Genomic DNA, 72,089 nt, shown 5'->3' with positions numbered 1-72,089 from the left:
TCTCCAGGTCCGGCTCCGTAAGGAGGTAAACAATTGGTGGAATTACTTGTGGTTTGGGTCCACTATCGGAGAGGAGATCTGGAGATGTTCTGAGTTTCACAATGCCAACCGAGAGATTCCTGTGGATATTAACGGACATGACGCCAGTCTGCAGCTCTTCGTAAAGGATGGAAAGGCCTGCGCTCGTCTGTATGTAAAGAAATCCTTCACTGCCTGGAAGAAAACATTTCATAACTCCTGGGTTGGGTTCTACTCTTCTGAAGGCACCCTGGATTATAACACCTGGCAATGGGCTGTAAAGTTCTCTGAGGAAAGCCACTCTGATTGGGCAGATATACCTGGGTATGATGTCTATGTGTACAAGTCTAGTATGACCATGTCTCCTGGGGTCCAGGTCAGATTCATGTGTCCAGTGGTGAGCTCACCTGATAACATGATATATGACGTTGATATTCTCATTTTTAACTGCTTGTGTAACTGCTTTTGTTCAACATTTCTATACCCTGTTTTTCATTGAGATGTATTTTAATTGTTCATCTGTGTGAAGTGTAAAAGAGAACCTGTTCCCAAAAAGCTACCTGGTATCCCTTCTGTTCCTCTTTCTTTGCTATTTTGAGGGGATGACTACAGGTTGTTGGTGTGGGAGGGAGACTTGACCTGTCGTCATGACGAATCATTCAGTACAGTACAGAGTATTTTTCTCTTTTTTTCTGTTTGATTTATCATGGGCGGGAGACCTTTGTAGGGAAAGAGTGGATACCTAGTCAGTTGTACAACTGAATGCATTCAACTAAAATGCATATTCCTCATTTTACCCAATCGCTCTGAATCCACGTCATCGGTGCCCGGGGAGCAGTTGTTGGGGGTTAATTGCCATGCTCAAGGGCAGAACGGCAGATTTTTCCACCTTGGCGGCCTGAGGAATTGAACCAGTAACCTTACTGGGTTGCTGGCCCAATGCTCTAAAACCACCATGCTACCTACCTGCTTTTGTTGGTTCTGTTTGTTGGTTCTGTTTGTTGGTTCTGTTTGTTGGTTCTGTTTGTTGGTTCTGTTTGTTGGTTCTGTTTGTTGGTTCTGTTTGTTGGTTCTGTTTGTTGGTGTTCATTTTTGTGTTTTGTGAAAATTCTATAAAAATGGAATCACAAAAAAACTATGATAAATTCAGAGAAAATATACAATAAAAACCTAAGAAAAACAAACAAGATGGTGGTTTTAATCATCCCAGGATCCACTCTTGAGCCCCTCAATGATATGTTCCTGGAAGATGAGTGTGAAAAGATAGACTGGGATTATGATGGAGCTGGACAATGGTGATTTTGGACAAATCTCATATCAGTAGTCGGTTTATAGTGGTTTCCATACCTATTCACACTATTGTTTGCAAGCGGAGTCAGCCATTACCCACCAGCCAGTCCTGAACCACCATTTAGGAAAGTGAAACACATAATGTAAGGTCAGCCCAGAGCGGTGGGGAACTCCATCACCATGAACCACAGTGTGATGTAGCAACTGATTTAGACCAGGGAATTGTGATGACTTCACTCAGACCAATCATTGGTATTAAAGGATCAGGTACATTTAGTGCCAGTCAAAGGGAGAAGAGAAAAATCAGCAGACATTGTAGGTCCCAGGAACCCATGTTGCATACCTCTGGTCCAACCATATCTGTGTGATATACTGCCCTCTACTGGACGTTACAAAGTACTATATTTATCTCACATCAGGGCTGAGTTTCATTTAGATATTTTTGACCCAGAGTCATACAAAATTGTGTTTCTCTACTCCAACAATTAATCCACAGATAAAAGGGAAAACCTAGTTAGTCTGATTAATCTTTGATTACGTACTGAGTATGTGGGTTAGTATCACTGAGGTATCTACTTACGTTCACATACACCGTTTCATGGTTGCTGTCATCTTTCTTACTGGGATTACTCTCCCTGCACTAGAGCTCAGTGCTCACTGGACAGACAGCCGTATGCTGTGAACATGCTCTGGGAACTCTGTTTAATATCTTCAGCTCTCCGTCAACAAACAATTGTAATAATTCAATTCAATGGATGTTTTGTGCGCAAAAGTGATGACTAAAGTGTCTTATTAGGAATTTTCTCATTTGACTTTATGGGGCCATCAGTGGGAATTGTCTTTCTCAGCCGTGATTCAGTTAAACTGCAATACTGAAACAATGCTGTAGATGCAGTCAAAGTGTTCTTCGAGACTGAAACCCTGGCCCCTTGGTTACCCTGCTCGTGAAAACAATGAGGAGATGGGTCTCGGTATCAGCTGAATCAGAATATATTTTGATACTTAGATATTTCTTAATTCCATTATTTTAATTGTATATGTTGTTGTGAATTGTTACATACTACTGCACTGTTGGAGCTAGGAACACATTTCGCTATACCCTATATGTTGTTGTGAATTGTTACATACTACTGCACTGTTGGAGCTAGGAACACATTTCGCTATACCCACATTAACATCTGCTAAATATGTGTATGAGACCAATACAATTTGATTTGATTTCAAGTTGTACTCGCTAAGCGTGACGTCCTTTACACATTCTCACATTGTAGTTGTAACTTCTCAACAGTAAATGCAGGAGATCAACAATCCAAATAGCAGACAACATTACTCCAATTACAAAACATATTTTCAATAAAGTTTTAATAATTACTCTGTTTTTGTTGCTAGGATTATCAAAGGCACATAAAGTTAGAAGCCGACATACCCCAGTTAAATAAATGAAACATTTCAAATTATTAAATCATTTTTCAGAACCTAATATGAGCCTTGTATTTATTAGATAAAGGTGTGTATTTCTAATGAGTCAGGATTTTCAGGTTCTCATCAACAGGCCCCTGGTCAGCCATGATATAACGTGATCAAATAATGTCACATATTCCCTCAGGACCACATTATATGAAGGGGTATACATAACACCTTTATGAAAAGAGTCATAACACCTTTATGAAAAGAGTCATAACACCTTTATGAAAACAGTCATAACACCTTTACGAAAACAGTCATAACGCCTTTATGAAAACAGTCATAACACCTTTATGAAACCAGTCATAACACCTTTATGAAAACAGTCATAACACCTTTATGAAAACAGTCATAACAATTCTGTGTTGCAGTATCATTAATTACAACAGTCATAACACATTTATTTCAAATCCTTTGTAAGGAATTTTCAAAATTAAAGTCCCTACGAATAGCTGTTAAATTATCCGTACAAAATGCATGTTTTTACTGTCCTCGTACCTAACCCCCTGACACACTATTCACACAACAGAACTACACAACTTGTTGAACTATAGGGCCACGTGTAATGTAGCCCAGAGGTTGGAGGGGAGGCTAACTTCTGGGGGGGTTGCTGGTTTGAATCTGATGGATGGATGGAAAAAATCTGGTGGACGTGAACCTGCAACTGGAGGGTTGCTGGTGTCTGCCGTTGTGCTCTTGAGGAAGGCACAACCACAAAACGGTCTAAAGTGTAGTCTTCTTCTTTAAGGAAGCTAACACAAGTCTCACACAAGGTTACTCAACAAGAAAGTGTGGTTCACCAAACAAAAAAACAACCTGTGTTACACTTCACCCCATTTGACCTCCCCCTCCTAGCAGAGACCCGTCCGGGCACAGACTGGATTCTAACCCGGGTCTCCTGGGCACCACAAGGTCTCAAACAAGGTTACTCATCGTGATACACAGCCTGTTGTGTGTACGTTGTGTCAGGGGTCAGATACTGTTACATCAACATGAAAAGTTCCAGTTATACAATGGCTAACTGTGTGTAGAGGTGTTTGTGTGTTTGTGTGTGTGTGTGTGTGTGTGTGTGTGTGTGTGTGTGTGTGTGTGTGTGCGTGTGTGATTGGTGGTGTGTGGTATCAAATTGAGGGAAGTAATACGTAAAAACATTGATTTTGATATTATTGTGGACATTCTACACATGGGACACCTGGAGTCAATCTTAAATGAATCATTTTTTATTTCACCTTTATTTAACCAGGTAGGCTAGTTGAGAACAAGTTCTCATTTGCAACTGCGACCTGGCCAAGATAAAGCAAAGCAGTGTGAACAGACAACACAGAGTTACACATGGAGTAAACAATTAACAAGTCAATAACACAGTAGACAAAAAGGGAGTCTATATACATTGTGTGCAAAAGGCATGAGGAGGTAGGCGAATAATTACAATTTTGCAGATTAACACTGGAGTGATAAATGATCAGATGGTCATGTACAGGCTGTTTCGCACATTGGTGTGCAAAAGAGCAGAAAAGTAAATAAATAAATAAATAGTTTATTAACAGCAAGCTGGGGAGGTCAAACTTAGATGCATAAAGTACCAGTCTGAAGTGAGCTCCGCTGGGGCAGTCTCATTAGTTCTCTTACATACTGCTTACACAGGCAAGTTATAGTTGCATGATTTAGATAATTCATAATTAATTCCTCATTAACGTTTAGTTCATGCATGTGACAGACCAATACCTCACAAGGCTTCTTCTCTCCAAGCTGAGACCTTGAATCTGAGATATCCCTTTGTTCTCAAAACAAGGTTCTGGGCGTACTGCCAAATTGCTCTACTGATAGTGAGGATTCTTCCCAGGTATACATTCAGTCAGTCACTTGCATGAACTCAGAAATTGGTTATTAGAAAAGCACAAACATCCATAACAGTATGTTATTACAAGACTGGTTGAAGTTATTATTGTTATTCTTAAAAAATATATGTATTTGCCTGAATACGTAATAACCAGTGGGTAACGTAATAACGTATTACATTTAGTGGAAAAGTTCATACGTTAACCGTTCAACATTTAACCAGGTTATCCGGCAAATTATATTTTATTACATAGAAACTCTATTACATTAACCGTTGTTACATGCCCTCCTAAATCGTAGAATGTACTGTGTTTCTCTCACATGAAGGAGGGCTCAGGGCTGAGTTTCATTCCAAAAAGTAGGTTTCTTCTTTCTACCCTTATCACATTTTCCGGTCATTATAACCTTATTCATTCTACCTATATTAAACAAAATGTGTATTTAGTATATAAATGTATTCTAACCCATTGTGTAAAATAACCTAAATGAAAATGTTAGTAGATGCATGACTAATAAACAAACACAAACTGTACCTTTCATAAATACAAAGATATGTTTAACTTGTTGCTTAGAAACAGGAAAATCACACTGTTGAAATTGCGTACAGTGTTGATTCCCTCCACTGCCTTCACCCTGGGAGACAAGACTTTATGTTTCAGGAAAAGTTATGGCAACGTTCTTCTGCTCCTAAGCAACAAGCTACCAACTGTTCAGGGCAAGGTATTTAGCGTAGAAGGACGAGAACAACTCTACTGAAATGAAACTCAGCCATGAGTTGTCCTCCATGTTGGCTATGCGTGATAAATATAATGCTTTATAATGACCAATAGAGGGCAGTACATCACAGAGCTGTGGCTAGACCAGAGGTGTGCACCATGGGTTCCTGGGAGCCACAGTATCTGCTGATTGTCCTTTGACTGGCACTTAACTGACCCATTTATGCCCCTGATTGGTCTGAGAGTGAATTATTTTGGTTTGTCTAAATCAGTTGCTACATCATACTAACATGCTGACCAAACCGGACACACGCGAGCGACCGTGTGCCATCATACGCACGTTGATTTTGTTTACCCACACCAGAAGCGATCAGGTTGAAATATCAAAACAGACTCTGAACCAATTATATGAATTTGGGGAGAGGTCAAAAATCATTAAACATTTATGACAATTTAGCTAGCTAGCTTGCTGTTGAAAGCTAATTTGTCCTGGGATATAAACATTGGGTTCTTATTTTACCTGAAATGCACAAGGTCCTCTACACCCACAATTAATCCACAGATAGGAATTCGGTTTACCGTTTTATCTCGTCATCTCTCCTCCTTCCTCAGGCTTCTTATTATTATTTTTGACTTAATATGGCGGTTGGCAACCAACTTTACAGCATTACTACAACCTACCGGAGTGTGGACCTAAATGAATCTTTCAATCACCCACGTGGGTATATGCTTCTAAAAACCTATGAGGAGATGGGAGAGGCCGGACTTGCAGCGTGTTGAGCATCACAAATAGAACCGATTTCTATTTTAGCGCCTGGCCACGCAGATGCTCGCTGACGCCCACAAGCAGTGTGAGTGCAATGACTGAATAATATGTATGTGTACATTTATTTTGCAACCCTCGCGCACACAACATGTCCGGTCTGGTCAACATGTAAAGCTCCAGGACTGGCTGGTCACTGGTTAGTCATGGCTGATTCCTTTTTCAGCTCTGTCTCTCTATCTGCGATTGTTACAGATCTACCTGTGACCATCCCAACACAAACTACCCACTAGGCAAACACTGGTTCAATCAACACAAACTCTGGATTACCACACCAAACCCACCAGAGGTTAATACTGTAGGCCCATGGTTAATAGATCCATGAATTATGATGGGTAATTAAAAGTACAGGGTAATCTCTCTCTATCTCTCTCTTACACACACACAGAAACAAGCACACATGCTGCACTGCACTACACTACACTGGTCATTCAAAAGGGAGGTGGGGGACGGAAATAAGCTCACACTGACATTTCAGCGTCATGGGGTCTGAATCATGTAGCATGGACATGGGACATGTCAGCTAAATAACGTAATTAAGAGTCCGATCATATTGGAGGGAACGACTTCTGTTCTCAGTAGAACAACACATACTCCAGGTGTGAAGGGAGAAAGGAGAGGGAGGAAGGACGGTGTAGTGGGCTGGGATTGGATGGCCCGGCCAAAGCTAAATCCTATCATAACTCATTCAAAATACACTTTACCTCATCAATATTCTGTCAAGAGTCTTATGAGTTACTGGAAAGTGATACAAATGTATTTGGAGTGGATAAGTAACCTAAATAACTCAATAACAGTAAAAAAACAGTAATAACAGTAAAAACAGTAATAACAGCTCATCTCTAAAGCTCTCTGTGATATGGTCTGGTCGCGCTGAGCTCAACTCTCTCCCAGGGCAGAGTACGGGCTACTTCACTGGATCTTCTCTGCAGCATGAATCTGGCCTGGACACCAGGAGACATAACCATACTGGAGTAATACACATAGACATCATGCTCAGGTACATCCTCCAAATCTGATCGTATTTCCTTAGAAAAAGACACTGCCCATTTCCAGGTATTATAGTTGAGCATGGATTTGTTAAGGGAAGAGTAGAACCCAACCCAGGAGTTATGAAACGTTTTCTTCCAGGCAGTGAAGGATTTCTTTACATACAGACGAGCGCAGGCCTTTCCATCCTTTACGAAGAGCTGCAGACTGGCGTCATGTCCATTAATATCAACAGGAATCTCTCTGTTGGCATCGTGAAACTCAGAACCTCTCCAGATCTCCTCTCCGATAGTGGACCCAAACCAAAAGTAATTCCACCATTTTTTTACCTCCTTATGGAGCCGGACCTGGAGACCAGGGTTAAGGGGTACTGAGGTGTTATAGCTTCCAGAGGCTTTGCCCCCGACTGACGATCTGTCCAGCTCGCTCTTACTGTCACTGTTATTGTCCCTATGAAGAACCACCATTACACGCTGGTCTAATAGCCTCTTGGGGATCCCACTCCAGATGATCCTGGCTTTTCCTCTATCTGTGGTTTTCACCTCAAGCTTAATCAATGTATTATCCTTATCCTCCATGACACTTTGGGTTTCAACTGCCCGCGCACAACGGCCTTTGAGTTTGGGAAGTGTTAAGGACAATACAATAGCCAGAAGAAGTGCCATACCAGGTGTATGTCCCCAAATGTTTTCCAGGTCTTGCAGACTGTTGTGGTTGATCTCTACATTATATATACGTGGAATGTCATTTTGGTCAATGGTTGCGAGACGTTGGATTTGTCTAAGGAGGCTGACATTGACACGGTATGTATTGGCTGGATCATAGGCACTTCCTCTGTTTTCATTTTGTTGATAGTGCTGTGTGACATAGACCTCGTCTACTATGAACTGATTGGACCCATCCTCCCTAACTCTGAGTATGACCCTGTCCCTGTTGTTCTCAGGTCCCCTTGAGTTGTAGAATCTTTGAGTTACATAATCAGGAAGTGCCCATGAGCCATTACTGTTCATATTCCCTAGTGAGTAGTAACTTCCGCTTTCAGGATGCAGAATAGGTAATGAAGGTGGTCTGTTTCCATAGAAATGAAAGCCATAGTCTCCCCTGGTTGGGTTGAAATTGAGTCTCATGTTGCCGTTGTTGTCAATGTAAATGTTGTTGGCTAGCCAGTGGAGCAGCATGAGGCCGTGTCGAGGAAAGGTGTGACCAAACTCTATTCCCTTGAGGTCCTTTATTGAACTAAGGGTTCCTCTGACAGCGCATACTGAGGTCAGAGACAGACACAAGATGAAACAACCCAGGATGCCCTTTTCAACCATGGTCGACCTAAGACAAAACAAATATTGTGTCAACATTTGCACATTTATTAAATAAATTAATAAACAAATGAATAAATTCATCTGTAACTTATTTCTAGTGCTCGGGAATACATTAAAAGTTTTAGGAGCTCCCCCCAAAACATCAGAAAATATCTGACAAACTTTCATTTTGAAGTTAACTGTCACTATATTGGACCTTTGTCCCAATAATATAATATGAGTTAATAAGTCCTCACATTACACTGTATGTATAGTCTGTATCAGTAGCTTATTTCTTGGTTGTTGGCAATAGGTTTAACGTTTTAGGATTCCAAAAAAAAAGGTAGGTCTGAAAATGTTAGCACTAAAAATGCCAGAAGATATCAGACAAACTTTTATTTTGGAGTGAACTGTAACTATATCAGAACAAAATGTCCCAATATGTACGATGAGGTTTTCCAAAATAACATTTGGAAACTTGTAAATGTAACAGTTTTACTTATGTCCCTAGCCCCGAACCAGGGACCCTCTGCACACACACAACAGTCACCCACGAAGCATCGTCACCCATCGCGACACAAAAGCCGCGCCCATTGCAAAGTAAGTGGAACCACTACTTCAAGGCTTCAGAGCGAGTGACGTCACCGATTGAAACGCTATTATTACGCACCACCGCTAACTAGCTAGCCATTTCACATCGGTTACATAAACACGATCAATACTGTAATATGATGTAATAAGTCCTCACATCAAAATAAAACGAGTTCCAATAAAACATCTCACTCACCTTCTTGTGCAGCCTACCACCAGAATCTAGTCTTGACTGTGTTTGTTTCTCTCTTTTCTGTCAACAGATACCAAGATTGAAACTAAGTAAAAGGTGCTTCCTGTAGCCTACATACACATAACCAGTACACAGGGCAGATACAATACGAGGGTCAGAAAAACGGAGTTTTACAAAGGCTGATCTGTGACGTCACTGGGTCACTCGTTTCATCAGAAATGAAACTTATCGCTAGAGTACCTTTCACTTTCAGAACGCAGAAAATATAATGGGCGGGATCTGTCAGAGTTCCTATAGAACATTGCATTGTAACATAATTATTATTGGGGATTCCACTTATCACTCTATTGTAAGCCAATTGGTCTTTTGGTTTTGGTTTGTCTTGCATTCACTCATTCAATATGGAATCTTACTGACTGATTTGCGTGGGTTGCTTTTGCGAGGGGCGTGTTTGAGTTAGAATTATCCCAGTCTAGTCTGCTATTTTGACCCATACCTCTGAGATCTGGAGTACTGACGTCATTTCCGGTCACAACTTGCAGACTTGTTTTCGAGTTGCTGTGCGTTTTGTTGCCAACCTGTTTTGCTACCTGACAAATTTACGTTTTTTACTTTTTAATTACCGTTTATATATATATTTTTTTTCCTCAACTTTTTCACTCCGGACGCTTTATCTGGACACGGTTCATCAGGACCTCCAACAGCCGAAGCTAAGTAGTAACATTAACATGATGCCTTCTAATTGCAGTCGCTGTACTCATAATATACAGGAGAACGATAGCTTTATGGCAAGGATAGCTGTGCTGTAAGCCCTACTTCAGATGCAATCGTTAGGCAAGGGTAATTTCAGTGTAGGAAAGGATGAAACAGCGTCTGTGCCACCAGTAAGTACAGATAGTAGTATAAATCCCCTGGCACAGTCCCCGCAGCCGGACAACTTTCTCACGGTTTCTGGAAGGAAATGCTGTAGGAACGCTCAACCGGTGTCGCTCATTCAGCCGACAGAAACTTTCAACCGGTTTTCCCCATTAAGCAGCGGGTTGGAGTCAGAGGCCGAGTCTTCTCTGGTCTCTACTCCTCCCGTTACGGGGTCTGAGACGCCGAAGCTTCCCACCATTAGCTCTGACAAATTGAAAACTCTAGTCATTGGCAACTCCATTACCCGCAGTATTAGATTTAAAACGAATCATCCAGCGATCATACACTGTTTACCGGGGGCAGGGCTACCGACGTTAAGGCTAATCTGAAGATGGTGCTGGCTAAAGCTCAAACTGGCGAGTGTAGAGAGTATAGAGATATTGTTATCCACGTCGGCACCAACGATGTTAGGATGAAACAGTCAGAGATCACCAAGCGCAACATAGCTTCTGCGTGTAAATCAGCTAGAAAGATGTGTCGGCATCGAGTAATTGTCTCTGGCCCCCTCCCAGTTAGGGGGAGTGATGAGCTCTACAGCAGAGTCTCACAACTCAATCGCTGGTTGAAAACTGTTTTCTGCCCCTCCCAAAATATATAATTTGTAGATAATTGGCCCTCTTTCTGGGACTCACCCACAAACAGGACCAAGCCTGACCTGCTGAGGAGTGACGGACTCCATCCTAGCTGGAGGGGTGCTCTCATTTTATCTACCAACATAGACAGGGCTCTAACTCCTCTAGCTCCACAATGAAATAGGGTGCAGGCCAGGCAGCAGGCTGTTAGCCAGCCTGCCAGCATAGTTGAGTCTGCCACTAGCACAGTCAGTGTAGTCAGCTCAGCTATCACCATTGAGACCGTGTCTGTGCCTCGACCTGGGTTGGGTAAAACTAAACATGGCGGTGTTCGCCTTAGCAATCTCACTAGGATAAAGACCACCTCCATTCCTGTCATTATTGAAAGAGATCAGAATACCTCACATCTCAAAATAGGGCTACTTAATGTTAGATCCCTTACTTCAAAGGCAATTATAGTCAATGAACTAATCACTGATCATAATCTTGATGTGATTGGCCTGACTGAAATATGGCTTAAGCCTGATGAATTTACTGTGTTAAATGAGGCCTCACCTCCTGGCTACACTAGTGACAAGGCGGAGGTGTTGCTAACATTTACGATAGCAAATTTCAATTTACAAAAAAAAAATGACGTTTTCGTCTTTTGAGCTTCTAGTCATGAAATCTATGCAGCCTACTCAATCACTTTTTATAGCTACAGTTTACAGGCCTCCTGGGACATATACAGCGTTCCTCACTGAGTTCCCTGAATTCCTATCGGACCTTGTAGTCATAGCAGGAAATATGTTAATTTTTGGTGACTTTAATATTCACATGAAAAGTCCACAGACCCACTCCAAAAGGCTTTCGGAGCCATCATCGACTCAGTGGGTTTTGTCCAACATGTCTCTGGACTCACTCACTGTCACAGTCATACGCTGGACCTAGTTTTGTCCCATGGAATAAATGTTGTGGATCTTAATGTTTTTCCTCATAATTCTGGACTATCGGACCACCATCTTATTACGTTTGCAATTGCAACAAATAATCTGCTCAGACCCCAACAAAGGAACATCAAAAGTCGTGCTATAAATTCTCAGACAACACAAAGATTCCTTGATGTCCTTCCAGATTCCCTCTGTCTACCCAAGGACGCCAGAGGACAAAAATCAGTTAACCACCTAACTGAGGAACTCAATTTAACCGTGCGCAATACCCTAGATGCAGTTGCACCCCTAAAAACTAAAAACATTTCTCATAAGAAACTAGCTCCCTGGTACACAGAAAATACCCGAGCTCTGAAGCAAGTTTCCAGAAAATTGGAACGGAAATGGCGCCACACCAAACTGGAAGTCTTCCGAATAACTTGGAAAGACAGTACTGTGCAGTACCGAAGAGCCCTTACTGCTGCTCGATCATCCTATTTTTCTAACTTAATTGAGGAAAATAAAAACAATCCAAAATTCCTTTTTGATACTGTCGCAAACCTAACTAAAAAGCAGCATTCCCCAAGAGAGGATGACTTTCACTTTAGCAGTGATAAATTCATGAACTTCTTTGAGGAAAAGACTTTGATTATTAGAAAGCAACTTACGGACTCCTCTTTAAATCTGCGTATTCCTTCAAAGCTCAGTTGTCCTGAGTCTGCACAACTCTGCCAGGACCTAGGATCAAGAGACACGCTCAAGTGTTTTAGTACTATATCTCTTGACACAATGATGAAAATAATCATGGCCTCTAAACCTTCAAGCTGCATACTGGACCCTATTCCAACTAAACTACTGAAAGAGCTGCTTCCTGTGCTTGGCCCTCCTATGCTGAACATAATAAACGGCTCTCTATCCACCGGATGTGTACCAAACTCACTAAAAGTGGCAGTAATAAAGCCTCTCTTGAAAAAGCCAAACCTTGACCCAGAAAATATAAAAAACTATCGGCATATATCGAATCTTCCATTCCTCTCAAAAATGTTAGAAAAGGCTGTTGCGCAGCAACTCACTGCCTTCCTGAAGACAAACAATGTATACGAAATGCTTCAGTCTGGTTTTAGACCCCATCATAGCACTGAGACGGCACTTGTGAAGGTGGTAAATTACATTTTAATGGCATCGGACCGAGGCTCTGCATCTGTCCTCGTGCTCCTAGACCTTAGTGCTGCTTTTGATACCATCGATCACCACATTCTTTTGGAGAGATTGGAAACCCAAATTGGTCTACACGGACAAGTTCTGGCCTGGTTTAGATCTTATCTGTCGGAAAGATATCAGTTTGTCTCTGTGAATGGTTTGTCCTCTGACAAATCAACTGTAAATTTTGGTGTTCCTCAAGGTTCCGTTTTAGGCCCACTATTGTTTTCACTATATATTTTACCTCTTGGGGATGTTATTCGAAAACATAATGTTAACTTTCACTGCTATGCGGATGACACACAGCTGTACATCTCAATGAAACATGGTGAAGCCCCAAAATTGCCCTTTCTAGAATCAGCATATTCGTCAATGTTGTTGTCTGACGCAATACGAAACATATCCCAGTCCACGTGATGGAAGCAGTCTTGGAGTGTGGAATCAGATTGGTCGGACCAGCGTTGAACAGACCTCAGCGCGGGAGCTTCTTGTTTTAGTTTCTGTCTGTAGGCAGGGATCAACAAAATGGAGTCGTGGTCAGCTTTTCCGAAAGGAGGGCGGGGCAGGGCCTTATATGCGTCGCGGAAGTTAGAATAGCAGTGATCCAAGGTTTTTCCAGCCCTGGTTGCGCAATCGATATGCTGATAAAATGTAGGGAGTCTTGTTTTCAGATTAGCCTTGTTAAAATCTCCAGCTACAATGAATGCAGCCTCCGGATAAATGGATTCCAGTTTGCAAAGAGTCAAATAAAGTTAGTTCAGAGCCATCGATGTGTCTGCTTGGGGGGGAATATATACGGCTGTGATTATAATCGAAGAGAATTCCCTTGGTAGATAATGCGGTCGACATTTGATTGTGAGGAATTCTAAATCAGGTGAACAGAAGGACTTGAGTACCTGTATGTTGTTATGATCACACCACGTCACGTTAACCATGAAGCATACGCCCCCGCCCCTCTTCTTACCAGAAAGATGTTTGTTTCTGTCTGCACGATGCGTGGAGAAACCAGTTGGCTGCACCGACTCCGATAGCGTCTCTCCAGTGAGCCATGTTTCCGTGAAGCAAAGAACGTTACAGTCTCTGATGTCCCTCTGGAATGCTACCCTTGCTCGGATTTCATCAACCTTGTTGTCAAGAGACTGGACATTGGACATTGGCGAGAAGAATACTAGGGAGTGGTGCACGATGTGCCCGTCTCTGGAGTCTGACCAGAAGACCGCTCCGTTTCCCCCTTTTACGAAGTCGTTTTTTTGGGTCGCCGACTGGGATCCATTCCGTTGTCCTGGGTGAAAGGCAGAACACAGGATCCGCTTCGCTAAAGTCATATTCTTGGTCGTACTGATGGTGAGTTGACGCTGCTCTTATGTTCAGTAGTTCTTCTCGACTGTATGTAATGAAACCTAAGATGACCTGGGGTACCAATGTAAGAAATAACACGTAAACAAACAAAAACTGCATAGTTTCCTAGGAACGCGAAGTGAGGCGGCCATCTCTGTTGGCGCCGGAAGTAACCTAGAGACAATATCTTTCATTATCACTGTATGCACAGGTTTACCCCCACTGTATTCACATCCTACTATACCTTTGTCTGTACATTATGCCTTGAATATATTCTACCGTGCCCAGAAATCTGTTCCTTTTACTCTCTGTTCTGAATGTACTAGGCGTCCAGTTCTGTTAGCCTTTAGCCAAACCCTTATCTTACTCCTCTGTTCCTCCTGTGATGTAGAGGGTAATCCAGGTCCTGCAGTGTCTACCTCCACTCCCATCCCCCAGGCTCTCTCATTTGTTGACTTCTGCAACCCTAAACGCCTTGGTTTCATGCATGTTAACATTAGAAGCCTCCTCCCTAAGTTTGTTTTATTCACTGCCCTAGCACACTCCACCAATCTGGATGTCCTAGCCGTGTCTGAATCCTGGCATAGGAAGACCACAAAAAAACTTGACATTTCCATTCCTAACTATAACATTTTCCGACAAGATAGAACTGCCAAAGGGGGCGGTGTTGCAATTTACTGCAAAGATAATCTGTGGAGTTCTGTCTTACTATCCAGGTCTGTACCCAAACAATTTGAGCTTCTACTTTTAAAAATGTACCTTTCCAGAAACAAGTCTCTCACCGTTGCCGCTTGCTGTAGACCACCCTCTGCCCCCAGCTGTGCCCTCGACACCATATGTGATTTGATTGCCCCCATCTATCTTCTGAGCTCGTGCTGCTAGGTGACCTAAACTGGGACATGCTTAACACCCCGGCCATCCTACAATCTAAGCTTGATGCCCTCAATCTCACACAATTTATCAATGAACCTACCAGATATAACCCCAAATCCGTAAACACGGGCACCCTCATAGATATCATCCTAACTAACTCACCCTCCAAATACATCTCATTGCCTGCATCCATAATGGGTCTGCGAGCAAACGACCACCCCTCATCACTGTCAAACGCTCCCTAAAACACTTCTGCGAGCAAGCTTTTCTAATCGACCTGGCCGGGGTATCCTGGAATGACATTGACCTTATACCGACAGTAGAGGATGCCTGGTTATTCTTTAAAAGTGCCTTCCTCACCATCTTAAATAGGCATGGCCCATTCAAAAAATGTAGAACCAGGAATAGATATAGCCCTTGGTTCACTCCAGACCTGTCTGCCCTTGACCAGCACAAAAACATCCTGTGGCGTTCTGCATTAGCATCGAATAGCCCCAATGATATGCAACTTTTCAGGGAAGTTAGGAACCACTATACACAGGCAGTTAGGAAAGCTAAGGCGAGCTTTTTTAAACAGAAATTTGCATCCTGCAGTACAAACTCAAAAAAATTCTGGGACACTGTAAAGTCCATGGAGAATAAAAGCACCTCATCCCAGCTACCCACTGCTCTGAGGCTAGGAAACACTGTTACTACCGACAAATCCACTATAATTGAGAATTTCAACAAGCAATTCTCTACGGCTGGCCATGCTTTCCACCTGGCTACCCCTACCCCGGTCAACTGCCCGGCACCCTCCACAGCAACCCGCCCAAGCCCCCACCATTTCTCCTTCACCCATATCCAGATAGCTGATGTTCTGAAAGTGCTGCGAAATCTGGACCCCTACAAATCAGCCGGGCTAGACAATCTGGACCCTCTCTTTCTTAAATTATCTGCCGAAATTGTTGGAACCCCTATTACTAGCCTGTTCAACCTCTCTTTTGTGTCGTCTGAGATTCCCATAGATTGGAAAGCTGCCGCGGTCATCCCCCTCTTCCAAGGGGGAGACACTCTAGACCCAACCTGCTACAGACCTATATCTATCCTACCCTGCATCTCTAAGGTCTTCGAAAGCCAAGTTAACAAACAGATTACTGACCATTTTGAATCACATCGTACCTTCTCTGCTATGCAATCTGGTTTCCGAGCTGGTTATGGGTGCACCTCAGCCACGCTCAAGGTCCTTAACGATATCATAACCGCCATCGATAAGAGACATTACTGTGCAGCTGTATTCATCGACCTGGCCAAGGCTTTCGACTCTGTCAATCACCACATTCTTATTGGCAGACTCAATAGCCTTGGTTTCTCAAATGATTGCCTCGCCTGGTTCACCAACTACTTCTCTGATAGAGCTCAGTGTGTCAAATCGGAGGGCCTGTTGTCCAGACCTCTGGCAGTCTCTATGGGGGTGCCACAGGGTTCAATTCTCGGGCCGACTCTCTTCTCTGTATACATCAATGATGTCGCTCTTGCTGCTGGTGATTCTCTAATCCACCTCTACGCAGACGACACCATTCTGTATACTTCTGGCCCTTCTTTGGACACTGTGTTAACTAACCTCCAGACGAGCTTCAATACCATACAACTCTCCTTCCGTGGCCTCCAACTGCTCTTAAACGCAAATAAAACTAAATGCATGCTATTCAACCGATCATTGCCCGCACCTGCCCGCCCATCCAGCATCACTACTCTGGACGGCTCTGACTTAGAATATACGTGGATAACTACAAATACCTAGGTGTCTGGCTAGACTGTAAACTCTCCTTCCAGACTCACATTAAGCATCTCCAATCAAAAATTAAATCTAGAATCCTATTTCGCAACAAAGCTTCCTTCACTCATGCTGACAAACATACCCTCTTAAAACTGAACATCCTACCGATCCTTGACTTCGGCGATGTCATCTACAAAATTGCCTCCAACACTCTACTCAGCAAACTGGATGTAGTCTATCACAGTGCCATCCGTTTTGTCAGCAAAGCCCCATACAGTAGGGCAAAAAAGTATTTAGTCAGCCACTAATTGTGCAAGTTCTCCCACTTAAAAAGATGAGAGAGGCCTGTAATTTTCATCATAGGTACACTTCAACTATGACAGATAAAATGAGGAAAAAAATCCAGAAAATCACATTGTAGGATTTTTAATGAATTTATTTGCAAATCATGGTGGAAAATAAGTATTTGGTCAATAACAAAAGTCATCTCAATACTTTGTTATATACCCTTTGTTGGCAATGACAGAGGTCAAGCGTTTTCTGTAAGTCTGAAGACAGAACCTCTACAGATGGCATCTAACAGCATTGAAAAAAAAACATATTTCTCCACTCCTGTTACCAAGTCCAAATTTAGCCTACATTTGGTGTATAATTTTACTGCAAGAAATGCTTAATTCTGCAGGAATTATTATTAAGCCCTATTCACACGGGACTAGTATTATTAGAGAACGTTGGTTATGTATTTATTACCCCAGAATGTCCATTATTTCAATGGATGATTCAGACGGGACTAGTTTTCTCCAAACTGCTCTCTGCTCTCTAATACTTTCTCTTTTTCTATTAATTGACAGTTATGACTGAAGCCTGGAGGTTTTTTTTCTAGGCATGAAGATATTTCAACAAGTCCAGGCTACACTGATAAAACTCGAGCCTGGTTTCCAAGTTTGTAAACCATACCAAACTGTCTTTGGTATAGTGTTGCCACAATATTTGAATTGAGGAAGTGTGATCTGTGAAAGAAAAATTACCTGATTTGTTTGATATTAATAGTTAACAATTAATACTTAAGAAATAGTAAGACATTTCTGTTCTACTAATGCTGTGTTTTTCTGGTCTCCACTCTATCTCCCTGCAGCTAATCTGGGCATATGGTTTTACTATAGATAGCTTGAGCTGACAATTGATTAATAACTTGGTGATAAAAACCTACAGCTGGTATTCCATAGATAAGATGTGGTGTGTGTGATCCGAGATAGAGAGAGCCTGGAGGAGTGGAACAATCCCTTATTGTGTCTAATCATTCTTGCATCTGGGAAATGTCCCTGGCTGCAGATGAACACAGGATGAACCCAGGATGAATTGTGGTGCCCCCCAATCTGCATGGGGGTTGGAACCAGCCATGACTAGGCATGTTTGGATCTCCTATAGAAGATCTCTGTTTTTGATTAAAGGTTAAGCTCTCGGCAACACACACTTCGGAGTGTGTGGTCGACCATCTTCATTATTGCAATAATTAATCATTATTAAATAAAGATCGTTTGACGAAATGACAAAGTCTCTCTCAGTATACATTAATTTCCATGACAGATCATAATCATTAGGATAGTTTAGCAATCGGCAGTAGAAGACGTCCTAAATGCTCCCCAGCCTTCAGATGTGAGCTAAACATCTAACGTGGACTTGATGTGCGTTTTTAGGAAATGGATTAGAAGGTAAACTTGTTCCAAACGTTTAGCTCAGTTGTATGCTGCTTTGTGATCTATTAACAGCAGGGGTTGCATTAAATAGGCACAACATTTTTTATGATGCATTTGGCGATGTTCAATTCATTCGCACAAAACATATAAACAGAAGCATTCACTGTGAAAGTTGATACACGTAGGCCCTTCATATATAGGCTATGCGCAGCATTTTGGGCAATTTATTGAATCAGTTGTTTTCTTGGTCAAACCGCAAGCAACACCTGACAAACTCAAACATTTCTCTCATGTCGATTCACATGGTACTAATATTATCAGAGGACTTTGGAGTTTGCAAAAAAACAGTAAGTTATTCTGGTTGGTCAATGTCCAGATTTCAGTTTCCATTTAACCCATCTGAACAGCAGGCTACAGTTCCCTTGACATGCCATTGTAACGGTTGTTTGTGGTGGAAGAAGAGAAGGACCAATGTGCAGCGTGGTAAATGTCCATATTGATAATTTATTATCATGAACACAAAAACAAAATAAGGAGAACGAACTAAACTAAACAGTTCTGTCTGGTGCAGATACAAACACTCAACAGAAAACAATCACCCACACCACACAGGTGGGAAAAGGCTACCTAAGTATGATTCTCAATCAGAGACAACTAACGACACCTGCCTCTGATTGAGAACCATACCAGGCCAACCACAAAAACACCACATAGAACAAGGAACATAGGCAACCCACCCAACTCACGCCCTGACCATACTAAAACAAAGACATAACAAAAGAACATAGACAACCCACCCAACTCACTCCCTGACCATACTAAAACAAAGACATAACAAAAGAACAGACTACCCACCCAACTCACTCCCTGACCATACTAAAACAAAGACATAACAAAAGAACATAGACAACCCACCCAACTCACTCCCTGACCATACTAAAACAAAGACATAACAAAAGAACATAGACAACCCACCCAACTCACTCCCTGACCATACTAAAACAAAGACATAACAAAAGAACATAGACAACCCACCCAACTCACGCCCTGACCATACTAAAACAAAGACATAACAAAAGAACTAAGGTCAGAACATGACAGCCATAGCCTATTTGAAGTTCCATTTTGTGATTGTTGAATTTAGATAGCGCCTCACTATCATCACACATAACATAGCCGGCACTAATATCATCTATTACCACTTCACCAAATCTTTCCCAAACATTACTTTTCTGGCCCTCACTTCACTTTATTTTCAACTCTCCTTTTGCAGCTTTTGGCTTATTGAATTATACTTCGACAATGTCCTTTCCCCTCAGTGGATTGACTTTTTCTGCCTGTTCCCAAAAGGCTTATTTGGCGATAAACTGTGATGGTTAGTTGGCATGCATACACTTAAGCACTAAAGTTGAAGCTTATGCAGTTACAGTGCCTTGCGAAAGTATTCGGCCCCCTTGAACTTTGCGACCTTTTGCCACATTTCAGACTTCAAACATAAAGATATAAAACTGTATTTTTTTGTGAAGAATCAACAACAAGTGGGACACAATCATGAAGTGGAACGACATTTATTGGATATTTAAAACTTTTTTAACAAATCAAAAACTGAAAAATTGGGCGTGCAAAATTATTCAGCCCCCTTAATGTAATACTTTGTAGCGCCACCTTTTGCTGCGATTACAGCTGTAAGTCGCTTGGGGTATGTCTCTATCAGTTTTGCACATCGAGAGACTGACATTTTTTTCCCATTCCTCCTTGCAAAACAGCTCGAGCTCAGTGAGGTTGGATGGAGAGCATTTGTGAACAGCAGTTTTCAGTTCTTTCCACAGATTCTCGATTGGATTCAGGTCTGGACTTTGACTTGGCCATTCTAACACCTGGATATGTTTATTTTTGAACCATTCCATTATAGATTTGGCTTTATGTTTTGGATCATTGTCTTGTTGGAAGACAAATCTCCGTCCCAGTCTCAGGTCTTTTGCAGACTCCATCAGGTTTTCTTCCAGAATGGTCCTGTATTTGGCTCCATCCATCTTCCCATCAATTTTAACCATCTTCCCTGTCCCTGCTGAAGAAAAGCAGGCCCAAACCATGATGCTGCCACCACCATGTTTGACAGTGGGGATGGTGTGTTCAGCTGTGTTGCTTTTACGCCAAACATAATGTTTTGCATTGTTGCCAAAAAGTTCAATTTTGGTTTCATCTGACCAGAGCACCTTCTTCCACATGTTTGGTGTGTCTCCCAGGTGGCTTGTGGCAAACTTTAAACTACACTTTTTATGGATATCTTTAAGAAATGTCTTTCTTCTTGCCACTCTTCCATAAAGGCCAGATTTGTGCAATATACGACTGATTGTTGTCCTATGGACAGAGTCTCCCACCTCAGCTGTAGATCTCTGCAGTTCATCCAGAGTGATCATGGGCCTCTTGGCTGCATCTCTGATCAGTCTTCTCCTTGTATGAGCTGAAAGTTTAGAGGGACGGCCAGGTCTTGGTAGATTTGCAGTGGTCTGATACTCCTTCCATTTCAATATTATCGCTTGCACAGTGCTCCTTGGGATGTTTAAAGCTTGGGAAATCTTTTTGTATGCAAATCCGGCTTTAAACTTCTTCACAACAGTATCTCGGACCTGCCTGGTGTGTTCCTTGTTCTTCATGATGCTCTCTGCGCTTTTGACGGACCTCTGAGACTATCACAGTGCAGGTGCATTTATACGGAGACTTGATTACACACAGGTGGATTGTATTTATCATCATTACTCATTTAGGTCAACATTGGATCATTCAGAGATCCTCACCAACTTCTGGAGAGAGTTTGCTGCACTGAAAGTAAAGGGGCTGAATAATTTTGCACGCCCAATTTTTCAGTTTTTGATTTGTTAAAAAAGTTTGAAATATCCAATAAATGTCTTTCCACTTCATGATTGTGTCCCACTTGTTGTTGATTCTTCACAAAAAAATACAGTTTTATATCTTTATATTTGAAGCCTGAAATGTGGCAAAAGGTCGCAAAGTTCAAGGGGGCCGAATACTTTCGCAAGGCACTGTATATGAGATAGTGTAAAACAATTAAAGAAAACCCTCAATGTAGCCTATATAAATGGCATAATAATGAATGGATTTTTTATAGGTATTGCTTCTCTTTATTCAACCCACCTGCCCTTCAGCCACACAATATTTAATTAACCTAAACCCGTCCGCCCCGCAGATATAACCGCAGGGACTGTGGGTTATAGGTCAACCCGCGCATCACTTCCCGGGGACCCCATCCCAAAGTCTTTGTGGGAGATGAGGCCTTTCCTCTCCGGAGAAACCTCATGCGGCACTTCCCTGGAGCAATCATCCCCAGGAGAAACACGGTCTTCAACTACCGCCTCGCCCGAACCAGGCTGACTATGGAGTGCACCTTCGGCATTCTTGCGTCCCACTGGCAGATGTTCCGGTGAGTTGCCAGGGTCCACCCTGCTAACGCAGAGGTGTGTGTGAAGGCTACCTGTGTCCTGTATAACTTCATGAGCATGGACACAAGAACCATAAGGGGAGCTGCAGCTCTGCAGGATACTGCTCTGCAGGATGTTGCCAGGATGGGGGCCAACAACGCAGCACTTGTCCGTGTGCTGGAGATCTTCACTTTCTCCTTCTTCGAGGAGGGTGCTGTTCCCTGGCAACATCTTGTGCCATGTACTATGTACAACCAAAGGCTCTTTTAAGAGCCACCCACATTGCAGTAAAATATATTTTTTCATTTAATGTCATCTGTAGTTATTCTATTCCCACTATATCTCCATTTGATTTATAATTCTCAGGTGAGGGTGCTGTTCAGGTCTGCACAAAACAAAAATAGGCTATTTTAAGACGTTCAGGTGTGTGGGCTGTAGATCCTTCCACCTTCAAAGAATAGGCAAGAGGACCACCAATGGGGAATAATAAGACACCATTATTTATATTTATGTAACTATGCTATATTGTTTGTCTTCCTGAGTCTGTGCATATTTTTCAGTATAAATTACTCTGCAAACACTCAGTGTGGACACTAGGTGAGGCCACACACACACACACACACAGACACACACACACACACACACACAGACACACACACACACACACACACACAGAGAGAGAGAAAGATTCCTGTTGAACACTGTCTCTACCGTATTTTCTCAATAAGTGTCTCTGTTCTTCACGTCATCCCACACCCCCTTCTCCCTAAATCCTCTAGGTTATATCAGCTGTGTCAGTGAACCCCTCCCACTTCTGAACTGCCTGAAACAGATGCACATCTTTATCAGAGGTGAGAGGTCACTTGTTTGGGTCAACTGGAAGTATTATTAAAGAGATGGTTAACACTGAAATACAGACAGAGATGTAGTAGTCCCAGAGTTAATGATCTAAGGTCAGTTTTGTATTTCACCACCTGACAAATGTGATGACTGACAATAGTGTTAGAAATAAAACCACACAAGGCTCATTCATGCCATCTCTCACTCTCTCCATCGCTCTTATCTGCAGGTATTGTCTGTGAGAGAGGATGCCAATCCCTAGTCCCGTCATCGTCACCTCATCCGCTCAAAGACAACCCAACTGGGGGCCCAAGGCTGGTTAGGAGACACCGGTAGAGATACTATTATGTAACTGTGATGACCTGAGAGAATACGTAGTTTAGTTGCACTGTGATTCATGAATCATAAGCTTTCTTTCCTCTCACACCTCTCCCTCCACCTCCTCTTTCTTCCCTGCTCCTCTGTTCTCATCTCTTTCCCTTTCTGTCTTTGACCCCCTCTCACACCTCTCCCCCCACCTCCTCTTTCTTCCCTGCTCCTCTGTTCTCATCTCTTTCCCTTTCTGTCTTTGACCCCCTCTCACACCTCTCCCCCACCTCCTCTTTCTTCCCTGCTCCTCTGTTCTGCTCTGTTCTCATCTCTTTCCCTTTCTGTCTTTGACCCCCTCTCACACCTCTCCCCCCACCTCCTCTTTCTTCCCTGCTCCTCTGTTCTCATCTCTTTCCCTTTCTGTCTTTGACCCCCTCTCACACCTCTCCCCCCACCTCCTCTTTCTTCCCTGCTCCTCTGTTCTGCTCTGTTCTCATCTCTTTCCCTTTCTGTCTTTGACCCCCTCTCACACCTCTCCCCCCACCTCCTCTTTCTTCCCTGCTCCTCTGTTCTCATCTCTTTCCCTTTCTGTCTTTGACCCCCTCTCACACCTCTCCCCCCACCTCCTCTTTCTTCCCTGCTCCTCTGTTCTCATCTCTTTCCCTTTCTGTCTTTGACCCCCTCACACCTCTCCCCCCACCTCCTCTTTCTTCCCTGCTCCTCTGTTCTGCTCTGTTCTCATCTCTTTCCCTCTCTGTCTTTGACCCCCTCTCACACCTCTCCCCCCACCTCCTCTTTCTTCCCTGCTCCTCTGTTCTCATCTCTTTCCCTTTCTGTCTTTGACCCCCTCTCACACCTCTCCCCCCACCTCCTCTTTCTTCCCTGCTCCTCTGTTCTCATATCTTTCCCTTTCTGTCTTTGACCCCCTCTCACACCTCTCCCCCCACCTCCTCTTTCTTCCTCTCTGTTTTTATAATGGACACCAGATGTGCATTGAGGTACAGGTTGAACTTGTTTTATATTACAATTGTAATTTTTATAATGCAAATACTATGTATTTATAACACTTGGATAATTAACTTTCAATAAAGCTTTTCACATTCTCTACTGGTTGAAATTAAGTCTCTCATTTGATGAAATACTACACCTATCCTGTGTCCTCAGATAAGTGCAGGTGAAGGAAATTGAATGGTGAGATGAACCTGTTTTAGAGAATTTCCATGATGCAAATCCCTGGTGAAAGAGCCATTCATTTGGCTTGCTGATTTTTGATACTGTTACTAGTACTTTTTGAGCTCCAAAACATTATCTGAATTCTTCACCTCAGGAACATTGGATAGTGAGGAGAGAGCCTCATTCTGGTGCACACGTTTTTGCAGTGCCATCTAATAATTTGGACAGTTAAAATGTATGTGAACCCACATGTCAGGATCTGATATAATGGCAGGCAACTTTTTAGGCTTTACATGAGAGATTTGCAATTGTTTCATAGTTTTAAGTACATGTTTAAGCACTACTGAACGAGGAGACATTTTGAAGCCAAATAAAAGTCTCTTTTAGCTGAACGTAGCCAAATTATCTGGCTCACCGAAAAGATTCAGAATGCCCAAGCGCACTACAAGAAGCATGGCTTTCATTTCTATAGAAACTCTCAGATCCCGCTCATAACATTTTCTGCGTTCTGAAAGTGAAAGGTACTCACTCTAAGGATAAGTTTCATTTCTGATGAAACATGAGTGACCCAGTGACATCACAGATCAGCCTTTGTAAAACTCAGTTTTTCTAACCCCTGTTTTGTATCTGCGTGTACTGTGTACTGGTTATGTGTATGTAGGCTACAAGAAGCACCTATTAGTCAGTTTCAATCCTGGGATCTGTTGACAGAAAAGAGAGAAACAAACACAGTCAAGACTAGATTCTGGTGGTAGACTGCACAAGAAGGTGAGTGAGATGTTTTATTGGAACTCGTTTTATTTTGATGTGAGGACTTATTACATCATATTACAGTATTGATCGTGTTTACAAGTTCCAAATGTTATTTTGGAAAACCTCATCGTACATATTGGGACAAATTGCTCTGATATAGTTACAGTTCACTCCAAAATAAAAGTTTGTCTGATATCTTCTGACATTTTTAGTGCTAACATTTTCAGACCAAGACTTTTTTGGAAATCCTAAAACGTTAAACCTATTGCCAACCACAAGAAATAAGCTACTGATACAGACTATACATGCAGTGTAATGTGAGGACTTATTAACTCATATTACATTATTGGGACAAAGGTCCGATATAGTGACAGTTAACTTCAAAATGAAAGTTTGTCAGATATTTTCTGATGTTTTGGGGGTGGGGGAGCTCCTAAAACTTTTAATGTATTCCCGAGCACTAGAAATAAGTTACAGATGTATTTATTTGTTTATTAATTTATTGAAAAAATGTACAAATGTTGACACTATTTGTTTTGTCTTAGGTCGACCATGGTTGAAAAGGGCATCCTGGGTTGTTTCATCTTGTGTCTGTCTCTGACCTCAGTATGCGCTGTCAGAGGAACCCTTAAATCAATAGATGATCTCAAGGACATACAGTTTGGTCACACCTTTCCTCGACACGGCCTCATGCTGCTCCACTGGCTAGCCAACAACATTTACATTGACAACAACGGCAACATGAGACTCAATTTCAACCCAACCAGTGGAGACAATGGCTTTCATTTCTATGGAAACAGACCACCTTCATTACCTATTCTGCATCCTGAAAGCGGAAGTTACTACTCACTAGGGAATATGAAGAGAAATGGCTCAAGGGCACTTCCTTATTATGTAACTCGAAGATTCTACAACTCATGGGGACCTGAGAACAACAGGGACAGGGTCATACTCAGAGTTAGGGAGGATGGGTCCAATCAGTTCATTGCAGACGAGGTCTATGTCACACAGCACTATCAACAAAATGAAAACAGAGGAAGTGGCTATGATCCAGCCAATACAAACCGTGTCAATGTCAGCCTCCTTAGACAAATCCAAAGTCTACCAACCATTGACCAAAATGACATTCCACGTATATATAATGTAGAGATCAACCACAACAGTCTGCAAGAACTGGAAAAGATCTGGAGACACACACCTGGTCTGGCACTTCTTCTGGCAATTGTATTGTACTTTACACGTCCCAAAACCTTATTTATTAAGGAGCAAGCTCTTCGTTTAACATCTCTTCCCCAGAGTGGCATGGAGGATAAGGATAATGCATTGATTAAGCTTGGTGTGAAAACCACAGATAGAGGAAAAGCCAGGATCATCTGGAGTGGGATCCCCAAGAGGCTATTAGACCAGGGTGTAATGGTGATGCTTTATAAGAGCAATAACAGTGACAGTAAGAGCGTGCTGGACAGATCGTCAGTCGGGGGCAAAGCCTCTGGGAGCTATAACACCTCAGTACCCCTTAACCCTGGTCTCCAGGTCCGGCTCCATAAGGAGGTAAAATCATGGTGGAATTACTTGGGGTGTGGGTCCACTATCGGAGAGGAGATCTGGAGAGGTTCTGAGTTTCACGATGCCAACAGAGAGATTCCTGTTGATATTAACGGACATGACGCCAGTCTGCAGCTATTTGTAAAGGATGGAAAGGCCTGCGCTCGTCTGTATGTAAAGAAATCCTTCACTGCCTGGAAGAAAACTTTTAATAACTCCTGGGTTGGGTTCTACTCTTCTGAAGGCACCCTGGATTATAACACCTGGCAATGGGCTGTAAAGTTCTCTGAGGAAAGCCACTCTGATTGGGCAGATATACCTGGGTATGATGTCTATGTGTACAAGTCTAGTATGACCATGTCTCCTGGGGTCCAGGTCAGATTCATGATGGAGAAATCTGGGGGTGAAAAGGCACGCACTCCACCCTGGGAGAGACTTGTCCAGTGGTGAGCTCACCTGAACATGATATATGACGTTGATATTCTCATTTTTAACTGCTTGTGTAACTGCTTTTGTTAATGTTTAACATGTATGTACCCTGCTTTTAATTTGGTTTAATTGCTAATCTGTGTCAAATGTAAAAGAGAATCTGTTCCCAAAAATCCCTTCTGTTCATCTTTCTTTGCTATTTTGAGGGGATGACAAACATGCTGTTGGTGTGGGTGGGTGGCTTGACCTGTCCTCATGACAAACATGCTGTTGGTGTGGGTGGATGGCCTGACCTGTCCTCATGACAAACATGCTGTTGGTGTGGGTGGAGGGCTTGACCTGTCCTCATGACAAACATGCTGTTGGTGTGGGTGGATGGCTCGACCTGTCCTCATGACAAACATGCTGTTGGTGTGGGTGGATGGCTCGACCTGTCCTCATGACAAACATGCTGTTGGTGTGGGTGGATGACTTGACCTGTCCTCATGACAAACATGCTGTTGGTGTGGGTGGATGACTTGATCTGTCCTCATGACAAATCTTTCAGTAAATTACATTTTATTTTTCTCTTTATGATGTATCATGGGCTGGAGATCTTTGTAAAGAAAGGGGGGATACCTAGCCAGTTGCACAACTTAATGAATTCAACTCAATGTATATTCCACATTTAATCCAAACCCTCTGAATCCACGCCATCGGTGCTCAGGGAGCAGTTGTTGGGGGTTAATTGCCTTGCTCATATGCAGAACAAAATATTTTTCCACCTTTACGGCCTGGGGATTCGAACAAGTAACCTTACTGGGTTGATGGCCCAATGCTCCACCAGGCTGCCTGCTGCATTTGTATGGTGTTGACTGTGTTGATTGGTTCTGTTTATTGGTGTTAATTTTTGTGTTTTGTGAAAATTCACAAAAAAAGCTATATGATAAATTCAGGCAAAAATGTACAATAAAAACCTAAGAAAAACAAACAAAATGGTGGATTTTTTCTTATCCCAGGATCCACTCTTGACCTAGTGGTTAGAGTGTTGGGCTAGTAACTGAAAGGTTGCAAGCATTTGCACAACCAAAACATTTAGTGCCAGTCAAGTGAGAAGAGATATTGTGGCTCCCAGGATCCCATGTTGCATACCTCTGGTCCAACAACAGCTGTGTGATATACTGCCCTCTCCTGGTCTTCACAAAGTACTATATTTGTCTCACACAGCCAACATGGAGGACGGATCAGGGCTGAGTTCCTTTCCCGGAGGTTTTGAGCTAGAGTCATACAAATATATGTGTTTCTCCACTCCAAAGATTAATCCACAGATAGAAGGGGAAACAGTTTGTTTTTGTTAGTTATCTTTGATTCATCTCTCATCGTTCAAGCACCTACGTGGGTTAGTATCACTGAGGTATCTACTTACGTTCACATACACTGACACTGCTGTCATCTTTCTTACTGGGATTACTCTCCCTGCACTAGAGCTCAGTGCTCACTGGACAGACAGCAGTATGCTGTGAACATTCTCTGGGAACCCAGAGCACATGGACAGCTAAATAAGCCAACAGCACTACCCCTGGCTAACTGGGGTCATGACCTCAGAGCATGAACATACAATGTTACAGTTTTTTTTTTTTACAATCGCTAGGACCCATTTTTCAATACTTAGGTCACTTTTTCAAAACTCTTCACACAGTGAGCACAACAGCAGTCTGTGGGCTAAACTGTGGATAATTGCTTCATTGCTAAACTGGATAATTGCTTCATTGCTAAATTGTGGATAATTGCTTCATTGCTAAACTGTGGATAATTGCTTCATTGCTAAACTATGGATAATTGGTTCATTGCTAAACTGTGGATAATTGGTTAATTGCTAAACTGTGGATAATTGGTTCATTGCTAAACTGTGGATAATTGCTTCATTGCTAAACTATGGATAATTGCTTCATTGCTAAAACTGTGGATAATTGCTTCATTGCTAAACTGTGGATAATTGCTTCATTGCTAAACTGTGGATAATTGGTTCATTGCTAAACTGTGGATATTTGGTTCATTGCTAAACTGTGGATAATTGGTTCATTGCTAAACTGAGGATAATTGGTTCATTGCTAAACTGTGGATAATTGGTTCATTGCTAAACTGTGGATAATTGGTTCATTGCTAAACTGTGGATAATTGGTTCATTGCTAAACTGGATAATTGGTTCATTGCTAAACTGTGGATAATTGGTTCATTGCTAAACTGTGGATAATTGGTTCATTGCTAAACTGTGGATAATTGGTTCATTGCTAAACTGTGGATAATTGGTTCATTGCTAAACTGTGGATAATTGGTTCATTGCTAAACTGTGGATAATTGCTTCATTGCTAAACTGTGGATAATTGGTTCATTGCTAAACTGTGGATAATTGGTTCATTGCTAAACTGTGGATAATTGCTTCATTGCTAAACTGTGGATAATTGCTTCATTGCTAAACTGTGGATATTTGCTTCATTGCTAAACTGTGGATAATTGGTTCATTGCTAAACTGTGGATAATTGGTTCATTGCTAAACTGTGGATAATTGCTTCATTGCTAAACTGTGGATAATTGCTTCATTGCTAAACTGTGGATAATTGGTTCATTGCTAAACTGTGGATAATTGGTTCATTGCTAAACTGTGGATAATTGGTTCATTGCTAAACTGTGGATAATTGGTTCATTGCTAAAACTGTGGATAATTGGTTCATTGCTTTGGCACAAAATGCATTCAATGCATTCATGCATTCATTCATGCAGTCATTCTTTCAAATTTCATGAATTCTTTTCTCATTCAGACACAACCACCACCAAAACTCTATGTACCTACAGGCCAATTTGCACATGTTTACATACTCTATTCAAAACTGTTGAATTAAGTTCAAAACCTAACATAACACAAAATTAAATAAGACATTATTAATCGAATCTAAACGATTAAATACTATCAAAACAATTTGACCAACCACAGCTGATTCCCATTGTAGCTGAACACCTACCCAGATGTTAGTCTTTCAATTTCATTACCATCTATGCAAAAGGGGACATCTTAGGAATAATGCTGTACTGTAATTTAAACATGGATCCAGCCAGAGATAGAGAAGTGGCTGACAGAGGAAGAAGAGTGGCTAGGAGAGGAAGAGGAGTACGTACGCGTGGTGGAAGAAGACTGAGAGGAAGATCAAGAGCTGTAGTCTCAGATGAGATAAGGGTTACTATAATTGATCTTGTAATAAATCATGGTCTATCAATGAGAGGGGCCACAGTGGATGTCCCGGGCCAGAGGGGTGCCAACATCACAATGTGTGCAGAAATATCCTCTGTTGGATTGCTGTTACACAAACCGATAATTGAGCCATACAACACCGAGCGTCTCATTTAATTCCTGGATGACCTCCATGGAAGGGTTGTGCCAGGTGAGGAAAAGGTTGCAGTGAGGCGAAAACGTTTGTTATTGTATGGGACAATGTAGCATTTCACCACTCTGGTGCAGTCACAGAAGGGTTTGCAGCCCATCCCAGGACGGTGTCACTTTACCTCCCACCTTACTCTCCATTCCTCATAGAGGAATTATTTTCCTCATGGAGGTGGAAGACTTATGACCACCATACACATGATCAAATGTGTATTTCCCAAGATGACATAAGATGTGATGTGGATGAGAACCTGTGGCCAAATGCAGAAGACAGAGTTGACTGCCAAATTGCTCTACTTGCTGCCTTGCTGAGCTGTAGTGCTGCATGTACGAACTACAAAAGTAAAACCAGCCACGTCACGGACACCGACGTCTTGCTTCCAGACAAACGTAACACCTTTTTTGCCCACTTTGAGGATAATACAGTGCCACCGATGCGGCCGCTACCAAGGACTGTGGGCCTCCCCTCTCCTTCTCCGTCGCCGACGTGAGTAAGACATTTAAACTTGTTAACCCTCGCAAAGCTGCTGGCCCAGTCGGCATCCCTAGCCGCGTCCTCAGAGCATGCGCAGACCAGCTGGCTGGTGTGTTTACGGACATATTCAATCTCTCCCTATCCCAGTCTGCTGACCCCACATGTTTCAAGATGGCCACCATTGTTCCTGTACCAAAGAAGGCAAAGATAACTGATTGAAAGGACTATTGCCCCACAGTAGTGGCGGATTTAGGCATAGGCGACATGGGCAGCCTCCCAGGGCGGCATCTTTTGCCGGGGGCGGCATGGGGCGACCACGCAAAAAAAAGAAATAATAATAATAATTCGGAATTGTTCTGAATTGAATTTGCTTGATCCGTTTTCTAACGCTCATTTGCACGTCATGTCAATGATATCATGTCATCGTGTGGGACTGTGGGTCAGTTAAACTTGTCGGAGTGGGCGCCCTGATTCTAGTTTGTGAGCTAGGTCTCCCACTCAGAAGTACGAGATGGGGAGAGGGCGGGGGTAGGTTGACCTCAGGTCTCCCCACTGGAAGCCCGAGGTACTGGGAGCGGGGGAATCTATGAAATAGCGCTCTTCTAACTTTGTACACTACTAATAAAAACAGTAATGGAATTAGTTGTGCAATTTAGTTTGTTTGTTTCTTGTTTGAAGTGCAATAGTGTAATAATCAGGTTATCTTCCTTTTGAGTATGTTATTCTATTTGTGTATTGGTGTGATATAGGATTTGTGTATTGGTGTGATATAGGATTTGTGTATTGGTGTGATATAGGATTTGTGTATTGGTGTGATATAGGATTTGTGTATTGGTGTGATATTGTCATGTACTGTCATGTTGTCTTGTCTCTGTCCTTTCCCTTCACCCTGTCTCCCTCTGCTGGTCGTGTTAGGTTACCTTTTCTCCCCCGCTTTCCCCCAGCTGTCCCTTGTCTCCTCTAACTACCCATTCACCCCGTTCCCCACCTGTTCCCTTTTTTCCCTCTGATTAGGTCCCAATATCTCTCTCTGTTTCTGCTCCTGTCCTTGTCGGATTCTTGTTTGTTTGTGTCATTCATGCCTGAACCAGACTGTCGTCATGTTTGCTGTAACCTTGTCCTGTCCTGTCGGAATCTGCCGGTCCATCTGAGCCTACCTATGTTTGGTAATTAAAGAAGCTCTGTTTAAGTTGATTCGCTTTTGGGTCCTCATTCACGCACCGTAACAGAAGAATCCGACCAAGAATGGACCCAGCGACTTCGGATCCTCTCCACTCAGCCGTCGAGATCCAGGGAGCGATGCTAGGCAGACACAAGCAGGAATTGTCTGCTGCTCGACATGCCGTTGAGACCCTGGCCACCCAAGTCTCCAACCTCACAGAACAGGTTCACCATCTCCGCCTCGATCCACCGGCCACTTCCAGGGCTTTCGAATCTCCGGAGCCCAGAATCAATAACCCGCCGTGTTACTCTGGGGAGCCCACTGAATGCCGCTCGTTCCTCACCCAGTGTGATATTGTGTTTTCTCTCCAGCCCAACACTTACTCCAGGAGCACTGCTCGTGTCGCCTACGTCATATCTCTCCTTATTGGACGGGCTCGTGAGTGGGGCACGGCAATCTGGGAGGCAAGGGCTGAGTGTACTAACCAGTATCAAGACTTTAAGGAGGAGATGATACGGGTTTTTGATCGATCTGTTTTTGGGGAGGAGGCTTCCAGGGCCCTGTCTTCCCTATGTCAAGGCAATCGATCCATAACAGACTACTCTATTGAGTTTCGCACTCTTGCTGTCTCCAGTGGCTGGAACGAGCCGGCCTTGCTCGCTCGTCTTCTGGAGGGTTTCCGCGCAGAGGTAAAGGATGAGATTCTCTCCCGGGAGGTTCCTTCCAGCGTGGATTCCTTGATTGAACTCGCTATTCGCATTGAGCGACGGGTTGATCTTCGTCACCGAGCTCGTGGAAAGGAGCTCGCGCTCTCCGTCGCCTCCCTCTCCGCATCACTACCATCTTCCTCTGCCGGCTCGGGTGCTGAGCCCATGCAGCTGGGAGGTATCCGCATCTCGACTGAGGAGAGGGAACGGAGAATCACCAACCGCCTCTGTCTCTATTGCGGTTCCGCTGGTCATTTTGTCACTTCATGTCCAGTAAAAGGCCAGAGCTCGTCAGTAAGCGGAGGGCTACTGGTGAGCGCTACTACTCCTGTCTCTCCTTCAAGATCCTGCACTACCTTGTCGGTCCATCTACGCTGGACCGGTTCGTCAGCTTCCTGCAGTGCCTTAATAGACTCTGGGGCGGAGGGCTGTTTTATGGACGAGACCTGGGCTCGGGAACATGACATTCCTCTCAGACAGTTAAAGGAGCCCACGGCCTTGTTCGCCCTGGATGGTAGTCCTCTCCCCAGGATTCAGCGTGAGACGCTACCTTTAACCCTCACTGTTTCTGGTAATCATAGTGAAACCATTTCTTTTTTAATTTTTCGTTCACCTTTTACACCTGTTGTTTTGGGCCATCCCTGGCTAGTTTGTCATAATCCTTCCATTAATTGGTCTAGTAATTCTATCCTCTCCTGGAACGTCTCTTGTCATGTGAAATGTTTAATGTCTGCTATCCCTCCTGTTTCCTCTGTCTCTTCTTCACAGGAGGAGCCTGGTGATTTGACAGGGGTGCCGGAGGAATATCACGATCTGCGCACGGTGTTCAGTCGGTCCAGGGCCACCTCTCTTCCTCCACACCGGTCGTATGATTGTAGTATTGATCTCCTTCCGGGAACCACCCCCCCCCCGGGGTAGACTATACTCTCTGTCGGCTCCCGAACGTAAGGCTCTCGAGGATTATTTGTCTGTAGCTCTTGACGCCGGTACCATAGTCCCCTCCTCCTCTCCCGCCGGAGCGGGGTTTTTTTTTGTCAAGAAGAAGGACGGGTCTCTGCGCCCCTGCATAGATTATCGAGGGCTGAATGACATAACAGTGAAGAATCGTTATCCGCTTCCTCTTATGTCTTCAGCCTTCGAGATCCTGCAGGGAGCCAGGTTTTTCACTAAGTTGGACCTTCGTAACGCTTACCATCTCGTGCGCATCAGGGAGGGGGACGAGTGGAAGACGGCGTTTAACACTCCGTTAGGGCACTTTGAATACCGGGTTCTTCCTTTCGGCCTCGCTAACGCTCCAGCTGTCTTTCAGGCATTAGTCAATGATGTCCTGAGAGACATGCTGAACATCTTTGTTTTCGTTTACCTTGACGATATCCTGATTTTTTCACCGTCACTCCAGATTCATGTTCAGCACGTTCGACGTGTCCTCCAGCGCCTTTTAGAGAATTGTCTTTTTGTGAAGGCTGAGAAGTGCACTTTTCATGCCTCCTCCGTCACATTTCTCGGTTCTGTTATTTCCGCTGAAGGCATTAAGATGGATCCCGCTAAGGTCCAAGCTGTCATTGATTGGCCCGTCCCTAAGTCACGCGTCGAGCTGCAGCGCTTTCTCGGCTTCGCGAACTTCTATCGTCGTTTCATCCGTAATTTCGGTCAGGTGGCAGCTCCTCTCACAGCCCTTACTTCTGTCAAGACGTGCTTTAAGTGGTCCGTTTCCGCCCAGGGAGCTTTTGATCTCCTCAAGAATCGTTTTACATCCGCTCCTATCCTTGTTACACCTGACGTCTCTAGACAGTTCGTTGTCGAGGTTGACGCGTCAGAGGTGGGAGTGGGAGCCATCCTTTCTCAGCGCTCCCTCTCTGACGACAAGGTCCACCCATGCGCGTATTTTTCTCATCGCCTGTCGCCGTCGGAACGTAACTATGATGTGGGTAACCGCGAACTGCTCGCCATCCGGTTAGCCCTAGGCGAATGGCGACAGTGGTTGGAGGGGGCGACCGTTCCTTTTGTCGTTTGGACTGACCATAGGAACCTTGAGTACATCCGTTCTGCCAAACGACTTAATGCGCGTCAGGCGCGTTGGGCGCTGTTTTTCGCTCGTTTCGAGTTCGTGATTTCTTATCGTCCGGGCTCTAAGAACACCAAGCCTGATGCTTTGTCTCGTCTCTTCAGTTCTTCAGTAGCCTCCACTGACCCCGAGGGGATTCTCCCTGAGGGGCGTGTTGTCGGGTTGACTGTCTGGGGAATTGAGAGGCAGGTAAAGCAAGCACTCACTCAAACTCCGTCGCCGCGCGCTTGTCCTAGGAACCTTCTTTTCGTTCCCGTTCCTACTCGTCTGGCCGTTCTTCAGTGGGCTCACTCTGCCAAGTTAGCCGGCCACCCTGGCGTTCGGGGTACGCTTGCTTCCATTCGCCAGCGTTTCTGGTGGCCCACCCGGGAGCATGACACGCGTCGTTTCGTGGCTGCTTGCTCGGTCTGCGCGCAGACTAAGTCCGGTAACTCTCCTCCTGCCGGCCGTCTCAGGCCGCTTCCTATTCCCTCTCGACCGTGGTCTCACATCGCCTTAGATTTTGTCACCGGACTGCCTTCGTCAGCGGGGAAGACTGTTATTCTTACGGTTGTCGATAGGTTCTCTAAGGCGGCTCATTTCATTCCCCTTGCTAAGCTTCCTTCTGCTAAAGAGACGGCACAAATCATCATCGAGAATGTTTTCAGAATTCATGGCCTCCCGTCAGACGTCGTTTCGGACAGAGGTCCGCAATTCACGTCTCAATTTTGGAGGGAGTTTTGCCGTTTGATTGGGGCTTCCGTCAGTCTCTCTTCCGGCTTTCACCCCCAGTCTAACGGTCAAGCAGAACGGGCCAATCAGACTATTGGTCGCATCTTACGCAGTCTTTCTTTTCGCAACCCTGCGTCTTGGTCAGAACAGCTCCCCTGGGCAGAATACGCCCACAACTCGCTTCCTTCGTCTGCGACCGGGCTATCTCCTTTTCAGAGTAGCCTCGGGTACCAGCCTCCGTTGTTCTCATCTCAGTTCGCCGAGTCCAGCGTCCCCTCCGCTCAGGCTTTTGTCCAACGTTGCGAGCGCACCTGGAAGAGGGTCAGGTCTGCACTTTGCCGTTATAGGGCGCAGACTGTGAGAGCTGCTAATAAGCGTAGAACTAAGAGCCCTAGATATTGTCGCGGTCAGAGAGTTTGGCTCTCCACTCAGAACCTTCCCCTTAAGACGGCTTCTCGCAAGTTGACCCCGCGGTTCATTGGTCCATTCCGTATCTCTCAGGTCATTAATCCTGTCGCAGTGCGACTTCTTCTTCCGCGATATCTTCGTCGCGTCCACCCGGTCTTCCATGTCTCCTGTGTTAAGCCCGTTCTTCGCGCCCCCGCTCGTCTTCCCCCCCCCCCCCCCCATCCTTGTCGAGGGCGCACCTATCTACAGGGTCCGTAAAATCTTGGACATGCGTCCTCGGGGCCGTGGTCATCAGTACCTAGTTGACTGGGAGGGGTACGGTCCTGAGGAGAGGAGTTGGGTTCCCTCTCGGGACGTGCTGGACCGTGCGCTGATTGATGATTTCCTCCGTTGCCGCCAGGTTTCCTCCTCGAGTGCGCCAGGAGGCGCTCGGTGAGTGGGGGGGTACTGTCATGTACTGTCATGTTGTCTTGTCTCTGTCCTTTCCCTTCACCCTGTCTCCCTCTGCTGGTCGTGTTAGGTTACCTTTTCTCCCCCGCTTTCCCCCAGCTGTCCCTTGTCTCCTCTAACTACCCATTCACCCCGTTCCCCACCTGTTCCCTTTTTTCCCTCTGATTAGGTCCCAATATCTCTCTCTGTTTCTGCTCCTGTCCTTGTCGGATTCTTGTTTGTTTGTGTCATTCATGCCTGAACCAGACTGTCGTCATGTTTGCTGTAACCTTGTCCTGTCCTGTCGGAATCTGCCGGTCCATCTGAGCCTACCTATGTTTGGTAATTAAAGAAGCTCTGTTTAAGTTGATTCGCTTTTGGGTCCTCATTCACGCACCGTAACAGATATAGGATTTGTGTATTGGTGTGATATAGGATTTGTGTATTGGTGTGATATAGGATTTGTGTATTGGTGTGATATAGGATTTGTGTATTGGTGTGATATAGGATTTGTGTATTGGTGTGATATAGGATTTGTGTATTGGTGTGATATAGGATTTGTGTATTGGTGTGATATAGGATTTGTGTATTGGTGTGATATAGGATTTGTGTATTGGTGTGATATAGGATTTGTGTATTGGTGTGATATAGGATTTGTGCAATTGAGTTTTATTTGTATTTTTTTATTAGCAATAGTGTAATAGTGTAACAATTTGATTCTCTTTTTATTTGTACTTATATACTACAATTTTGTTCCCTTTGTCTTTGTTACTTCTTTATGATATTTATCAGTCTTATTTTTGTTTGTATATTTATATTTATGTAGTTTTAAAAATTATGATTATTTATTTGTGTTGTTCCAAATGTCTGAATCAAAATTACAATTAGTGCAGAATGGGGCTTTTTTGTAGTTGGGGTGCTGAAAGCAGGGTGCACCCAGGGAGACATACAAGCTAAAACCACCACTGCACCGTAGCACTCACTCCTGTCATCATGAAGTGCTTTGAGAGACTAGTCAAGGATCATATCACTTTCACCTTACCTGCCACCCACTTCAGTTATTTTTCTTTTCCTTTATTTAACTAGACAAGTCAGTTAAGAACAAATTCTTATTTACAATGACGGCCTAGGAACAGTGCCTTGTTCAGGGGCAGAACGACAGATGTTGTACCTTGTCAGCTCGGGGATTCAATCTTGCAACCTTTCGGTTACTAGTCCAAAACTCTAACCACTAGAATACCTGCTGACCCCAAGTTTGCATGCCGACTGTTACGTTACCCAGTTTCTGTGTTGTGGTTTGTTAGGTGTCTGTTTCAAAATGGCTTCCTGAAATCCCCCCCAAGTAGCTGATTGGTCGACTCCATGGCTAATTGGAGAGCTGACCCCCCCTCTCGTCAGGACGCAGCTGTCTCCAATTACCAAGAGAGCTGATTTGATGTCCTGTCTTGGTTGTGGCTCAGAGACAGGTTTTGTTAAGTATTGTTGTAGCCGCTGATTTGAGGTATGTGTGTGCTAATAGAACTGTGTTTTTGATTCTTGAAATTGTTTACTTACATTTGGATAATTCTGTTTCATTTGTTCCCAGGGGGGAAGGGGAAGGCACCTAGGGAGTGCTTACGCAAGAGGCCCGCGGGCATACATTTACCCGTAGTATATTCACTGTCTAGGCACATTAGGTAAGACCTGGGCAGACCACCCCCTGTATTTTGGTTAGCGCACCAGGTGGGGCTAAGTTAGATAAATATTGGGTAGGCAGGTAAGATAGGAGAGGGGGCTTTGGTTCCGTCCAGCCCCTTTTCCCCATATTATCGTATGACGGAATAAATTCCTTGTAAACGGTAAATTCTCTGCCTTTTGTCATCCTTACTCGCACCTACAGTCCCATACCTCTTTCACTTCACAGAGGGTTGAGTTGTAGCAGGTTGTTGTGTTCCCTCTTCACAGAGGCGTGCGTAACACCGACCCCAAGTTTGCATACCGCCCCAACAGGTCCACCGATGATGCAATAGCCATCACACTGCACACTGCCCAATCTCATCTGGAAAAGAGGAATAACTATGTAAGAATGCTGTTCATTGACTACAGCTCATCCTTCAACACCATAGTACCCTCTGAGCTCATCAATAAGCTTAAGGCCCTGTGTCTCAACCCGCCCTGAGCAAGATGACATAGCAGCCGGACGTGTGTTTTGTCTTGTCCTGTCCCGTGTATGTATAGTTTTCTTCATATACAGTTAAAGTTGGAAATTTACATACACTTAGGTTGGAGTCATTAAAACTCATTTTTCAACCACTCCACACATTTCTTGTTAACAAACTATAGTTTTGGCAGGTCGGTTAGGACATCTACTGTGTGCATGACACAAGTAATGTTTCCAACAATTGTTTACAGACAGATTATTTCACTTATAATTCACTATACCACATTTCCAGTGGGTCAGAAGTTTACATACACTAAGTTGACTGTGCCTTTAAACAGGTAGGAAAATTCCCCAAAATTATGGCTTTAGAAGCTTCTGATAGGCTAATTGACATAATTTGAGTCAATTGGAGGTGTACCTATGGATCTATTTCTAGGCCTACCTTCAAACTGCTTTCAGGAAGCAGAAAAGTTAACAGGGTCCAGTATGGCATAGTCTCTCCTGGTTGGGTTGAAATTAAGTGTAACTGTTGTCAGTTGAGCAACATCAAGCCTTGTTAATTTATTTTTTATCTTTATTTAACTAGGCAAGTCAGTTAAGAACAAATTATTATTTTCAATGACAGCCTGCAAGGGAACAGTCAGTTACCATGTCAGCTCTGGGTTTCAATCCAGCAACCTTTTGGTTACTGGCCCAACGCTCTAACCACTAGGCTTCCTGCCTCTAACCACTAGGCTACCTGCCTCTAACCACTAGGCTTCCTGCCTCTAACCACTAGGCTACCTGTCTCTAACCACTAGGCTTCCTGCCTCTAACCACTAGGCTTCCTGCCTCTAACCACTAGGCTACCTGCCTCTAACCACTAGGCTACCTGCCTCTAACCACTAGGCTTCCTGCCTCTAACCACTAGGCTACCTGCCTCTAACCACTAGGCTTCCTGCCTCTAACCACTAGGCTTCCTGCCTCTAACCACTAGGTTTCCTGCCTCTAACCACTAGGCTTCCTGCCTCTAACCACTAGGCTACCTGTCTCTAACCACTAGGCTTCCTGCCTCTAACCACTAGGCTACCTGCCTCTAACCACTAGGCTTCCTGCCTCTAACCACTATGCTTCCTGCCTCTAACCACTAGGCTACCTGCCTCTAACCACTAGGCTACCTGCCTCTAACCACTCAGCTTCCTGCCTCTAACCACTAGGCTACCTGCCTCTAACCACTAGGCTTCCTGCCTCTAACCACTAGGCTTCCTGCCTCTAACCACTAGGCTTCCTGCCTCTAACCACTAGGCTTCCTGCTTCTAACCACTAGGCTTCCTGCCTCTAACCACTAGGCTTCCTGCCTCTACCCACTAGGCTACCTGCCTCTAACCACTAGGCTTCCTGCCTCTAACCACTAGGCTTCCTGCCTCTAACCACTAGGCTTCCTGCCTCTAACCACTAGGCTACCTGCCTCTAACCACTAGGCTACCTGCCGCCCCTTGTGGGGGATCGGTGTGGCCAAAGTCTATGTCCTTGAGATCATTTATTGAATTAAGGGTATCTTTGATAGCGCATACTGAGGCCGGAGACATGCACAGAATTAAACAACCCAGGAAGCCCCTTCAAACCATTGCCAACCTATGACAAAACAACATTTGCACATTCAGTAAAACATAAACAAATAAATACATCTGTAACTTACTTCTAGTGGTTGGCAATACGTTAAAAGTTTTAGGACCCCCAAATACATCAGAAAATATTTGACAAGCTTAATTTTGGAGTGAATTGTCACTATATCGGAGCTATGTCCCAATATGTATGGGGCTGTGTTTGTTAAAACTTCTTCAGGATCGCTGGGTCCCCTGCGGGACGTTGACCCGTAGGATAATGCGATTAGCATGAGGTTGTTAGTAACAAGAAGGTAATGATCTTGTGTGTATTTGAAAATGTTTAAACTTGGGGACCCCCAAAACATCAGTAAATATTTGACAAACTTAATTTTGGAGTGAATTGTCACTATATCGGAGCTATGTCCCAATATGTACTCTAAGATTTTCCAAACAAACTTTTGGAAACTTGTAAACACGATCAATACTGTAATATGATGTAATAAGTCCTCACATCAAAATAAAACAAATGAGTTCCATTAAAAAATCTCACTCACCTTCTTGTGCAGCCTACAACCAGAATCTAGATTTGTTTCTCACTTCTCTATCAACAGAACCCAATAAGAAGATTTTGAGGATAAATACACAACACAGAGTTTTAGAGGATGAGAGGACGAGAGTACTAAATTAAATACAGTACTAATGGTCAATAGCGAATTGTAAATGGGAGTTGGTTTTCAGTTCAACATCTGTTTAGAATCTGTGGAATGTTACTCCTGAACTCAGAGTGACGTGTGCTACATGTGCCACGTTGTCATTGGTCTGTACATTGAGTAGGGGGCAGGACACTTGTTATTTGACCATTGGCTATGTTGTACTGCAATAACTTCTGATTGGTCAACCCCAGGCTAGGGTGGGGGGTCAAGCTTTCACCTCAAGCTCAAACCACTGATAGAGGAAAAGCCAATATCATCTGGTGTGGTATCCCGAAGAGGCTATGGGACCAGGGTGTAATGGTGGTGCTTCAAAGGAACAATGGAAGTGAGAGTAAACTAGACAGATCATTGGTCGGGGACAAAGCCTCTGGGAGCTATAACACCTCGGTACCCCATAGCCTTTCAGGTTATGTGGATATAGGACTCGTTTTACTGTGGATATAGATACTTTTGAACCTGTTTCCTCCAGCATCTTCACAAGGTCCTTTGCTGTTGTTCTGGGATTGATTTGCACTTTTCGCTCTAGGAGACAGAACGCTTCTCCTTCCTGAGCAGTATGATGGCTGCTTGGTCCCATGGTGTTTATACTTGCGTACTATTGTTTGTACAAATGAACGTGGTACCTTCAGCCATTTGGAAATTGCTCCCAAGGATGAACCAGACTTGTGGAGGTCTACACATTTTTTCTGAGGTCTTGGCTGATTTCTTTTGATTTTCCCATGATGTCAAGAAAAGAGGCACTGAGTTTGAAGGTAGGCCTTGAAATACATCTACAGGTACACCTCCAATTGACTCAAATTATTATCAGATGCTTCTACAGCCATGACATCATTTTCTGGATTTTTCCAAGCTGTTTAAAGGCACAGTTAACTTAGTGTATGTAAACTTCTGACCCACTGGAATTGTGACACACTGAATTATAAGTGAAATAATCTGTCTGTAAATTTTTGGGGGAAAAATGACATGTGTCATGCACAAAGTAGATGCCCTAACTGACTTGCCAAAACCATAGTTTGTTCACAATAAATTTGTGAAGTGGTTGAAAAATGAGTTTTAATGATTCCAACCTAGGTGTATGTAAACTTCCGACTTCAACTGTATGTCTATGTCCTGTAAATTTTTATTTTTTACTTACAACCTCATACTCATCAGATTAGCCCACGTTAGCTCAGCTAAGGTTAAACGGGGAGATCAAGCTGATCCTAACTGTTATAGGCCTATTTCTATTGTGCCCTGTTTATCAAAAGTGTTGGAGAAACTTGTCAATATTCCATTTACTGGATTTCTTGATGTCTATGGTATTCTCTCTGGTATGTAATCTGGTTTCCGCTCAAGTTATGGATGTGTCACTGCAACATTAAGGGTCCTCAATGATGTCACCATTGCCCTTGATTCTAAGCAATGTTGTGCTGCTATTTTTATTGACTTGGCCAAAGTTTTTGATACGGTAGACTGGCTGGCTAAGGAGTATTGGTGTCTGAGGGGTCATTGGCCTGGTTTGCTAACTACCTCTCTCAAAGAGTGCAGTGTATGAAGTCAGAACATCTGCTGTGTCAGCCACTGCCTGTCACCAAGGGTGTACCCCAAGGCTCGAACATAGGCCCCACGCTCTTCTCAATTTACATAGACAACAAAGCTCAGGCAGTAGGAAGCTCTCTCATCCATTTATATCCAGATGATACAGTCTTATACTCAGCTGGCCCCTGCCCAGATTTTGTGTTAAATACTCTACAACAAAGCTTTCTTAGTGTCCAACAAGCTTTCTCTGCCCTTAACCTTGTTTTGAACACCTCCAAAACAAAGATCATGTGGTTTGGTAAGAAGAATGCCCCTCTTCCTACAGATGTGATTACTACCTCTGAGGGTTTAGAGCTTGAGGTAGTCACCCCATACAAGTACTTGGGAGTATGGCTAGACGGTACACTGTCCTTCTCTCAGCACATGTCAAAGCTGCAGGCTAAAGTTAAATCTAGACTTGGTTTCCTCTATCACAATCGCTCCTCTTTCACCCCAGCTGCCAAACTAACCCTGATTCAGATGACCATCCTACCCATGCTAGATTATGGAGACATAATTTATAAATCGGCAGGTAAGGGTGCTCTTGAGCGGCTAGATATTCTTTACCATTCGGCCATCAGATTTGCCACCAATATTGGACACATCACTGAACTCTATACTCTTCTGTAAACTGGTCATCTCTGTATACCTATACCCCTCGCAAGACCCACTGGTTGATGCTTATCTCACTCCTCCCTATCTGAGATATCTACTGCAGCCCTCATCCTCCACATACAACACCCATTCTGTCAGTCACATTCTGTTAAAGGTCCCCAAAGCATACACATCCCTGGGTTGTTTGTCTTTTCAGTTTGCTGCAGCTAGTGACTGGAACAAGCTGCAACAAACACTCAAACTGGACAGTTTTATCTCTTCCTTCAAAGACTCAATCATGGACACTCTTACTGACAGTTGTGGCTGCTTTGCGTGATGTATTGTTGTCTCTACCTTCTTGCCATTTGTGCTTTTGTCTGTTCCCAATAATGTTTGTAACCTGTCTTGTATTGCTACCATGTTGTGCTGCCATGTGTGTTTCTACCATGTTGTCATGTTGTGTTGCTACCATGCTGTGTTGTCATGTGTTGCTGCCATGCTATGTTGTTGTCTAAGGTCTTTCTTTATGTAGTGTTGTGTTGTCTCTCTTGTCGTGATGTGTGTTGGGTCCTGTATTTTTAATCCCCAGAGCCCGCAGGAGGCCTTTTGCCTTTTGGTAGGCAGTCATTGTAAATAACAATTAGTTCTTAACTGACTTGCCTAGTTAAATAAAGGTTAAATAAAATACTAATTCTAGGGTTTTTCTTTAGTGTGGCTATTTTCTATGTTGTAGAATAATAGTGAAGATATCAAAACAATGAAATAACACACATGGAATCATGTAGTAACCAAAAAAGTAATACATCAACATTTATTTTATATTTGAGATTCTTCAAAGTAGCCACCCTTTGTCTTGATGACAGCTTTGCACACTCTTGGCATTCTCTCAAACAGCTTCACCTGGAATGCTTTTTCAACAGTCTTGAAGTAGTTCCCACATATGCTGAGCACTTGTTGGCTGTGGATCAGGTATGACAGCAATCCATGCTTTGGTTTAGTTTCCCTGGCACTGTTTCCACATGCTAACATTTGAGCATTTGTGGCACAAATCCCATTCAAGTCAAGGGACCAATATTATATCCAAATTGTCCAAAAGTATCTAAAATTGATTGTGAAGTTCAACAAATTCATTTACAGATATGTTGAACATGATGAGTTAAAAATGCTAATATCGGTCCACTGTATTTAATGGGATTTGCGCCACAAATGCTAAATCGTTAGCATGTGAAAACAGTGCCAGGGAAACTAAAGCATTACAAAGCATATACAGTGCCTTCGGAAAGTATTCAGACCTTTGACTTTTTCCACATTTGATTAGGTTAGCCTTATTCTAAAAATGTATTTTTTTTTTTTATTCTCATCAATCTGCACACAATACCCCATAATGATGAAGCAAAAACAGGTTTTTAAAAATGTAAAAAATAGCCATAGGTCTTCTTGGGTATGACGCTACAAGCTTGGCACACCTGTATTTGGGGAGTTTCTCCCATTTGTCTCTGTAGATCCTCTCAAGCTCTGTCAGGTTGGATGTGGAGCATTGCTGCACAGCTATTTTCAGGTCTCTCCAGAGATGTTCGATTGGGTTCAAGTCTGGGCTCTGGCTGGGCCACTCAAGGACATTCAGACTCATCCCGGAGCAATTCCTGCATTGTCTTGGCTGTGACCTTAGGGTCGTTGTCCTGTTGAAAGGTGAATGTTCGCCCCGTTCTGAGGTCCTGAGCACTCTGGGGCAGGTTTTCATCAAGGATCTCTCTGTACTTTTCTCCGTTCATCTTTCCCTCGATCCTGACTAGTCTCCCAGTCCCTGCCGCTGAAAAACACCCCTGCAGCATGATGCTGCCACCACCATGCTTCACCGTAGGGATGGTGCCATGTTTCCTCCAGACGTGGTGCTTGGTATTCAGGCCAAAGAGTTCAATCTTGGTTTCATCAGATCAGAGAATCTTGTTTGTCATGGTCTGAGAGTCCTTTAGGTGCCTTTAGGCTAACTCCAACAGGCTGTCATGTGCCAATTCATGAGAAGTGTCTTCCGTCTGGCCACTCTACCATAAAGGCCTGATTGGTAGAGCGCTGCAGAGATGGTTTCCCATCTGGAAGGTTCTCCCAACTCCACAGAGGAACTCTAGAGCTCTGTCAGTGACCATCATATTCTTGGTTACCTAGCTGACCAAGGCCCTTCTCCCCCGATCGCTCAGTTTTGCCAGGCTGCCAGCTCTAGGAAGAGTCTTGCTGGTTCTAAACTTCTTCCATTTCAGAATGATGCAGGCCACTGTGTTCTTGGGGATCTTCAATGCTGCACAATTGTTTTTGTATCCTTCTCCAGATCTGAGCCTTGACACAATCCTGTCTTGGAGCATGGTTTTTGCTCTGACGTGCACTGTAAACTGTGGGACCTTATTTAGAAAGGTGTGTACCTTTCCAAACAATGTCCAATCAATTGAATTTACCACAGGTGGACTCCAATCAATTTTTAGAAACATCTCAAGGATGATCAATGGAAACAGGATGCACCTGAACTCAATTTCGAGCCTCATAGCAAAGGGTCTGAATACTTAAGTAACATTTTTTTTTATGATGCATTTGCTAAATTTTCTCAAACTGTTTTGGTTTTCTCATTCTGGGGTATTGTGTGTCAATTACTGAGGAGAGTTTTTTAATCCATTTTAAAATAAGTCTGTAGCGTATACAAAATGTGGAATAAGTCTCTGGATCTGAAGACTTTCCAAAGGCACTGTAAATATGTCTGGATTTGATTAGAGCTTTGATCAGCCATATATTAAATACATTTAATGAGCCCAAGTCCAAAAAATACCAAATGAATGTGCTGTGTATGACAGGCTACCACACATTATGCATAACATAAATACATAGATGTAGCTAGCTCTATGCACTCTTGGGTAAATAAAACGAGCCCCTCTAAGCGAATATTTTGGAGTGTGAACTGTATTACTGTATTGTATTATACTGTAGCCTATTATATGAGCTGGAATTATTCACATCGTTCGAACCAGGATAAAGCAGAAGAGGGCATGCAATTCTGGTGCATCACATGCTGCCTACAAAGTAACAAGTATAGGGCAGTGAATTTGATTTTAATTTTGAAATACAAAAGGGCCTATTTGATGAATTAGTAAGCTGACGAGTATATAGCCTACCCTTTTATAATATTTACCCTGATGTTATTATCCTGTACCTCCCCTTTCTCTCTCTATTGTTGCTTCATTCCTTCCTCGCTTTCAACAGTTAAATGAAATACGTTTGTGTCCTTATCCTCATCATTATAATGACATGCTTGAATAATATAGGACTAGAATGAGATGCAGAAGGCTTTCACTTCACTTCACGAGGTTTGAATGGTTATGGGTCTGAATAAATAACTGCTATAGCCTACCGCCATCGCGCATTAACCACTTGTGAGTTATATTGGCTGATGCATTTAACATTTATCAAAAAAGAGCTTTGGTAAATTAGACGAGCATTCATTCTTTAAATAACTGTAGCACAGGCTATGCTGCAGAAAATGTAGGTCTACCTGTCACAAGAAATAAACTTACTATGACAAGATGATAGGTCTATATGCATTGTGAACTGCTCTCCATACTGAGATGGGCTGTCTGTCCCCACCCTGAGAGTTGATTCATCATGAAGAGGCTGTACAGAACCCATGTTATTTTTTGCATTAATACGTGTCGCATATCAGTTTGCAAACAATTTTTAAAAATTGCTCAGTTTTCTGTCACTCATGGGCACGCTACAAGGAGAGCTCGAAAATTCAAACGCCTTGGGTGCTGCCATAGAGTTACATTAAATGTGCCCATTCAAGAAGGCTCAAGGTCATTGGCCACAGATAAAATTACGTCAAATCACGTTAAATCTACCGTAGCTTTGATTGGACTGATCATGTCAACAACATGCTTTCAAAATCTTAGCTAGCAAACTAGCAGTCATCATCATGAATCAAGTCAACTATCAACTGGCAAATCCTTTTCAATCCTTGTCATTTGAAGATAATATTATGAAGAGAAATTATAGATACAAGGTGGTCATCGGCCATTGAACATTAACATTACACAACAAGTTGGAAATTGCAAATGAGTGGTTTGGAAGAAATCAGTGGCTAACTGCAAGAATTGCAAAGCAATCACTAGCCTGCTATTCAGTGGAGTGGGTGTGTGGTCCAAGGGTCTCTTTCCCAAACTTCAAAGAATAAACACTCACAATTTAAGACAACTAGGAACTTGAAAAAAAAACAAGCATCGACTAAGAAAATACGTTTTGAACTGTCATCCAAATCGGAATTCCAAGTCGGGAACTCAGGCCTCTTTCTAGAGCTCCGATCTGAAGGTCACTGACGTCATGATTCAACCTTGCTTTTTTTTCCGAATTCCCAGTTGTCTTGAAAGCACCATAAATCCAGAGAATGCCAGACTTTGATGACAAATTTTGCCCACTGTACCACATTCCTGTTCAAGTGAGCACAGCACAACAAGGTGAATCAAAACATGTATTGTATGCTGCAGCATAAATTATGTAATATGCCAATATGTAAACTGTAGCTAAGAAAGTAATACTAAGTGTATGTTGTGTAGTAAGCTGTTAATAGCCCATGTGCCTCACCCTAATTATTTGGTCCCTTTTCCCCTCATAATTTAGCCTACTGTTCTGACTCAGTGGTGCACATGTAGCCTATAGCCTGTTTTAGAGATAGTCATCATCGAAAATTATAAGAGCCTTTATTTATCCTATGGTTCTGACTTGGTATACAGGGAAATACTGTAAGAACGACCCATATTCTGAATTCTGGCACTGTACATTTCAAAAGTGCTGAACAAATAGTTAGATTGAATACGTCCGTCCTAGCTCGCTCATGAATGTCGTAATCTAAATTACGGATTGCCTCCTACCCACTCGTCATCCCCTTATGCCATAGTTTGTACATCTCAATTGTCAGTAGAAACCACATTTGTTTAAGCAAGTCAGCCATTTCAACTATGATTTTTTTAAAGGCAGTAAATGAGGCTGATTGAACTGTTTCACTGCCAGACAAGGCTCCGTTGATAGCCAAGTGTAGCAGTGGTAAGATGTTGGGACTGCTGTTGGGACAGCTTTTTGTAGGCCCTAACCGTTTGTGGGCACCATTTGTTACAGTTATAGTGCAATTAATGTATTGTTTAGTGTTGTAGTGGCTTTGCTGGCATGTATCTCAGTTTTTTTTTTTTTGCCCCACCAAGATTTTCATGCTAAAATCGTCACTGACATTGCCAATAATTGAACTGTTGCATTTTACATCATGCTGTTCATATAAATAATGTATTATCAATTACCGGTTTGTCACAGTTTTTTAACCTGGGAAAAGGGAAAGGTTTTGGGTGGTAAATGTTGGTAAATCTCGGTAACTGGATTCCCGCCATTCCACCCCAATACATACCCTAAATTGCTAATGCTACCTGGGTAATGCTCTTAGGCTTACCCAGCCCTCCCAGACTGTTTCGTGAGTAGTGTGTCAGGGGCTTGGGTACTAAAGAAATATGCATTTTCATTGTACTTATAAATAAAGAGCTATCCGAAGGGACTTTTATTTTGAGAATTCCTCACGAATGGTGTTGAATAAATGTGTCATGAATGATACTGTAACACACAGTTGTATGACTGGTTACATAAAGGTGTTATGACTGGTTTCATAAAGTTGTTATGACTGGTTTCATAGAGTTATGACTGGTTTCATTAAGGTGTTATGACTGGTTTCATAAAGGTGTTCCTAGTACACATGTCAGACTGAATAAGGAAAATGTAACGTGTTTGACAATTAGATGTCTCAACGTGTTAATCAACGGTGTTGGTTTTGAAGAAGTCAGCAAGAACAACCACAGCAAAAGAGGTGCAAGTGTTGCGATCTTATCTTTGCCTTCACCAAAGTCTGTCAAAACTGTTGCCATGCCTAAGGCCAAAAGCATGAATATGAATACATACCGACTCCATAGTACACTCAGAACAAATGTTTGATACCGTTACATGTATTCCTTCCCAGCCATTCCAATGAGTCTGTCCTCTTATAGCTCCTCCTACCAGCCTCTGCTGTTCTAGGTTGAACCTGTTTTGGTTCCAGGTAGAACCCTTTTGTGATCCATGTAGAACCCTCTGTGGAAAGGGTACTAAATGGACAACTGAAGGCGGCAGGGTAGCCTAGTGGTTAGAGCGTTGGACTAGTAACCAGAAGGTTGAAAGTTCAAATCCTTGAGCTGACAAGGTACAAATCTGTTGTTCTGCCCCTGAACAGGCAGTTAACCCACTGTTCCTAGGCTGTCATTGAAAATAAGAATTTGTTCTTAACTGACTTGCCTAGTTAAATAAAGGTTTAAAAATAAGTATTCTCCTACAGGCACAGCCAAAGAACCCTTTTAGGTTCTAGATGGTGCTTACATATGGAGTTGCCTACTTTAATTCCAATATAGACAAAAAATAAATAGATTGTTTATCTGTGGGTTGTTTTAACATGTACATGATAAGGTGCTCTCTGGATCAAGGGATTAAAACAATGGGATACAACATGTTTATACTCTATACCAGGTATCTTCTACTAGATATAGCAAGCAGTTGGATCATTTTTCTTTTTGAGCGGATGGCCGGCCGGCCGGGAAAGTAAGTACTAATCATTTGTAGTCTGCAAATTGACCGAGAGAAGCCCAAACAGATACAATGTTTGACTAAAACATAATCATTTCAAACATTGCTTACATTTGTATACGATCACGTGTCTCTCTATTATGCGTGGGGATACTTTGAAACACATTTCTTAAATTAAAATGAACTTGGAGCTAATTTCCTGGTGTTTTTAAAGTATTTTATGTCCAACAATAAAAAATAAATATTTTGGGGCTCAGAACTTGGGGGGGGGGGGCAAATAAACCCACCTGCGGGCCAAATTTGGTGCCATTTGGGGAACCCTGCTCTATGTACTGTTGCTGATTCAAACAATGAAGGCACTCTTGCCAACACAATGAATTAAGCTCTAATTCAGGCAATTGCAGATAAAATAACCACAATGCTGGCTAACTTAGAATGTTTGCAATGTATACTGAACAAAAAAGTAAATGCAACATGCAACAATTTCAACTTTTACTGAGTTTGAGTTCATATAAGGACATCAGTCAATTGAAATAAATAAATTAGGCCACACCTCTGGATTTTACATCACTGGGCAGGGGTGCAGCTATGGTTGAGTCTGGGAGGGCATAATCCCACCCACTTGGGAGCCAGGCCAACCAACTGGGGACCCTAAAGGGATTTATTACAGACAGAAAAACAGTTTTATCAGCTGTTCCTGGTGGCTGGTCTCAGAACACCACGCAGGTCAAGAAGCTGTATGTGGAGGTCCTGGGCTGGCACAGTCAGAGGAAACAGTCAGAGGTCACCAAGCGCAACATAGCTTCAGCGTGTAAATCAGCTAGAAAGATGTGTTGGCATCGAGTAATGGTCTCTGGCCCCCTCCCAGTTAGGGGGAGTGATGAGCTCTACAGCAGAGTCTCACAACTCAATCGCTGGTTGAAAACTGTTTTCTGCCCCTGGCCTGCTGAGGAGTGAAGGACTCCATCCTATCTGGAGGGGTACTCTCATCTTATCTACCAACATAGACAGGGCTCTAACTCCCCTAGCTCCACAATGAGATAGGGTGCAGGCCAGGCAGCAGGCTGTTAGCCAGCCTGCAAGCTTAGTGGAGTTTGCCACTAGCACAGTCAGTGTAGTCAGGTCAGCTTGAGACCGTGTCTGTGCCTCGACCTAGGTTGGGCAAAACTAAACATGGCGGTGTTCGCCTTAGCAATCTCACTAGGATAAAGACCTCCTCCATTCCTGCCATTATTGAAAGAGACTGTGATACCTCACATCTCAAATTATGGCTACTTAATGTTAGATCCCTCACTTCAAAGAAACTTATAGTCAATGAACTAATCACTGATCATAATCTTGATGTGATTGGCCTGACTGGAACATGGCTTAAGACTGATTAATTTATTGTGTTAAATGAGGCCTCACCTCCTGGTTACACTAGTGACCATATTCCCCGTGCATCCCGCAAACATTTACGATAGCAAATTTCAATTTACAAAAAAAAAATGACGTTTTCGTCTTTTGAGCTTCTAGTCATGACATCTATGCAGCCTACTCAATCACATTTTATAGCTACTGTTTACAGGCCTCCAGGGCCATATACAGCATTCCTCACTGAGTTCCCTGAATTCCTATCGGACCTTGTAGTCATAGCAGATAATATGGTAATTTTTGGTGACTTTAATATTCACATGGAAAAGTCCACAGACCCACTCCAAAAGGCTTTCGGAGCCATCATCGACTCAGTGGGTTTTGTCCAACATGTCTCTGGACCTACTCACTGTCACAGTCATACTCTGGACCTAGTTTTGTCCCATGGAATAAATGTTGTGGATCTTAATGTTTTTCCTCAAAATCCTGGACTATCGGACCACCATTTTATTACGTTTGCAATCGCAACAAATAATCTGCTCAGACCCCAACCAAGGAGCATCAAAAGTCGTGCTATAAATTCTCAGACAACACAAAGCTTCCTTGATGCCCTTCCAGACTCCCTCTGCCTACCCAAGGACGTCAGAGGACAAAAATCAGTTAACCACCTAACTGAGGAACTCAATTTAACCTTGCGCAATACCCTAGATGCAGTTGCACACCTAAAAACTAAAAACATTTGTCATAAGAAACTAGCTCCCTGGTACACAGAAAATACCCGAGCTCTGAAGCAAGTTTCCAGAAAATTGGAACGAAAATGGCGCCACACCAAACTGGAAGTCTTCCGACTAGTTTGGAAAGACAGTACCGTGCAGTATCGAAGAGCCCTCACTGCTACTCGATCATCCTATTTTTCCAACATAATTGAGGAAAATAAAAACAATCCAAAATTCCTTTTTGATACTGTCGCAAAGCTAACTAAAAAGCAGCATTCCCCAAGTGAGGATGGCTTTCCCTTCAGCAGTAATAAATTCATAAACTTCTTTGAGGAAAAGATCATTATCATTAGAAAGCAAATTACGGACTCTTTAAATCTGTGTATATCTTCAAAGCTCAGTTGTTCTGAGTCTACACAACTCTGCCAGGACCTAGGATCAAGAGAGACACTCAAGTGTTTTAGTACTATATCTCTTGACACAATGATGAAAATAATCTTGGCCTCTAAACCTTCAAGCTGCATACTGGACCCTATTCCAACTAAACTACTGAAAGAGCTGCTTCCTGTGCTTGGCCCTCCTATGTTGAACATAATAAACAGCTCTCTATCCACCGTATGTGTACCAAACTCACTAAAAGTGGCAGTAATAAAGCCTCTCTTGAAAAAGCCAAACCTTGACCCAGAAAATGTAAAAAACTATCAGCCTATATCGAATCTTCCATTCCTCTCAAAGATTTTAGAAAAAGCTGTTGTGCAGCAACTCACTGCCTTCCTGAAGACAAACAATGTATACGAAATGCTTCAGTCCGGTTTTAGACCCCATCATAGCACTGAGACTGCACTTGTGAAGGTGGTAAATGACCTTTTAATGGCTCTGCATCTGTCCTCGTGCTCCTAGACCTTAGTGCTGCTTTTGATACCATCGATCACCACATTCTTTTGGAGAGATTGGAAACCCAAATTGGTCTACACGGACAAGTTCTGGCCTGGTTTAGATCTTATCTATCGGAAAGATATCAGTTTGTCTCTGTGAATGGTTTGTCCTCTGACAAATCAACTGTAAATTTCGGTGGTCCTCAAGGTTCCGTTTTAGGACCACTATTGTTTTCACTATATATTTTACCTCTTGAGGATGTCATTTGAAAACATAATGTTAACTTTCACTGCTATGCGGATGACACACAGCTGTACATTTCAATGAAACATGGTGAAGCCTCTAAATTGCCCTCGCTAGAAGCCTGTGTTTCAGACATAATTTTTCACGCCCAATTTTTCAGTTTTTGATTTGTTAAAACTGTTTGAAATATCCAATAAAAGTCGTTCCACTTCATGATTGTGTCCCACTTGTTGTTGATTCTTCACAAAAAAATACAGTTTTATATCTTTATGTTTGAAGCCTGAAATGTGGCAAAAGGTCACAAAGTTCAAGGGGGCCGAATACTTTCGCAAGGCACTGTACACACAAGATCATTACCTTCTTGTGGAGCCTGACCTGGAGACCAGGGTTGAGGGGTACTGAGGCTTGCCCCTGACCGAGGCCCTGTCTAGTTTGCTTTCACTTCCATTGCTCTTATAAAGCACCACCATTACACCCTGGTCTAATAGCCTCTTGGGGATCCCACTCCAGATGATCCTGGCTTTCCCTCTATCTGTGGTTTTCACCTCAACTCTGGGGTTGAGATGTTAAACGAAGAGCTTGCTCCTTAAATAAGATATTGGGACGTGTAAAGTGCAATACAAGAGCCAGAAGAAGTACCAGACCAGGTGTGCCTCCCCAGGTGTTTTTCAGACTCTGCAGACTGTTGTGGTTGATCTCTACATGATATGTTTGTGGAATAACATTTAGGTTAATGGTTGGTAGACTTTGGATTTGTCTAAGTAGGCTGACATTGACACGGTATGTATTGTCTGGATCATAGCCACTTCCTCTGTTTCCATTTGGTGGATAGTGCTGTGTGACATAGACCTCGTCCACACTTTGCTGATTGGACCCTTCGTTCCTAACTCTGAGTATGACCCTGTCCCTGTTGTTCTCAGTCCCCCTTGAGTTGTAGAATTTTCGAGTTACATAATAAGGAAGTGCCATAGCATCATTGTTGCTGTTATTGCGACCAATATTCCCTAGTGAGTAGTACCTTACATGGAGACTGGACAGTGAAGGTAACGGACTGGGGATATCAGCGTTTCCATAGAAATGAATGCCATAGTCTTTCCTGGATGCGTTGAAATTGAGTGTCATGTTGTCAATTTGAATATTGTTGGCTAGCCAGTGAAGCAGCATCAGGCCGTGTCGAGGACCAGGGCAGCCAAATTCTATGTTCCTTATATCCCTTATCGACAATAACAATTCTGGGATGGGACAGAAAAATGATGAAACAACTCATGAAACCCCTTCCAACCGTGGCCAACCTATGACAAAACAAAGATTGTCTCAACATTAGCACCTTTAGTAAAAAACAAATACAAAATGACATCTGGATTGATATCTGTAGCTTATTTCTTGTGGTTAACAATACGTTTATCGTTTTAGAACTACCAAGAATAGTTCATCCACTTGATCTGAAAATGAAAAGTTCTGAAAAGAATGGAAAATATCTGACTAACTTTTATTTGGAGTGAACTGTCACTCTATTGGACCAATATGTCCTAATATGTACTCTAAGGTTTTCCAAAATAATATCTGGAAACAAATTAGTTACCATTAAACATCTCACTCACCTTCTTGTGCAGCCTACCACCAGAATCTAGTCTTGACTGTGTTTGTTTCTCTCTTTTCTGTCAACAGATCCCAGGATTGAAACTGACTAATAGGTGCTTCTTGTAGCCTACATACACATAACCAGTACACAGGGCTGAAAAAGTAATGGGCGAGGTCTGTCAGATACATAATGCAGATTCAAAATAAGGGTCAGCAAAACATCACTGTCCTCATTTGGTTACAGTAAAATTAGTAACAGTACTGTTATTTAGGTTATTTATCCAGTCCAAATAAATATTTTACATTAGACAGTACCTCATTTGACCCTTCAGAGAATACTGACAAAATAAAGTATATTTCAAACGAGTCAATATTTTCCTCTTGCTTAGTTAGACAGACAGGGCCCAGCCAAGCACACCCCATTTCCTTCCTCTCTTATCTCCCATTGCACATGGAGTGTGTGGTGCCCTACTGAGAACAGAAGTGGTTTCCTCAATATTATCTCATTGTTAATAAAGTTATTTAACTTTAACTGGTGTCTGTATGTGACCTTATTTTTCTTTCCCAGTGCAGCACATTGTGACTGCCCTGAATTTGTCTGAACTTCTCGGTGCTTCCTCTCTCTGTCCGCCATTTTATGGTCAGCAAGCAGTTCTTGCACCTTGCAGTGGTCAGGTGTTCTTGCGAGCCACTTTAAAGTTTACTGTCAATGTTAGCACACTAGAACTGTATTGTGTAGAGGTGTATAGACTGCAGCTGTGTTCTGCTACAATAATTCATGTTCTCATATACTGTAGTATCCTTCTAGTTATATGTAGCCTATTACATACAGCATATGATTTTAAGTCATTATTCATACTGTAGTAACCTCATCTGATTAAGCCTTTGTACTACATGCATCTTATAGCAATAATCCTATATGATTGTGTCCTATAATATCTTCCTTACTATTCCTTGTAGAACCAAACCCTACATGTGTTCATTAAAGAACCCTAAAGAGTACCTGTGTGGGTCATGGTGGTGAGGTGACAAGTCAATAAAGACGACATCCAAACTGGTCTAGTAGGCAGCCTTGTAGTGATCAATATCCAACCCAGTTACCTAGCTTATTATCACAACACAGGTGTAACCCTGCCCTATGTTATTGACAGACAGACTCACACATTTAATCACTCACTCACCCACCCAACACTATCCCTCTCGACTGGCTGCCTATGCAGGTTGGAACACCTAGTGTAAGCCTGTGAGGGAATTCTTCACTTTATTGCCCTGTGATTACTGGTTACTACTCTGAGGTTGTCCTGGGTCTTATTCAACCTCAAGCATCGTGATCCAGCTGCATCTTCACCTCCAGATGCCCTGTGGAGAATAGCTCCTTAGGGTGGGACTAAGGCTATTTGATGCTATTGGAGGTTTCAAGGCAGGGTGGTAGGCTACCTTGGATGTGTTGTACATCCATACATCACATCTCTATTAGTTTATCCAGTTTATCAAAAACAGATGGTAGCCTGTATTTGCATTGGCATAGCTGGGTTTCATACATAAACCCCTTTAGTTTTGCTGCTGGATGAGGTTGTCAAGGCAACAGAGCCAGGAGGCTGAGGCTGTGTTCCATGTGTCAGATAGCTGAGTCTTCTTCCCCTGCTGTCACACCAACATCCACCCTGCCTGCCTATCTGTCATTCACAGTTTGCCTTCACAGGCTCACACCAACACAACACACACATTGACTGGATTTACACTAAAATAAGTTAAACCAGAATTCCCTGTTTATTGGTTTTCCCCGTCTTAAAAAAAAGAGCTGTAAACAGATGGACTGGCTCCCCCTACTGCTAGCAACAGGAGTTGAAGTGTTGTCTAACTCCATTAGAGGGAACAGCGAAGGCATTGGAGATGTGTTAGAGTAGAGCTGGCTACTTCCTTGGCTCATCTTTTTGGTGAGACACTTTGCTCTTGCAGCATTTATTTCCTCTTTTTCCCACTCTGTTGATCTTACAGCCAGGGTGCTGTAACCCCAGATAAAGCGGAAATAAAAGTTGGCGAACCCCAGGATGCGCCCTGGACGTAGGATGCACCCTGGACGTATGCTGAGACCAATCCACCACTGCGGGAGAAGACGAGGATGTCATCAAGAAAGACAAAGACGAACGGGTTCAGCATGTCGTCAAGAACGTAGTTCACCAAAGCCTGGAACAAGGCAGGGGCGTTGGTGAGACCAAAGGGCATGACCAGATATTCGCAGAGGACACTGGCCGTGTTGAAGGCGGTCTTCCACTCTTCCCCCTCTCGTATCCGCACCAGGTGGTAGGTGTTTTCATAGATCCAGCTTGGAAAACACTGTGGTCCCCTGGAGAAGCTCGAAGGCCGAGGAAATGAGTGGTAGCGGATAACGGTTCTTCACTGTGATGTCATCGCATCCCCGGTAATCAATGCAAGGGCACAGGTGCTAGTCCTTCTTCTCCACGAAGAAAAACCCTGCACCACCGGGAGAGGAGGAGGGACTGATAAATCCTGAAGCTAGGGAGTCCCCAATGTAGTTCTCCATAGCCTTGGTCTCTGGTCCCGACAGCGAGTACAGATGTCCCCGGGGCGGCGTGATACTAGGGAGAAGGTCAATCCCACAGTCATAGGGGCAGTGCGGCAGAAGGGAAGTGGCCCAGGTCTTGCTGAACACCTTCCGGAGGTCCTGGTACTCCGCGGGAATGGTGGAGAGGTCTCGGGGGCAGGTTGCGCCGATTTCAGACTATGGACATGGCAGAACGGACTCTAGCCCATGATAGCCAACGTAGACCAGTTGATGAGTTGATTGTGTTGCTGGAGCCAGGAGAATCCCAACACCACGGGAATCTCGGGGGACTTGATGAGCAGGAACTGAATGGTCTCGCTGTGATTCCCTGACACATGTAGGTTGATGGGAGTGGTGGTATGGGTGACCCGACCTATAGAGCGCCCGTCCAGTGCTCTAACATCCATGGGAATGGAGAGGGGCTGAGTGGGGATGTTCAGCTCAGAAGCCAGTGTGGCGTCCAAAAAGCTCTCATCAGCCCCAGAGTCAATGAGAGTACTCACTCCCTGGTGAGACTGGTCCTTTACCAGGCACGAGGACACAAAATGACCAAAAGTCCCACAATACAGACAGCTCCTTGTGCTGATCCTGTGTTGGCTTTCCGTTGGCGACAGCCCAGCTCTGCCTAGTTGCATGAGCTCCGGAAACAGTGCCTCTGCCCGCTTCTGTGACTCCCAAGGAAGGTCAGAAAACCTTGTGTGCTCTCGGCCACGGGACTGTTGGGGACTTCCAGCATGGCTCAGAGATGAGGTGGAATCCCTGGACCTGAGAGTGACGTTGAATTCCCTCTCCATCCGTCGTTCCCACAATCGGCCAGCAATGCGAATGGTCAAAGCGATGAGGGAGTCGAAATCCTTAACCTCCTCCGAGACACCGTGCAGGAACATGTCGAACAATGCCTCCGGGTTACACACACTCTACGCTGCCAACGTGCGGAAATCCACCATATAGTCAGCATCTGTGCAGACTTCCTGCCAGATTGCTTCCATTCAGCTTCTCTCCTGGAGAGCGGGGCATCAAAATCCTTCCTCACCTCCCCCACGAACCCCTTCAGGCTCACACATATGGTCGGCTGCTCTTCCCACACAGCGGTAGCCCAGGTGAGAGCCCTTCCAGACCAGAATAATAAGGTAAACTATTCTGGAGCGATCCGAGGGGAAGGAGGAGGGCTGAAGCTCAAAAATGAGGGCACACAGCTAAAAAAGCCAACAGATGCTCGGCTCTCCATTAAAGCGTTCTGGAGGAGGTAATCGAGGCTCCCGGGAAGCTGGAGTGGCCAGTGGGGTGGCGCTGCTAACTGTCGAGTTACTGAGGGGCGGTGGGGTTGCCACCTAGGCAGGCTGCCCCCCAGCCAACCCGTGGAATTGCTCCCGCAGCATGTCCAAAGCCCGGGCATGGCTCTCAGCCAACATTTGGACCCCCTCCATCAGCCCATGAAGCAACTCCTCATGCCTACCAATGGAGGCTCCTTGGGAGGAGATGGCGTTGCACAGTTGGCCCGGGTCTGCTGGGTCAGTCATGGCCAGTTCGTACTATCAGGTATGAAGGTAAGACCTAGATGCAGACCACGTTGAATAATCAATAGTTTAATGATCCAATAGGGGTAGGCAATAAACAGGTCAAGGCAGGCAGGGGTCAGTAAACCAGAGGTGAAGCAATGGTATCGGAGGCAGGCTCACGGTCAGCATAAGCAGAGGTAAAACATCCAGCGTGGGGCAAAGGTACAGGTCGGTAGGCAGGCTCAGGGTCAGGGGCAGGCAGAGTGGTCAGACAGGCAGACTTGGAGTCAGTACAGGCAAGGGTAAAAACCCAGAGGTCAAGAAAAGAGAGACTGGGAAAAGCAGGAGCTGAGAAACAAAATCCTGGTTGACTTGACAAACAAGACAAACTGGCAACGGACAAACAGAGAACACAGGTATATATACACAGGGGATAATGGAGAAGATGGGCGACACTTGGAGGGGGGTGGACTCAATCACAAGGACAGGTGAAACAGATCCGGGTGTGACACTACAATCCAATGTATATTGTAACAAGATACTTTTGAGATCTGTGGGTTTTTTTGTGTGGTAAAATGCAAAATAATTATATAAATAATTATTGCGTTTCATCACTTTTTGGTCCCCTTTCACCCTGCATTGGTATCACAAGTCTGATTGCACTATGGCGTGATAAGCATCTGATAAATTACCACAATGTAAATGTAAAAAATAACACTCGCAAAGAATACTGGGTATTATTATAATGAGCTCTTCCCTGAAAGAAGAACAATAATAATACATGGTGTGCTTTGCAATTTATCCATTTTACATTTACGTTTTGCATTCAACTAAGGTAAAAAACATCTACTTGAGAATGGTATTGTAGTGAAGGCATGTACTTGCAAATGTATTTTGTGTTTTGAAAATATAAAACACCTGTATTTATTTATATTTCATCTGTATTTTAGTTTGATACATTGGTCTTTAGAGTGTCTTGTATTATAAAAAAATTAATTTTGTTAGATTTCATTTGGGCTTATTGCTCAGACCACTGATCAGAGCAAAACACAAAATATACACATTTGTAAACTAAAACTGTACTCAAAGTATTATAGTTGACTGCAAAACTAACTAAAATAAAATCATTTATTTTTATTTTTAGTTTTTTTCTTCTTAAATGGGTTTTTCAAGCTTTTTTTTCTAATAAGGTTTTTGAACTTCTGAATCTGGCAGATAAAGCCTGCCAGTAGATGCCAATGTTTCAAATAGACCTAGCTTGTGCATCACTATCACCTGCTATAACTAGGAAACAAGGAAGATATCCGAGGGCGGGCACGAAGTGTGACTGGGCCAAGCTAAAACTGCTTCTGAAGTTGCTGAAACCATTTGCAATCAACACCGACCAGCTAGGGACAATAAAAGGCCACTAAAATGTGCAGTTTTGTCACACAACACAATGCCACAGATGTCTCAAGGTTTGAGTGAGCATGCAATTGGCATGCTGACTGCAGGAATGTCAACCAGAGCTGTTCCCAGAGAATTTTTTTTTTTTTTTTTCTCCAACATAATTTTAGAGATTTTGCTAATAAGTCCAACCGGACTCAAAACCGCAGACCACGTGCCAGCCCAGGACCTCCACATCGGGCTTCTCATCTGCAGGATTGTGGGGATGGGAGGAGTATTGGTGTCTGTAATTAAGCCCCTTTGTGGGGAAAAATGAATTATGTTAGGCTGGAATGAGTTTTCCCCTACAAAAGGGCCAATGTGGGTCCCCAGTTGGTTGGCCTGACTCCAAAGTGGGTGGGCTTATGCCCTCCCAGGCCCCTGCCTAGTCATGTTAAATCCATAGATTAGGGCCTAATGAATTTATTTTTAGTTGATTGAATTCCTTATATGAACTGTAACTCAGCAAAATCATTGAAATTGTTGCACGTTTCCTTTATTTTTGTTCAGTATACTTCTGGCTCTACTCTAGAAACGCCGTACACTAAATATCCACTAGATGGTGCTAGAAGAAAACAAATCATTGGCTCTGCATGAAAAGATTAGTCTCTCACTGTTTTGTTTGCAAGAGCAGTTAACTCTGACTCCCTCTCTCACACAATGTTTACCTGCTCTCTCACTCTCTTCTCTCTTTCTCTCATGGACTGGGAGTGAGACTGATCTGAATCAGCTGTTACTCATGAGTACTGTATGTTGGGTAGCTCATATTTTACAATGACAATGCTCTGTTCCAGTACTGTATGTTGGGTAGCTCATGTTTTACAATGACAACGCTCTGTTCCAGTACTGTATGTTGGGTAGCTCATATTTTACAATGAGAATGCTCTGTTCCAGTATTGTATGTTGGGTAGCTCATATTTTACAATGACAACGCTCTGTTCCAGTATTGTATGTTGGGTAGCTCATATTTTACAATGACAATGCTCTGTTCCAGTATTGTATGTTGGGTAGCTCATGTTTTACAATGACAACGCTCTGTTAACATGTTATGTGTTGGTTAACTAATGCTTTACAATGAAACCCTCTATTCCTGCTCTGTTCACCATGCTGATTTAGAAACAAACATTCATTATATGGAGTATGTAACCTTCCTGCATCAGATTTGTCCTTTTTTGACACAAGACTGAGAAAATAAATGATGTGCACATGACTGAGACATTCATCTCATGTATATTTATTATGATCATACTGGGTGTGTTGTGTGATTAATGGTGTTGCTATGGGTCACTAACTTCAGTGTGTGTGCGTGCGTGCGTGCGTGCGTGCGTGCGTGCGTGTGTGTGTGTGTGTGTGTGTATCACCGGTCTGTAGTGCTCCTGTCATAGTGTGTTTACATCATTAGGGCTCTATTTAGAGAGAGAGAGAGAGAGAGAGAGAGAGAGAGAGAGAGAGAGAGAGAGAGAGAGAGAGAGAGAGAGAGAGAGAGAGAGAGAGAGAGAGAGAGAGAGAGAGAGAGAGAGAGAGAGAGAGAGAGAGAGAGAGAGAGAGAGAGAGAGAGAGAGAGAGAGAGAGAGAGAGAGAGAGAGAGAGAGAGAGAGAGAGAGAGAGAGAGAGAGGCCAAATAATTTATGCAGAGCAGAATTATGCCGATACCCGCTAATTATCAAAATCCAGAAAAGAGACGTTAAATTCTCTAGCAAGCTGGTCCTGGGACTCTGTTCACAAACACAAACAGACCCTACAGAGCCACAGGACAGCAACTCAATTAGACCCAACCAAATCATGAGAAAATAAAAACATTATTAATTAACAAAAAAATGGAGCAAACTAGAATGCTATTTGGCCCTAAACAGAGAGTACAGAGTGGCAGAATACCTGACCACTGTGACTGACCCATAATTAAGGGAAGATTTGACTATTGTGGTAGAAATTCTAACCAAGAGAAAGACTTTGTTATTTCTTCAGACAATCAATCTTTATTATCGACTAAGAATTGGAATAATGGAGCTGGTCAACGACCACCCATCGGTAATGGTTGAGAGTCCAACGAGCAGATTTAGGTTACAGCTCTTTATAGCAAAGTACATCCTCCTGAAGGTCAATGACAACAACAGATGTGTAGAATTATACAAAGGTACATTGTGTTATCAAGCAACAGACAGCAAGATTTATATTGCGCCAGGTTTCTGTCTCTAGGTCATTTACTACTTGTTTATACAGGGTTATCTTCTCAGGTTCACACTCCTTAACACACAGATACTAATGCAACAAGTCCAGTGTTCATCTGTATGTGAGAGAAGCTGGAGGGAGGGTTCACCTGGCCCTGGCAGACATTTCACAGACACTAATCATTCAATGGATTGCAGGCTGTAGGTTCATCACCAAGCCTTCATAAATAAATTACTAGTGCCTAGCCCCAACTCAGTTCCACAGACACAGATGAGACAGGTACAGAGAAACCTTATTCGATGCATAAACAGTATTATAACATAATCCTGTAATTTTTCTAACATACTGTGTACAGACTTAGTGAACATAGCCTTTGCTATTGAGAAAGGTTGCCGTAGGCAGACTTGGCTCTCAAGAGAAGACAGGCTATGTGCACACTGCCCACAAAATGAGGCGGAAACTGAGCTGCACTTCCTAACCTCCTGCCCAATGTATGACCATATTAGAGACATACATTTCCCTCAGATTACACAGACCCACAAAGGATTAGAAAACAAACCCAATTTTGATAAACCCTCATATCTATTGGGTGAAATACCACAGTGTGACATCACAGCAGCAAGATGTGTGACCTGTTGCCACAAGAAAAGGGCAAACAGTGAAGAACAAACACCATTGTAAATACAACCCATATTTGTGTTTATTTATTTCCCATTTTGTACTTTAACTATTTGTACATCACTACAACACTGTATATATAAATAATATGACATTTGATATAGCTTTATTATTTTGGAACTTGTGTGAGTGTAATATTTACTGTTCACTTTCTGTTTATGTCACGGCTGGCTGAAGGACTGGAACAAGGCGCAGCATGGTACATTTTCACTTTATTCAAAAATGACGCCGACAAAACGAAGAACAAAAACCAAACCGTGAAGCTTTGGGCTATGTGCCCTGAACAAAGACAAAGTTAACTTCCTACAAAACAGGTGGGGGAAAAGGGTACCTAAGTATGGTTCTCAATCAGAGACAACAGCTGTCCCTGATTGAGAACTATACCAGGCCAAGACATAGAAAGAAGAACATAGACTACCCACCCCAACTCACGCCCTGACCAACCTAACACAAAGACATAAAAAGAAACTGAAGTCAGAACGTGACAGTTTATTTGACTTTTGTTTATCCATTTCACTTGTTTTGGCAATGTCAAGTTTCCCATGACAATAAAGCCCCTCTCTCTTGTTGTGTCTTTGCTATGCTGGATTTAGTGATTTGACATGCTATTTTATACAATTATTTCTCTGTAATTAATATTACCTGATTAAACTAATCATGTAAATGTAATTAACTAGAAAGTCGGGGCACCATGGAAGAATGTTCATAGAGCTGTTTTCTTCTGAATAAACTCTTAAAGACCTGTAATCTTTTATATCAATAGCAGTCAATCATCAATCGTCACCTTATTCAGTCCCATCTGAACGTCATAAAATTCTTGGTTATCTTCACGAACCCTGGCTAACAAGCTGAATCAGCAATACAAAATTTGGTTGAATTATTTACAGTGCCTTGCGAAAGTATTCGGCCCCCTTGAACTTTGCGACCTTTTGCGACATTTCAGGCTTCAAACATAAAGATATAAAACTGTATTTTTTTGTGAAGAATCAACAACAAGTGGGACACAATCATGAAGTGGAACAACATTTATTGGATATTTCAAACTTTTTTAACATATAAAAAACTGAAAAATTGGGCGTGCAGAATTATTCAGCCCCCTTAAGTTAATACTTTGTAGCGCCACATTTTGCTGCGATTACAGCTGTAAGTCGCTTGGGGTATGTCTCTATCAGTTTTGCACATCGATAGACTGACATTTTTTCCCATTCCTCCTTGCAAAACAGCTTGAGCTCAGTGAGGTTGGATGGAGAGCATTTGTGAACAGCGGTTTTCAGTTGGATTCAGGTCTGGACTTTGACTTGGCCATTCTAACACCTGGATATGTTTATTTTTGAACCATTCCATTGTAGATTTTGCTTCATGTTTTGGATCATTGTCTTGTTGGAAGACAAATCTCCGTCCCAGTCTCAGGTCTTTTGCAGACTCCATCAGGTTTTCTTCCAGAATGGTCCTGTATTTGGCTCCATCCATCTTCCCATCAATTTTAACCATCTTCCCTGTCCCTGCGGAAGAAAAGCAGGCCCAAACCATGATGCTGCCACCACCATGTTTGACAGTGGGGATGGTGTGTTCAGCTGTGTTGCTTTTACGCCAAACATAACGTTTTGCATTGTAGCCAAAAAGTTCAATTTTGGTTTCATCTGACAAGAGCACCTTCTTCCACGTTTGGTGTCTCCCCCAGGTGGCTTGTGGCAAACTTTAACCAACACTTTTTATGGATATCTTTAAGAAATGGCTTTCTTCTTGCCACTCTTCCATAAAGGCCAGATTTGTGCAATATACGACTGATTGTTGTCCTATGGACAGAGTCTCCCACCTCAGCTGTAGATCTCTGCAGTTCATCCAGAGTGATCATGGGCCTCTTGGCTGCATCTCTGATCAGTCTTCTCCTTGTATGAGCTGAAAGTTTAGAGGGACGGCCAGGTCTTGGTAGATTTGCAGTGGTCTGATACTCCTTCCATTTCAATATTATCGCTTGCACAGTGCTCCTTGGGATGTTTAAAGCTTGGGAAATCTTTTTGTATCCAAATCCGGCTTTAAACTTCTTCACAACAGTATCTCGGACCTGCCTGGTGTGTTCCTTGTTCTTCATGATGCTCTCTGCGCTTTTAACGGACCTCTGAGACTATCACAGTGCAGGTGCATTTATACAGAGACTTGATTACACACAGGTGGATTGTATTTATCATCATTAGTCATTTAGGTCAACATTGGATCATTCAGAGATCCTCACTGAACTTCTGGAGAGAGTTTGCTGCACTGAAAGTAAAGGGGCTGAATAATTTTGCACGCCCAATTTTTCAGTTTTTGATTTGTTAAAAAAGTTTGAAATATCCAATAAATGTCGTTCCACTTCATGATTGTGTCCCACTTGTTGTTGATTCTTCACAAAAAATACAGTTTTATATCTTTATGTTTGAAGCCTGAAATGTGGCAAAAGGTCGCAAAGTTCAAGGGGGCCGAATACTTTCGCAAGGCACTGTATTTACTACATTTCTAAATAATCACACAGAATTACATATGCACAGGATGGATCACACATTGATTACTAATTATGTAATACAAGAAAACGTCCCTAGCGGACGGAACCGATATGATGGCTGGTTGCACAAAGAAAGGAGGTTGGGTTTGAATGAAAGCGCGGGAAGACTGAGGAACAAAATGATTGGGTCTCTATCGGACGTCATGAAGCTATGCTATTGTAAATACAGAATCTTATGCATTCTAAATAACCGCCCATTTGGAAAAGGAAAATGCAAGAAATATTTACTCTGAGCTGCACTTCAATAGATTGGTCATAGATGGAAGGCTGAGTTGCCCAGCAGCGATCTCTCTTGGCCTTTGAAGAATATGTATTGTGGTGGAATGGATACGTTGTAGTACCGTCATCATGTGGTAGAACAGATACATTGTAGTACCCTGTCTTTCTGGAGAGATTGTCCGTCCTTTCCTAGCTGCTGATAACTCGACATCTAGGATGTGTCACTTCTTTAGTGAGTTCAAAGTTCATAGCAAGTTGCCAAACTATAAGCTCATGCTATATTCTGGCTGGTATAGTCAAAATTCATCCATCCAGCGTGTTGATCGTCACCTCCACGTTGAAATTAGCCCTTTTAAACCATTTGCAAACAGAGCTCACGCTGAGGTTGGCTTAGTTCTGTAGTTGATATTAGCCCTTTTAAACGTATGGACAGCAGTCCTCACGTCATCGGGAACACAAGGTTGACTTTCGTCAATGGGCTTTTGTAGTGGTGTAGAGAAGGGCGTGTTTCATAGTTCACAACCAATGTCTGGTCACTTGGGCGGGGCCGCTGAGTGAGCAGAGTTTGCTTTATGAAAACAATTCTCTCATTTAGAAGCTAAAATTACGTTTAATCTTTTCACAAATAGTTTCATATTTAAACATTTAAATTGCACAACAATTCCATGTGAATCTGATAACTAGAATGTGTAGACTTTCCAAGATAGAGTTTATGTCATCCTATCATCAGTAATAATGTCTCAGACGACAACTGATCTGACATCATATTCTTTAAGTACCAACAGATATTTTCAACTGGTTGGATTACCAAAATATGGTTCTGTTCCCAACCTTTTGATGTTACCAGACTCTCTCTATTTTAACAAAGGGCTTTCCAAGAGTCAAATCTGTAGAGTTGAGAGAGAAAAAGGGGGAAAGGTATTTATGTGGATCAGAAACCTCACCAACAAGGCAACATTATAACACTCTCTCTCTCTCAAATTGAAAAAATTGAGAGAGAGAGAGAGAGAGCGAGAGAGAGGGAGAGAGAGAGAGAGAGAATTTCCTTGATTTGGGGCTCCAACCATTCTGTCCAAACCAACCCCAGAATTGGGTAAAATCATTGTGTGTTGAAGACTGATATAGTTATTGATCTCTGAGAGTTAATATTATCAGCATTAATAAATTGAACATTGGAACACCCAATATGTCTGCATGTCATTTGAATTTGCTTTGAAATTGTCCATTATTCTTATTATTATGTCCAGACTTTATCAAACCTATTTAAAGCATGGACTGGCAAGCTATAATTTGACTCTTAGATAAAAGTAGTATGAGCACTGAGTACATTTGTGTCAGCTGACCATCAGAGGGAGGGTGCGTGTGCGTGTGTGTGTGTGCGTGCGTGCTCGTGCAAGAGAGAGAGAGGAGGAGAGAGAGGGAGGAGGAGGAGAGAGGAAGGAGGAGAAAATGAGGAGGGGGGTGGGGTGGAGAGAGAGAGTAGGAGAGAGAGGGAGGACGAGATAGAGGGAGAATGACAGAGGGAAGTGGAGAGAAAGGTGGGGGGGAGAGAGGGAGGACGAAAGAGAGGGAGGAGGGGAGAGAGAGGAGGAGAGAGGAATATGTGAGAGGGAGAAGGAGAGAGAGAGGAGGAGAAAGAGGGATTAGGAGCGAGAGGAAGAAGGAGAAGAGGTGGAGGAGAGAGGGAGGGGAGAGGGAGGAGGGAGGAGTAGAGAGAGGGAGGACGAGAGAGAGGGAAGAGGAGAGATAGGTAGGAGGAGAGAGAGGGAGGAGGAGAGAGAGGGAAGAGTAGAGAGAAGGAGGACAAGATTGAGCGAGGACAAGAGAGAGGTAGGAGGAGAGAAGGGAAAGAGGAGAGAGACGGAGGACGAGAGAGACGGAGGATGAGATAGACGGAGGAAGAGAGAGGGAGAACAAGAGAAAGGGAGATGGAAGAGAGAGAGGGAGGATGAGAGAGAGTGAGGACAATAGAAAGGGAGGAGGAGAGAAAGGGAGGAGGAGGGAGAGGGAGTAGGAGAGCGAGGAAGGAAGGAGGAGAGAGAGGAAGGAGGAAAGAGGTAAGGAGAATGAGGTGGCGAGAGACGGAGGAGAGAGAGAGAGGAAGGAGAGAGGGAAGAGGAGAGAGAGGGAAGATGAGAGAGAGGGATGAGGAGAGAGATGGAGGAGAGAGAGGATAAGATAGAGGGAGAATGACAGAGAAGGAAGAGGAGAGAGAGGGAGGAGTCTGTTGTCAGTGTGTATCTGTTGTTAGTTTGTGTCTGTAGGTATGCCTATTGTTAGTGTGTGACTGTTACTGTGTTTCTGTTGTTTGTGTCTGTTGTTAGTGTTTGTCTGTTGTTGGTGTGTGTCTGTTGATAGTATATCTCTGGCTTATTTGCTATGCCCTTAAAAACACGCATTCAGAGAATGGGGACATCACGTGGAGATGAACAAACAATCAGATTGGTCCTGAATGAGCAGTGGCCTGTGTGTTTTTCCAACCAGCATCATGCTTCCGTGCAAATGATGTTATACAAACCAGCCCATCTGGACTAATGCGTTACAATAGACATGTAAAAAATGATGTTATACAAACCAGTCCATCTGGACTAATGCGTTTACAATAGACATGTAAAAAATGATGTTAATGGATTATGTGACCCCTGATAAAATGTGCATTTGTGTTAATGAATGTTTCTTCTAACAGGCACAAACTATCTTGGAGGTTCATGATAGCCGCCCCCTGCCAAGTCAGCATATCATCCTGTAGTCCAGGAAGTCTGTGTGGCATCTGTTTTTCTCTCTAGGTGTTGTCGGAACGTCTGTTGTTGTGTTGTGAGGTCGTTGCGATGGCCTCTATCCTGCTCCTCTCAGCACTTCTACAATAAAATCCTTTCTTTTATTCAGCTGAATCTTCAGGGCTATTCTGAAGGATAGAGAACAGTTGTGTCCTGTCAGCTGGTTTCTCATGAGTAGGCCTTGGTATTCCAGGTAGAGTCAATGATGAAGGTTGCACTGGGATTTGGATCCTTTTTAGTAAAAAAATATACTGTAAATACTAAACACACATTAAACAACACTATTAGAGTCAGTGTGTGTTTATGCAGAGAAATTGCTCTTCCTATAGACTTGATGGTGTTTAGTTTAATTGACTCGTTCATTCATTAAACAACACTATTAGAGTCAGTGTGTGTTTATGCAGAGAAATTGCTCTTCCTATAGACTTGATGGTGTTTAGTTTAATTGACTCATTCATTCATTAAACAACACTATTAGAGTCAGTGTGTCTCTCTCTCTCTCTCTCTCTCGCTCTCTCTCTCTCTCTCTCTCTCTCTCTCTCTCTCTCTCTAATATTCTGTTCTGATCCTCTTACAGTTTTTCTCAATTGCGAAAACACAATTTCTGAAACCTTGCTCCATTTCCTGAAAACATTAAACACAAAGCCTCATCTTCAAGCACTATTTACGTTACCTCTGACTCCTCTCGCAAAATGAAACATTCGCCTCTGAACACTTTTACCTGTGTTCAAAATCAAACACTGCTCTCAAATCATAAACAAAGTGATCAAAATGACATACACTCTCAAGCAGTCAGTAAACAATACACCGAAAAATAGAAAACACATTGTTCAAAACATACATTTCTCAGGGAGAAGTACATTTTTAATCTAAAAAAATATTCGTATTTTTCCGTCATTGACTTTTGATGAATGAAAACATGTTCTATCATAGTAGCTCAAAATTGATCAGAAATTACTACTCTGCTTTGCTCTTTGCAATTTTGTTCTTCCTCCTCCTTGTACCCCTATTTTTACAGTACTGTACCCTGCATCTCACAAACTTGTCCTTTGTCTCTGTGATACTGTAATTCTTGTTCTTTGTTGATATGAACCTGCAACAAGTCAAAATCTATTGAGCAGTCAGTACTGTTAATAAATAACAAGCACAATGTTCAGGGCCATACAATTCATCCATTGTACAGTATACAGCCTACAATGCACTGTACTACTAAAATACTAAAAGGGACAAAAATCAAAGGAGTAAACGTGATCAATGTGCTTCTTCTTGTCTTTGGGCTGTCTTTAAGTGTTCAAAATCAAAAAGGTAGATAGTACATTAGGTATATGCAGATATGTGTAAATACATACATTAAAGCTGTGTGTTGGTCCTGTTCTGGACTCTGTACCCGCCTGCCTGACCATTCTACCTGCCCTGACCTCGAGTCTGTCTGTCACTCTGTACCTGCTGGACTCTGTACCCACCTGCCTGACCATTCTACCTGACCTGACCTCCAGCCTGCCTGTCACTCTGTACCTCCTGGACTCTGTACCCGCCTGCCTGACCATTCTACCTGCCCTGACCTCGAGGCTGCCTGTCACTCTGTACCTCCTGGACTCTGTACCCACCTGCCTGACCATTCTGCCTGACCTGACCTCCAGCCTGCCTGTCACTCTGTACCTCCTGGACTCTGTACCCGCCTGCCTGACCATTCTACCTGCCCTGACCTCGAGGCTGCCTGTCACTCTGTACCTCCTAGACTCTGTACCCACCTGCCTGACCATTCTGCCTGACCCGACCTCCAGCCTGCCTGTCACTCTGTACCTCCTGGACTCTGTACCCGCCTGCCTGACCATTCTGCCTGACTTGACCTCCAGCCTGCCTGTCACTCTGTACCACCTGGACTCTGTACCCGCCTGCCTGACCATTCTACCTGCCCTGACCTCGAGGCTGCCTGTCACTCTGTACCTCCTATACTCTGTACCCACCTGCCTGACCATTCTGCCTGACCTGACCTCGAGGCTGCCTGTCACTCTGTACCTCCTGGACTCTGTACCCGCCTGCCTGACCATTCTACCTGACCTGACCTCGAGTCTGCCTGTCACTCTGTACCTCCTGGACTCTGTACCCGCCTGCCTGACCATTCTACCTGACCTGACCTCCAGCCTGCCTGTCACTCTGTACCTCCTGGACTCTGATCTGGTTATGACCTTTTGCCTGTCCACAACCATTCTCTTGCCTAGTCCCTTTGGATTAATAAACATTTTAAGACTCCAACAATCTGCCTCCTGTGTCTGCATCTGGGTCTCGCCGAGTGTCATTATAGTAGTAGAATGACAGAGAAGAGAACAGTTGGAATGACACACACACACACACACACACACTCACACATTCTCTATCTCTCACACCCACACGCGCACAGACACACACACACTCTCTTTCAAACACACACACTCTAACACAAACACTCTTTCACACACACACACACACACACACACACACACACACACACACACACACACACACACACACACTCTCTCTAACACACACATACGCACAGCCCCCATCAACTTGTCTGACGCATGCAAACCATTGCAATTGTCTTGTTTGCCGACAGCAGTTCCAACCCAAACATCTGCACGTGTTTCTGCCTGCAGTATTTAGACACGTTGTCCTTCAGGCATTCAGAACTACAACCCCATGGAGCAGGTCTGAACAGGAACTCAACACTGGGGGGCTTTTTGTAGACGTCATTGTGACTGTGATCGTGAGATACACACATACACACACACTGTCACTTACTTTGTCAGTGATGACCTCTGTCTGTTCTGAAGGACAAATAGAGGACTACAGAGACTGATGGAGCTGTATTGAACAAGCAGTTATGTGGGTGTTTTTGTTTTCTTAGCCACTAATACGTTTTCCCAGTGATAAAATCCAGATGTGTTGAACACAACGAAACCCAGTAGGTTAGCTCCAGCGTGTCTGTTGCTGCCAGGCAGCTTTAGAAAGAAGACAGCCAATCAATAAACAGCATGTAGACACACAGTCAGGGTGTTTTACAGGGGTGGTGAATATCGAGTATCACTCTGACGCACAAGAACACACACAAAGCAGAAGTCCATACTCTTACCGTAATGATGATGACAGGGAGACCCTTTCAACTCTCTGCCTTTCATCAGCTCCATCTTTTCTTCTTCCTCTCCTCCCTCCATCACTCGCTCCACTTCTCCATCCCGTTGACTTATTCAGTCGCTTCCCGGGGGAGAGGAACATTCCTCACTTATCAGCATCAACCAGATGCACACGTGTGTGTTTAAGAGACCAGGTCATTCAAGATTGACGTCTATCCATGTCCTGAGTGACTCTTGATCAGAACTTGCATCTTTGATTTGATTTTATATTTTAATCCAATAGCAAACCTAACCCTTATCTTAACCATTCATAAACCTATCCCAAACCTTAACCCTTATCTTAACCATTCATAAACCTATCCCAAACCTTAACCCTTATCTTAACCATTCATAAACCTATCCCAAACCTTAACCCTTATCTTAACTATTAATTACCCTATCCCAAACCTTAACCCTTATCTTAAGCATTCATTACCCTATCCCAAACCTTAACCCTTATCTTAACCATTCATAAACCTATCCCAAACCTTAACCCTTATCTTAACCATTCATAAACCTATCCCAAACCTTAACCCTTATCTTAACTATTAATTACCCTATCCCAAACCTTAACCCTTATCTTAAGCATTCAGAATGAGAGCCTAAACTTAACATTTAACTTTAACATTTGACTTTTGGAGAAATAGATTGATACAGAGCAGCAGGAGCAACAAAAACACTTTAAAATGTGGCATCTGGAGAACCTGGATGAGCTTCTTGAACCAACCTCAGGG

The 72,089-nt window shown here is 43.2% G+C and overlaps 3 protein-coding genes and 1 long non-coding RNA gene across 6 annotated transcripts; 2 read left to right on the top strand and 2 right to left on the bottom strand.

The window, feature by feature from the left end:
- Positions 1-4,187: 4,187 nt before the first annotated feature.
- On the bottom strand, positions 4,188-9,387 carry LOC110530672. Its single transcript, XM_021613909.2, has 2 exons — positions 9,223-9,387; positions 4,188-8,463 (listed from the first exon to the last, which is right to left on the bottom strand). Exon 2 carries the CDS (start codon positions 8,454-8,456, stop codon positions 6,993-6,995), a length of 1,464 nt encoding a protein of 487 aa, XP_021469584.2. The 5' UTR covers positions 8,457-8,463; positions 9,223-9,387; the 3' UTR covers positions 4,188-6,992.
- Positions 9,388-21,516: 12,129 nt separating this feature from the next.
- LOC110530675 lies at positions 21,517-23,289 on the top strand. The gene is made up of 3 exons (XR_002474570.2): positions 21,517-21,926; positions 22,704-22,775; positions 22,994-23,289. It is a non-coding gene; the product is annotated as an uncharacterized LOC110530675 (long non-coding RNA).
- A 1,560-nt stretch (positions 23,290-24,849) lies between these two features.
- On the top strand, positions 24,850-27,943 carry LOC110530674. The gene is made up of 2 exons (XM_036986326.1): positions 24,850-25,014; positions 25,545-27,943. Exon 2 carries the CDS (start codon positions 25,552-25,554, stop codon positions 26,992-26,994), a length of 1,443 nt encoding a protein of 480 aa, XP_036842221.1. The 5' UTR covers positions 24,850-25,014; positions 25,545-25,551; the 3' UTR covers positions 26,995-27,943.
- A 9,543-nt stretch (positions 27,944-37,486) lies between these two features.
- On the bottom strand, positions 37,487-69,173 carry LOC110530673. 3 transcript variants are annotated; one of them, XR_002474569.2, is made up of 5 exons: positions 69,162-69,173; positions 61,472-61,474; positions 54,349-54,482; positions 53,766-54,039; positions 37,487-38,383 (listed from the first exon to the last, which is right to left on the bottom strand). XR_002474569.2 is itself a non-coding variant. In XM_021613911.2 (4 exons), exon 4 carries the CDS (start codon positions 53,909-53,911, stop codon positions 53,294-53,296), a length of 618 nt encoding a protein of 205 aa, XP_021469586.1. In that variant the 5' UTR covers positions 53,912-54,039; positions 54,349-54,482; positions 61,472-61,474; positions 69,162-69,173; the 3' UTR covers positions 52,985-53,293. The 3 variants fall into 3 exon arrangements, 2 of the variants coding, with proteins under 2 accessions (XP_021469586.1, XP_021469587.1); XM_021613911.2 differs by lacking the exon at positions 37,487-38,383 and having other exon boundaries at positions 52,985-54,039; XM_021613912.2 differs by lacking the exon at positions 37,487-38,383 and having other exon boundaries at positions 52,985-53,979.
- Between the last annotated feature and the right edge of the window lie 2,916 nt (positions 69,174-72,089).

This window comes from Oncorhynchus mykiss, chromosome 8, assembly GCF_013265735.2.
Source record: "Oncorhynchus mykiss isolate Arlee chromosome 8, USDA_OmykA_1.1, whole genome shotgun sequence".
NCBI classification, from domain to species: Eukaryota; Metazoa; Chordata; class Actinopteri; order Salmoniformes; family Salmonidae; genus Oncorhynchus; species Oncorhynchus mykiss.
This window is presented reverse-complemented; position numbering and strand designations above follow the sequence as displayed.

Excerpts from the sequence above, each read along its gene's own strand:
- LOC110530674 (XM_036986326.1), top strand. The coding sequence starts at position 25,552 with ATGGTTGAAAAGGGCATCCTGGGTTGTTTCATCTTGTGTCTGTCTCTG.
- LOC110530673 (XM_021613911.2), bottom strand. The coding sequence starts at position 53,911 with ATGCTGCTTCACTGGCTAGCCAACAATATTCAAATTGACAACATGACA.
- LOC110530672 (XM_021613909.2), bottom strand. The coding sequence starts at position 8,456 with ATGGTTGAAAAGGGCATCCTGGGTTGTTTCATCTTGTGTCTGTCTCTG.